We start from the raw sequence: 64921 nt of genomic DNA on the forward strand, positions 1-64921 counted from the left end.
ATAGAGAATCCAGATGTAGACCCATACATATTTATTTAATTAATTTTTTAATACATGTACTAGGGTAATTCAATGGGGAAAGGATTATATTTCCAATAAAAATACTGGAGCAATTGGATGTATAAAAAGAAAAAAATTAACTTTGGGCACCTGGGTGGCTCAGTTGGTTAAGCGATTGCCTTCGGCTCAGGTCATGATCCTGGAGTCCCGGGATGGAGTCCCACATCGGGCTCCCTGCTCAGCAGGGAGTCTGCTTCTCCCTCTGACCCTCTTCCCTCTCATGCTCTCTATCTCTCATTCTCTCTCTCTCAAATAAATAAATAAAATCTTCAAAAAAAAAGAAAAAATTAACTTTGATTCTTACCTCAAACGCATATACAAAAGTTAACTAGAAATAACCTAGATTGATCTGAATATGGGAGGCTAAAATGGTAAAACTTATAAAAACAAAGAACAAGAGGAAGTTTTTGTGATCTTGACTAAGGAAAAGATGTCCTAGATAAGATACAAAAAAGCAGAAAACATTAAAGAAAAAATAGGTTAAATGGCCTTTATCAAAATTAAAAGTATATATACTCTTCAAAAGATAGATGATGAGACTTCTGGAAAGGCCATGTGATGAAGGGAGAAATAAACAATTTAATAATTATAGCTGGAGACTTTAATGCCCTACTTTCAATAATGGATAGAAGAACTAGGCAGAAAATCAAGAATGACATAAAAGACTTGAACAACACTATAAATCAACTAGATCTAACAGATATCTCTAAAACACTCCACTCAACAACAGCAGAATATACTTTCTTCTTAAGTGCGTATGGAACATTCCTCAGGATAGACTATATAGTAAGCTATAAAGAAACTGTCAGTAAATTTAAAAAGATTTAAATCAAACAAAGCATGTTTTCAACCACAATGGAATAAATTAGAAAGCGACAATAGATGGGAAGCTGGGCAATTCACAAATATGTGGAAATTAAACAACATATACCTAAATAACTAGTAGGTCAAAGAAGAAATCACAAGGGAAATTAGAAAGCACTTTGAACTAAATGAAAATAAAATACAACATACTAAAACTTTTATGGAATCAGTTAATGTGACATATCACATCAACAAGAGAAAGGACAAAAACCATATGATCATTTCAATAGATGCAGAAAAAGCAGTTGACAAAGTACAGCCTCCTTTCTTGATCAAAACTCTTCAGAGCATAGGGATAGAGGGTACATACCTCAATATCATAAAAGCCATCTATGAAAAACCTACAGCGAATATCATTCTCAATGGGGAAAAACTGAGAGCTTTCCCCCTAAGGTCAGGAACACGGCAGGGATGTCCACTCTCACCACTTTTATTCAACATGGTACTAGAAATTCTAGCTACAGCTATCAGACAACAAAAGGAAATAAAAGGTATCTAAATTGGTAAGGAAGAAGTAAAATTTTCACTACTTGCAGTTGACATACTATATATAGAAACCCTAAAGACTCCACCAAAAAACTACTAGAACTGATAGATGAATTCAGTAAAGTTGAAGGATGCAAAATCAATGTACAGAAATCTGTTGCACTGAGGGGCCCCTGGCCGGCTCAGTCAGAGGAGCATGTGACTCTTGATCTTGGGGTTATGAGTTCAAACCCCATGTTGGGTGTAGAGATTACTTAAGAATAAAAGAAATCTGTTGCATTCCTATACACTAATAATAATGAAGCAGCAGAAAGTGAAATTAAGAAAACAATCCGATTTACAAGTGCACCCAAAACAATAAAATACTTAGGAATAAACCTAACCAAAGAGGTGAAAGACCTGTACTCTGAAAACTATTAAACACTGATGAAAGAAATTCAAGACAATGTAAAGAAATAGAAAGACATCCCATGCTCATGGGTTGGAGGAACAAATATCATTAAAATGTCTATAATGACCAAGGCAATCTATACATTTAGTGCAATTGCTATCAAAATACCAACATCATTTTTCACAGAACTAGAACACACAATCCTAAAATTTGTATGGAACCACAAAAGACCCCAAATAGCCAAAGCAATCTTGAAAAAGAAAAACAAAACTGGAGGTATCATAATTCCAGACTTCAAGTTATATTACAAAGCTGTAGGAATCACTTCCATAAATAAAATAGTTATTACACTGTGTAAATTTGACATCAATAATTCTATTATCTTCCATAGAGCTCATATGCAAATTACATGCTGAAAGATATTGGTGTGTACTTAAATGCTAAAACAAAACAAAACCCCCCCTAAACACAAGACTCAACTACCTGCTGTCCAAACAAACACAAATTCAGGTGTGATTATTTTTTTCAATATAAGTCTCTCAATTACTTAGGCTTTGAGTGTTCTGACCCTATAGGTTTTCAGACTATGTGGTACATATTACATGTTTTCTTCACTCAATCAAAGAAAATACCTTTTTGTTGATAAGTTAACATTGTTTTCTCAATAATAACTCTATCTTGATGAAAAAGAAGGCAATGTGAAGCAAAAAGATTGAAATTATCTTTTTTTAATAGAAAAAATGTATTTCATTATGTCCTGTAGCAAATTATCAAGGGCATAATATCCCACCAAAGACATATGTACGTTATTTAAAAAAATAATTTAATAACATTTTTTCTAAAAATTTTGGTGACTGAAATTTCCAAAAAGATTACTTAAAATTGTGCTTTTTGTACCACATGCTTAAAACAAAATATTAAAATATTTAACTTTTTTGCATACATTAGATATTCTGTATCTGAATAAATTTGGAATATTTAAATTTTATTCATGTCATTCTTTTATTTTAAAGTTTACTTGAAAAGATTAGAGGTTGCAAAACATGTTTTTTTTTAAATTTGATATCTACATAACATAATGATTGCTCACAAAGGATTGAATTTTATAAATAATGTGATTTTAAATATGAATTCTTTCTTTAACACTAAAAATTTAAGAATCTGATTTTTGGGAATGGTGGCATTTGCTGAAAGATTAAATGATTACAAACTTTCTAAGTTAAAAAAAAACAAAGCTGTAGTAATCAAAACAGTATGGTAGTGGCACAAAAACAGACACAGATCAATGGAACAGAATAGAAAACCTAGAAATAAACTCACAAGTATACAGTCAATCTTTGACAAAGGAGGAAAGAATACATAATGGAAAAAAGACAACCTCTTCAACAAATGGTGTTGGAAAACTGGCCAGCTACATGCAAAAGAAGGAAATGGGACCACTTTCTTACACCATACACAAAAATAAACTCGAAATGGATTAAAGACCTAAATGTGAGACCTGAAACTATAAAACTCTTAGAAGAGAGCACAGTCGGCAATTTCTCTGACATTGGTTGTAGCAACAGTTTTCTAGACATCTCCCCTGAGGCAAGGGAAACAAAAGCAAAAATAAACTATTGGGACTACATAAAAATAAAAAGCTCCTGCACAGTGAAGGAAACAATCAACAAAGCTAAAAGACAACCTACTGAATGGGAGAAGATCTTCGTGTGACATATAAAATAAAGGCTTAGTAACCAAAATATGTAAAGAACTTATAAAACTCGTCCCGTATCGGGCTCCCTCCTCGGCAGGGAGTCTGCTTCTTCCTCTGACCCTCCCCCCATCTCATGTGCTTTCTCTCTCTCTCATTCTCTCTCTCTCAAATAAATAAATAAAATCTTAAAAAAAAAGAACTTATAAAACTCAACACCAAAAACCAAATAATTCAATTTAAAATGGATAGAAGACATGAGCAGACATTTCTCCAAAGAAGACAGCCAGCTGACCAACAGACACATGAAAAGACGCTCAACATCACTCATCATCAGGGAAATGCAAATCAAAGCTACATGAGACATCACCTCACATCTGTCAGAATGGTTAAAATAAAAAACACAAGAAACAAGTGTTGGCTTGGTATTATACTGAGCGAAATAAGTCAATCAGAGAAAGACATGTCTCACGATCTCACTGATATGAGGAATTCCTAATCTCAGGAAACAAACTGAGGGTTGCTGGAGTGGTGGGGGGTGGGAGGGATGGGGTGGCTGGGTGATAGACATTGGGGAGGGTATATGCTATGGTGAGCACTGTGAATTGTGTAAGACTGTTGATTGGTGTACCTGTACCTCTGAAACAAATAATACATTATATGTTAAAAAAAAAAGATCATAGGAAGGGAAACAAACCTGTACCTCTGAAACAAATAATACCTGTACCTCTGAAACAAATAATACATTATATGTTAAAAAAAAAGATCGTAGGAAGGGAAAAATGAAGGGGGTGGGAATCAGAGGGGGAGAGGAACCATGAGAGACTATGGACTCTGAGAACAAACTGAGGGTTCTAGAGGGGAGGGATTAGCCTGGTGATGAGTATTAAAGAGGGCACGTATTGAATGGAGCACTGGGTGTTATACGCAAACAATGAATCATGGAACACTACATCAAACACTAATGATGTAATGTATGGTGATTAACATAACATAATAAAATTAAAAAAAAACTTCAAGAGAAAAAAGAAAAAGTTTATAAATTGAATTTCATCAACATTTAAAACTTCTGTTCTGCAAACAATATGAGCAAAACCTACAGAATGGGAGAAAATTTTTGCAGATTATATATCTGGTAAGGGTTTTATGTCCAGAATAAAGAACTTCTATATATAATCATATATATATTAAGACAATCCAATTAAAAATGGGAAAAGGAGGGGTGCCTGGGTGGCTCAGTCAGTTAAGCGTCCGACTCTTGATTTTGGCTCAGGTCATGACCTCAGGGTTGTAAGACAGAGCTCCTTGTTGGGTTCTATGCTGGGCATGGAGCCTGGTTTAGATTCTCTCTCTTCCTCTCCCTCTACTCCTCCCCCACCAATCCACCCCTTTAAAAAAATGGGAAAAGATAAGACATTTCTCCAAAGAAGATTTACAAAGTCTAATTAGCACATGAAAAATGCTTTCATTTGCCATTAGGAAATGTAAAGCAAAGAAATATGACTTCACACCCACTAAGATGGCCAAAATAAAGAAGACAAGATAATAACAAGTATTGGCAAAGATGTGGAGAAATTAGAACCCTTATACATTACTAGTGATAAGTGAAAACATATGTCCACAAAAACTCATTTATATAAGAATGTTCATAGCAGGCTTTATTCATTACAGCCAAAAAGTGGAAACAATCCAAATGTCCATCAACTGATGAATGGATACAGAAAATGTAGTACGTTCATGCAATGGACTATTATTTGGCAGTTAAAATAAATGAAGTACTTATATATGCTCTAACATGGATGAAACTTGAAAACATTTTACAAAATCAAAGGAGCTAATCACAACATATCCATATTATATGATTCCATTTGTATGAAATGTTCCAAATAGGCAAATCCAGAGATACAGGAAATAGTTTAGTGGTTACAGAGGCCTGGGTGGGTAATGAGGGCTCAGTAAGAGGATATGGAGAGTGAATGCTAATGAGTACAAGGTGTATTTTTGTAGTGTTGAAGTGTTCTAAAATGAGATTGCACTGATGGTTGCACAACTCTATAAATACATTAAAATTCATTGACTTATATACTTTAAATGGTGAATGGTAGGATATGTGAGTTATATTTCATTAAAGCCATTTTGTTTTATTTATTTTTAAAAATATTTTATTTATTTATTTGACAGAGAGAGACATAGCGAGAGAGGGGACAGAAGCAGGGGGAGTGGGAGAGGGAGAGGCAGGCTTCCTGCCAAGTAGGGAGCCCGATGTGGGGCTTGATCTCAGGACCCTGGGATCATGACCTGAGCCGAAGGCAGACGCTTAATGACTGAGCCACCCAGGCACCTCAATAAAGCTATTTTAAAAGGACTTCATTAAGAAAATAAAAATGCAAGCTACAGATTGGGAAACATTATTTACAAAATACAATCTGATGAAAGACTTGTATCTTAAATGAATAAAGAACTCTTACAATATTGGGAACACAACTCAATATTTAAAAATGGGGAAAAGATTTGAACAGACACTTCACCAAAGAAGTTATATTCCATGCATGTCAAATAAACACATGAAAAGTTGTTCAATCAACATGGATAGTCATCAGGGAGATATAAGGTAAAACTATCATGAGCTATTAGTACACATCCATTGGAATTGCTAAAACTAAAAGAAAAACATCTGACAATATACCGTGTCCATAAGGATATGGAACAACTATATTTCTCACACATTTCTTTTGCGAATGCATAAGGCATAGCTGGGTTGCATAGTAGTCCTGCAGTTCTTAAAAAATTAAACATACACTTACCACACAACTCAGCAATCCTGCTGATCAGTATTTACTCAAGAAAAATAAAAACATGTTTTACAAAGTTTCTTCCATGAATGTCCTTAGCAATTTTATTCATAACAGCCCAAACAGGAAGAAACTCAAGTGTTCATCAACAGGTGAATGGATAAACAGACCATTCTATATTCATTCCAAGGAATACTGCTCAGCAACAAAAAGGAATAAACTACTGGTGCTCACAACCATATGGATGAATTTCAAGTGGCTTATGCCAAGTGAAAGAAGATAGACAGAAAAGACTACATTCTATTATTCCTATCACATGGAAATCTAGAAAAGGCAAACTACAATGAAGGAAAAACCAGATCAATAAATTTCTAGTGTTTGGGTTAGGGGAGAGGAAAAGATTGAATGTAATGGGCCATGAAGGAACTTTTTGGGGTGACATCTATTTTGTCTAGACTGGGGTGGTGATTATATAGTGGTATAAATTTATCATGTATCATTGATTTGCACAATTACAAGGGATAAATTTTACTCATGTAAATTTACCTCAGTAAAGGTGATTAAAGTTTTTAGAAAAAAATCAAAGAAATGGGGGGTTTATGGTGGTAGGGAATTGCTATAGATTGAATGTTTGCTTTTCCCCTAAAATTCATATGTTGAAATCTAATCCCCAATGTGATGATGGTAGGAGGTAGAGGGCTTTGGCAAGGTGCTCAGGTCATGAGGGCAGAACCCCCATAAATGGGAATAGTACTTTCACAAAAGATAACCAAGAGGGCTCCCTTGCCCCTTCTTTCATGTTAAGGACACAGTGAAAAGAACCAGGAAGTGGACTCCCACCAAACACCGAATCTGCTGGTATCTTGATCTTAGACTTCCCAGCTTCCAGAATTCTAAGAAATAAATTTATGTTATTTCTAAGCTATTCAGTCTATGGCATTTTGTTATAATAGCCCAAATGAATGAAAACAGGAATTTACAAGGGATTATTGGTAGAAACAAACTGAAATCCACTGATGTTAGCCAATCCTTACGTGAGGTATAAAAGGACTGAAGTCGAGATCCCTAACGCCCAGCTAGCCACTATACCACATTCTCAGTTCTTTTTTGGTGTGTGTAATATTATTGTATATGAATCCAAAGCATTTTGAAAAAGAGTGAAACATTAATAAGTTTCAAAATCAAATATACTGAGTTTCTGACATGATTACTAGCCAGTAATCTCAGAGGAGGAGCATACTCCAGGATTAGTCTGGGTTAAGTGAACCCTGACACAAAGATCTGAGGGCAAGAAATTTATTTGGGGTATTTTTTATGTGGCTAAAAGCCAGAACACACCAGGCCTAATGCTATCCTGAGGCCTGCTTCCAAGGTTGGCCCTTGGCTGGCTTCAGGGAACTCAGATTTTGAGAGGGTTCCCAAAACCCTCATATGAATGGCTCACTGTGCCTAAACCTCATGCAAACAATGTGGTTTGCGCTAAACACCTACTTTCCTTTTGGGAGTCTGGGATTTGGGCACATGCCGAGCAGATGGTGTCTATAAGACCAACTCCCGTTAAAGACTTCGGGGACTGAGTCTCTAATAAGCTCCCCTAGTAGACAGCTTTTCAAACATGCTGTCACAACTTGTTGCTGTACGAAGAAACCACATCCTGTGTGATTTACTGGAGGAGACATTTTGGATGCTTGTTCCTGGTCTCTTTAGGGGTTCATCCCATGCACCTTTTCTTTTTGTTTTTTGTCCTTTAGCTGTAATAAATCACAACCATGAGGATGACTCTATACTGAGTTGTGTGAATCCTGCTAGTGAATCACTGAACCTGGGGGAGGGGAGTCTTGGAGACCCCCCCCCCAACACAGGAGGTGATCCCAGAAGACACTAAGAAGGGAAGGAATGATGGCCCTTAAAAGGATGTATTATTCAATAAGTTACCAGAGTGGGCAATCAGGGCAAAATTCTTCTGGGGAACATGCACTTCAGAGTTATCTGCTCAAGTGGCAAGAGGGATGTGATATTTATCACCCCACCATAGAGTTGGTATTCATTGTCTGGAACTTTCAGCCCACCCTGCGCACAGGCCCAATGGGCTCTGGTGGCCATAGCTAGCCCTGAAGAAAAGAGCTGCAGTTGGAAGTTGGGCTTGCTTGTATGGAAATTATAAATGCCTGTGGAGGATATGGTGGGGGCACTTCTCCCACAGCCTCTAAAAGGCATAAAATCAAACATGAACACAGAACTATTATCCAGCCATTTCACATGCTACCCATTGCCTTCCTTAGGATGAATTACTTGCACCTTATTCCCACCAGGGAGCCCTTGCCTCCCAGGAGAGTCCTTTAAAAGCTGCAGTCTGGCCCAGTGCAGTGAGAGCATAAGGGAAAGTTTGCCCTATCCATATAAGATGGAAATAAGGTCTTTGTTCTCTCTCCGCTCTCAAGTCCTGGTCACAGGAAGCCCTGCCAGGGTCAACTGTTCCTTTTGTTTTACCTCTTTACTAGCCCAGTCTAATTAGGAGGGTCAATAGCTTCCTGTCCCACAGAATGGGCACCCAATCTGAGCCTCTGGCTCTCTCTCCTTAGGACATAGGCTCCATCATCAGGCTACATTACTGAGGAATACTCTATCTGGGCATTGTGTAGGTCCACTGGAGATGATTTACTCTGCCTGCTTTTGGTAGAGTGCCCATATTCCCCAGGGCCTCTGGCTTACTTACAGTTTCCTCATTCTACCTTTTCCTACTTACATAGCTAGAATTTCACCATTTATTTAACATTTTTTAAAAAAATTCAAGAATAATTAACATATATTAGTTTCAGGTCTACAATATAATTTTTCAACAATTCTATATATTTCTCAGTGTTCATCAAGATAAGTATACTCTCAGTCTATAGCAAGTGTACTCCTTTGTCTCTTTCATCCAACCCTCCACCCACCTCTCCTCTGGCAACCACCAGCTGCTTCTCTGTATTTAAGAGTCTGGGTTTTTCTGTCTTTTTAAAAAATTTTGTTCATTTGTTTTGTTTCTTAAATTCCCACATATGAGTGAAATCATGTGGTATTTCTTTCTGCCTTATTTCACTTAGTATTGTACTCTCTAGGTCTATCCATGTTGTTGCAAATGGCAAGATTTCATTATTTTTTATGGCTGAATAATATTGTTGTATATGTATAACACATCTTCTTTCTCCATTTATTTGTAGATGGACACTTGGGTTGCTTACGTAATTTGGCTATTGTAAATAATGCTGCAAAAACATAGGGGTGCATGTGTTTTTTTGAATTAGTGTTTTTTCTTTTTTAATTTAATTTCATTTTATTTAAATTCTTGTGTTTTCATTTTCTTTGGGTAAATACCCTGTAGTGGAATTACTGGATCATATAATAATCTTATTTTTATTTTCCTGAGAAAACTCCATGCTGTTTTCCATGGTGGCTGCACCAGTTTGCATTCCCACCAACAGTGCATGAGGGTTCCTTTTTACCCACATCTTCACCAACATTTGTTATTTCTTGTGTTTTTAATTTCTGGCATTCTGACAGGTGTCAAATGTTATTTCATTGTGTTTTAATTTGCATTTCTCTGATGATTACTAGAAATTCATCATTTATAAGATGTGGATATTCAGAGTACCTATCTCATAGGGTTGTTATGAGGATTATGTCAGATAATACCAGGAAAGTGCTTAAAACTGCCTGGGACACAGGAAGCAGTCAATATTATTATGTACGTATAAATAGTTGGCAGATGCATATTTATTAGAAAAAAAATGGAATGCACAGATTGTTTCAACCTGCTCACTGAAATGCACAGGCAGACTAGAAAGGTAATAGTGTTCTTCAGGAACACTTAACTGATTTTCAATTTCAGCTTCTGAAAAATTTCAAAAGTTCTAGGTAAAATACTATTCCTCTCACAGTTGTGAGTGATTTCCCAGTTCAACTCCTAAATTCAAGGTTGCTAGGTAGACTTAGTGAAATTCTTGTTCAAGAAATGGAAGGTAATAAAATGGTAACCCTTATAAGCTCACTGTCATCTTCTACTACTCATATATTTTTAATCTTCCTTTTAAAAAAAAAGCTCAATATTTATAGAGCAGATTTGAAAACCCCTCCTTCTATAACTGCTTGTGAGAAAAACAGAGAGGCCGTGGCCAGAAAACTTAGAATGCTCAAATTAGAGACACGCAGAAGCCACTGGGCCTCACACACACAATGAGATGAGCCACTCCTGTGGTCATACATGATTAGCAACAGACATTGAGCAAGCATGGTGAAAGGAAGAAGACATTCCTGGGAACTCCTTTATGAAGACTGCACTTCAGGTGGCCTTGGAACAAGAGCACAAGCAAGAACTCAGGACTTTCTGGCAACTGGAACAAAGTCTGTAAGACCCAAATGGGACTGAGCCAGCAGGTGACAATGTGTGGCAGAACTTCCACAGTGCAGAGAAAGAAAGTCAGAATGGAGATGATTTCTTAGCCACACTTGACTAAAGGTTGTCGTAAGGAGTGGTTTAACTGTTGGTATCAGAACTCAGTGTGTATCATATTGCCAGTTTTTTTTTTTTAAAGATTTTATTTATTTATTTGAGAGAGAGAGAATGAGAGATAGAGAGCACAAGAGGGAAGAGGGTCAGATGGAGAAGCAGACTCCCTGCTGAGCAGGGAGCCCGATGTGGGACTTGATCCCGGGACTCCAGGATCATGACCCGAGCTGAAGGCAGTCGCTTAACCAACTGAGCCACCCAGGCGCCCCATATTGCCAGTTTTATTGATCATGGTAATTGGACCTGTGTAGGTCATTTCATCAAGGACAAAAATGCAAATCTGTTAATATTTACATATACTAAAGAGCCACATGATCACGGTTTAGTTCTCACTGCCCATGAATTTGGTTCTTAATTTAGCTAATTTTCTTTATCAGATCAAAACTACCACATGCTGTTTAAATCAAAACATGCTACATTGTTTTTCTTTAGCCCTTCAGAAAACTCTTTCCTGCTAAGCATATTAGTCTTGGGTTTTTTTTTTTAAAAAAAGACTTATCCCTTGGAAACTCGTGCCTAGTTTACCTAGTGAACACAGGCAGTGGATTTTTAAAGAGTTATTGTCCTAAGATATGCGTGACCTGGGAGGGCTAGTCTGGAATCTACCCTATAAAGTAGCACAAGAGTGCCACCCACTGGTCAAACAGCTTTAGTGTTTGTGTGAGAGAGCTTACCTCTGATAGTAACAAAGAGCATCTGGAGACTGATGCTCTCAATAGGTGAATATGCCAATCCAAAAGCAAACGATTTCTGCCTTGAAAAATTTATATCCACTATTGTACATATTTCTTCATGTTATTTTTATAACTTTTTGCTGCATATGCCAACCCAAATAGGCAAAAATTCAAAAGCTTGACAATACAGTCTCTTGGTAAGGCTGTGGGAAAACAGGTATTTTCACAACACAAAAAGTTACACCCCTCTAAGGGGAAATTTGGAATATCTAACAAAGCCACATATGCACTTATCCTTTGACTCAGCAATTGCATGTTAGCCTGAACACACTTCCAGCAATATGAAAATACATATGCAGATTATTCATTGCAACATGATTTGTAATTGCAAAATACTGAAAGCTTAATAAACGCCCAAATATAGGAAAGTAGTTGAATAAACTACAGTACATATATACGATATAGTATTACACAGATATGAAAAAAAGAATAAGATCTGTAGGAACTGATACGGAGGATTTTTCAGGATATGTTGTTAGGCAGACAGAAACAACTTTTAACAATTGACATCTGTATCAATGCTGTTTTTTGACCTAATCCAGGAGATAATTTAAATTTTTAGTACTAGAAATTTGTGCTGAATCAGGAATGGTAGAGATGGATGAGGAAGGCATTTTAAGACAGGTACACCTGTCTTTGCCTTCCCTGGGCCAGCCCTCCTGACATATTCACTAATGCACTGTGTGTGCGGCAGGTCACTTCTCGCAATAGATAGACAGGTAGACAGAGACATATATACATAGGGATCTGAAACAGAGCGTAAGTTGTGTTTAGCTTTAGATATATGAATTGAATCACACATTGACTCTGCCATGTTGCAGTATTCACAGACAAATCATGCTCAAATAGATGACAGCAGGCGGACCAGAGTCTAGTAAGTTTGTTCACCTCAAGATTTTACTATGATCTGTTTGACACAGGTGTGTGTTGATTTAAATTTCAAGCTTAGCATAGAGAAGACCTTATTACTTCCCAAATTATAGAATCTGCCCTGCTTCTGTAGTAGTATGCTCCCATTTCCCTTTCTGTTGCTGTTCTTCCAACAGACTGGTTATTTTAATTTTTTCGCATCCTTTTTTCTTCCTACTTTAAATTTCAGAGGCATCTTTGTTGTATAGCTTTGTTATAGTAATAACTATAACAGATTTATTTGTTCTATTAAGCTGTGGGTTCCTTGATTTTTTTACCTGCACTGCAGGAACCGGGAACTGGAGAGGCTCCGCAAGGCCAAGCGCTGGCTAGATCCTTCCAGTCGGAGATGTCTCTCCTGTGCCATCTACTGACAAAGCTTCACATTGTGCCAGGGGCAAAGGAAACATTTGAATTATCAAAAACTGGGTGAAAAGAATGAGCTGAGATGGTAAACCCACAACCTGCGCAAGATGTGTCCATATATACTTCCTATGCCTGTTCCTCCAATAGCTTAATTTTTTTTCTCATTCCTTGTCTTTCTCTTCCTCAACATGTAATTCACAAGTATGTGCACAACTTTTGTTGCTTAATATGTATATATGTATGTATACATATATATTTGCCTTTACATTTTTCCAATTAGAAAATTCAGTATTACATATTCTTTCCTGAGCCCCTTCACCTGTTATGAGGGAGGAAAAATGTGGTGAGTTTATTTTTGCAATTAGTCTATAAAACAGAATTCCATAACCATAGTAGATAAATAGATAGAAAAATGTATAGGTAGAGGTAGGCACATGGATGAACGCATAGATGGACACATAAAGAGAAAATAGAAATAGATTGAAAGAGGGAGGCATACATATATTAAAAATTATCATAGTAAGAGAGACAGCTCTTTATTAAAAATTGAAGTCTGTAGGGCATAAATGTAGTCAGTGGCATTAGAAATTTAGGGGCATTTGGGATGGCTTTTCATCTTGGGCATGGTACCTATCTTTGTTCAGAATATACCAGCTTTCCTCCTTTTCCTCCTGACATACTCACCAATTTCCTATCTTTGGGGTAAGGGCCCTTCTCTTTAATTAATTTTCAAAACAGATGATAAGGCTGTGCCAATCTGGGGGTCTGTGTATGAATAGAAACACACACATTTACTCTTAGACTTTACACTCATGCACGTTTTGTTCTAAGCGTCTAACTGGGATCTGAGGTCAGTGTCTCTGATGTCTGAGGTGTAAGAGCTCTCTCTTTCCCAGTAAGAAATCTCTTGTACTTCCTTAGGGGCATGCTTATATTTACTTTCTCATGCTGTTTTTCCAAGGGGCTGGTTTTGGTGTTATTAATTTTTTCTTATCTTTCCCTCCTCATCTTCTAATTCTTTTTTTTTTTCCTCAACAAGGACCATTTTTATTTTTCAAAGAGCTTGTGGATATTCTGCCTGAAGACAAGAGGACACATATTCTCAAAGTGCCCATACTTCTATAAGAAAGGGGGTACAGTAAGACTCTAAATTTGTATTTGCATACATAAATTCTAGAAGGGTACCCAAAAAAATTAGTAAGAGTGGTTTCTTGGGGCAGAGATGGGGACAAAAGGGTGGATGGGCATAGGCGTAGGAGCAAGACTTGCAATGCTACCTGGTAAATAATAAAATTAAGTGCAAATTTATTCGACATAAAGATAAAACAAGCAATGGATCCCCAGTTTTCCTTGAGTAGGCTATATTTTGGGGGACTAGAGTATAGTGCACAGCTCCCACGTTATCTAAAGAGGAGGTGGGGGGCGCTTGGGTGGCTCAGTCGTCAAGCGTCTGCCTTCGCCTCAGGTCACGATCCCAGCGTCCCGGGATCGAGCCCCGCATCAGGCTCCCTGCTCGGCGGGGAGCCTGCTTCTCCATCCCCCACTCCCCCTGCCCGTGTTCCCTCTTTTGCTGTGTCTCTCTCTGTCAAATAAATAAATAAAATCTTTAAAAAAAAAAAAAAAGAAGAGGTAAGGAGAGGAAGCAGGACCTTCTCAAGGTCACCCTCAAAGTCATGGGAGAAGGAAACTCTCCCTAGCCTTGCCTGCTGGCCACACATGGTGTTGGGCTCTCTCTGAAATGGTGGGTGACCTTCAACTTACATTTTTTTTTAAATTTTTTATTGTTATGTTAATCACCATACATTACATCATTAGTTTTTGATGCAGCGTTCCATGATTCATTTTTTGTGCATAACACCCAGTGCTCCACGCAGAACGTGCCCTCTTTAATACCCATCACCAGGCTAACCCATCCCCCCACCCCCCTCCCCTCTAGAAACCTCAGTTTGTTTTTCAGAGTCCATCGTCTCTCATGGTTTGTCTCCCCCTCCAAATTACTCCCCTTCGTTCTTCCCCTCCTGCTATCTCTTCTTTTTTTTTCTTAACATATATTGCATTATTTGTTTCAGATCATCTTCTAATTCTTAATTGTGTATCTCTTTGTTATTGTTTTGTCATATTGCCTCATATATTTCCAACAGGTCTGTAACTTTTGTACTTTTAATAAATTTTTTCATCAGTGGAATAGTCATATATATTAATACAGTATCTTTTGCAATCTCTTTCCTTCTTTTAACTAGTCCTTCCAAGTAGGTCATACAGCAATTTATGGTCTAATTTTTGTTTACTCACTAATTTGTATTGAAACCCCAGTGAATTACTTATTCTGCTCCTTCAGGACTCAAATTTGCCACAAACAAATGAGGAAAACAACAGAATTATTCCATTGGAGGTGAATAAAATAAATCTAAATGTGTCTTAGGTATTTTTCTATACAATAAAAAGCATTATTTATTGAGCATACAAACATTCTTTTAGAGCTTTATAAAAAAAAGTTTGGCCATAGAGGGTCAGATCCATAAAGACCGCTCTTTGGCTTTAATTATTTTAGATGCAAAACTTTGTATCTAAAACACATTAAGACTAGTATTTCTTGCTCACTGTCATTCGTATTTTTTCCATATGAAGAATATTAACATGCTTAAAAATCCCGCAATCACCTTGGCATCCCAGTAAAGTATGCAGGTCACGAATATGATTTTTTTTAAAGATTTTATTTATTCATCTGAGAGAGAGAGAGAGAGAGAGAGAGAGAGAGAGAGACAGCAAGAGAGGGAACACAAGCAGGGGGAGTGGGAGAGGGAGAAGCAGGCTTCCTGCTGAGCAGGGAGCCTGATGCGGGGCTCAATCCCAGGACCCTGGGATCATGACCCGAGCCGAAGGCAGACACTTAACACCTGAGCCACCCGATGGAAAAATTAAGGTGCAGAAATGTACAAGGAGTCCAAGTCATATAATAAGTATCTTTTCTTACTGAAAAATCACTTCTGGAGCGCCTGGGTGGCTCAGTCGGTTAAGTGTCTGCCTTCCGCTCAGGTCATGATTCCAGGGTCCTGGGATCGAGCCCCATGTCCTCGGGCTTCCTGCTCAACAGGGAGTTTGCTTCTCCCTCTGCCCCCCTTCACCCCTGCTCATGCTCACTCCCTCTCTCTTTCTACCAAATAAATAAATAAAATCTTAAAAAAAAAAGAAAAATCACTTCTACTGCAATCAGCTTTTAAATCACGCTTAATGAAGATATCATTTCAACTTTATGTCATGCTATAGTTCTTTATAAAAGAGTGAATTTTATATTCTGGGCAAAGGGAGCAGATATTCGGAGTGGACTTCCTTGCAAACATACTGCTGAGAGAAATGTTAAGGAATAAAAAATAGCATTACCTGAGTCCCAGAGTTGAGAGGTGAGGGAAGAGCTTTCTCCACACTGGAGACAGTCAAAGGCAAGGTACCAGGCAAAATGTATGGGAGACACAGATTCTCAGGTCATGATGGTAATGCCAAAAAATATACCAAAAAACAAAAAAATGAAAAAACTAAAGGAGGCTGTTAAAGAATGATTAGTAGATGAATCAGCCAAGGCTCCCCAGACCTCCTGGTGGATGCCTTCTTCCCATTATCTGGGCCACCAGTTTTGCCAATTCGATTCTAAAATATAAGGGCAATCTTATCTTCCACTACTTAATCCCATGATTTAAATCAATCTAGTTATTTTTACCAGACTTCCAAAGCTTTCTTTTGCACATCTTCCACATAGAGTTGGATGAAGCTGATAGGGCAGTTGATGTAATTTTGTATCCCTTTCTAAGCTTTTGTATATGGTGGTTTTTTTGTTTTTGTTTTGCCTTAAATACCTTAACCCCTTCCTCCCTACCCCATTCCCCCTCAATCTTCTCCATTCTTGGAAATCAAGCTCACTTATTACTGCTTCTGGGATCCCAAGAAGAACCAGACTCTCCTCACTCTTATCCCACATTAGAAACTGGCAGGGCTGGTGGGGAGAGGTGGGGTGGATGTGGACCAGAGAGGGAAAGAAGGCACTGAAAAGAACTATGAGGTTTTCAGCTTGGCTTCTGCATAGGATGGGGATAAGGGGAATGTTCTGACCCACACAGCCCTCTGGAGGAGTGGTAGTAAGTAAAGGCATGTGAAGGCTGAATCTAGACCTTAAGGTTTTCGAGAGAACTCTACCCTCTTTTCTGTCTATGGGGCTAACTTTGCTTCAGAGGCTGCAGCCATCCCCACACCAATGAAAATGGCTGGTCAATCCAATGGCCTTGTGTCCCAGATGATAAAGTCTATACCTATACCCTCATTCCTATTTTTCCATCACTTGGTAATTATAAAGTAAGTCAGTTTGCTTGATTAGCAATAGGTCACACGGTAATAGGACTCATAGAAAAGTTGAAAGACTAGTACAAAGATTTCCCATATACCTGGAACCCAGATCTCCTAAACGTTAACATTTTACCACATTTTTTCTCTCTCTCTGTAGACATTTATACAAGTATGTATGTGTGTAAGCCACATACACAATTATAAAATTGGCTAGCAGCCATATTAATAAAGCAGGTAAAATTAATTGTAATACCTTGTTTGCCCCAATATCTGTATGTTATCATTTCAACATGTAATCAGTATAAAAATTCACACAGTATTTTCTTTTTTCATACTAAGTTTCTGAAATCTGGTGTGTATTTTACACATACAGTACATCTCAATTAGTAGCCACACTTCAAGTGCTCAATAGCACAGTGATGGCTAACTAGTGGACAGCACAGAGAGTGTGATGATCTTTCAAGCTATGGGACTGGATGAGTGAAAGAGAGCCCAGGACTGGGTCTTGGAGCACTTGAACATTTAGAATTCAAGTCAAAGAAGAGGAGCTGACAAATCAGACAAGTGACAGCCTAGTAGACTAGGAGGAAAAGAAGGCAAACGTACTGTCAAGGGGGCCATGAAGGAGGAGACTGTCAACTGCATCGACTGATGCTGAGAAGTCGAGTAAGATGAGAACAGAGAAGTGATCACTGTAATTGGGAAGATGGAGTTGTTAGTCATCTTGGCAAAACAGTTTCATTAGACCCAGCTACTCTTTTGGAACTGAAGAGAGAACGGGAGGTGGAAAGTGGAGACCTCATGTGCAGACATCTCAAAGGCAACAAGTTCCAAACTAATTTATCTCCTCTGACACTCTCCCCCACTCTCCTCTCTTCCTTTTTTCTGACCTCTATTTGAGGCCAATGCTAGATATCTGGGAGACATTCTCGAGTCCTTTTCTTTCAGGCCTTATATGCTAGTATTCACAAAGCCATCCCGATTTCACCTCCTAAATACTTATTGTTGCTTTTGCTCCATCCCTATGTCCCCATTGTAGGCTCCTGCCACCTCTGATCTTCCTAATACCTAGTAATCACCGCTGTAATTACACCTCTAGGATCATCACCCTCAAAATTCTTTTCGTAAAGCCTGAGGACACGCAGAAAGGCGGGGGATCGACTGGTGTTGCCAGACTGAATTTTTAAAAACACAAATCTTGTATTTTTGCTATTCTGCTAAAAATCCTTGCATGGCTCTTCATGGAACAGCTTTAGTGTTCCTACTCTTGAGTTTCTTTTTTTTTTTTTTTTAAGATTTTATTTATTTGACAGAGGGAGACACAGCAAGAGAGGGAACACAAGCAGGGGGAGTGGGAGAGGGAGTAGCAGGTTTCCTGCAGAGCAAGGAGCCCGATGCGGGGCTCCATCCCAAGGACCCTGGGATCATGACCTGAGCGGAAGGCAGACGCTTAACGACTGAGCCACCCAGGCGCCCCTTGAGTTTCTTCTCTTGCAATCCCAAATCCACACACACACACACACACACACACACACACACACACACACACGAGTCCAGTTCTGTTTCATGCTTGCATCTTTATTATCCCTCCTACCCACCCCTCCCCTTCTCCCAGTAACTCATCCCCCGAAACAGGCAGCACGACCAGCTCATTTGTACTAATTTTTGCTTAGATACCAACCTCAAGTACCTTCAGCATTTCCCACCCCCCTCTATGGCTACTTTTCTCCAAAGCTACTAAAACTGTGCACCTGTTCTCCCTTTCCCAAATGCCCTGCCCTGGCATTTCAATAAAATTCAGTGCTTATTTAAGTCACTGTTCTCACCACATTCATCATAGTTTTTTTAAAGTACAAGTTTCTGTCAATGTCTCCAACTAAGCCGTAAACTCTTTGAGGTCCGAAAGCTCGTCTCATTACATTTGTGTTCCCAGTACCTGGCACGTCACTTGACACATCATTAGGTGTTCAAGCAAACGTGTTAATGTTAGGAGCAGTCAAAGAGGCAGAGGAGAGCAACGCTGCGAGAAGGGCGGCCCGTCTTTCCCTGTCTCCAGCCCACATCAGATCGCTCAGGAGGAGGCCGGCGTCGAACCCGACGCGAGGCCCCCACTTCTCCTGCTGGAGCTGCGCGAGTGTGCAATGAGGGCCGGGCAGGAAATAAAAGGGCAGTGCTCTCCACGGTGGAAGGCCGAAGGAGAGAGGCTTAAACGTCCCCACAAACAGAACTAATGGCGAAACTCCGCCTCCTCCTTACCTACCCGGCCGGGCCTGCTTGCCACGTGATCAAGGCCACCCACGTGAGCTCGGCTCTGCGTGATTCGCCGAGGCGTCACGTGAGCACATTCTTCCCTGGGCTCCGGCAGCATAGTTTGTCTTGGAGTCAACATTCTCGCGTCCCGGTCTTCCCCCGACCCAATGGAAGAGGACGATGAGGAAGCGCGGGCACTGCTGGAAGGCGGCCCCAATGAGGCTGGCAGAGGTGCCCCGGCCGTCTCGGCTGTCCCCGGAGCGCTGCCGGCCCTTTGCGACCCTAGTCGCCTGGCGCACCGGCTTTTGGTGCTTTTGCTGATGTGCTTCCTAGGCTTCGGTGAGCATCTGGCCGGGTGGGGTGGGGTGGGGCTGATAATCCAGAAATTTCTGATTTTCTCTGGGATCCCCGAGATCCGCACTGAGCTAGCTCAGAGCTGCCACGCGGCCTCAGTGCAGCTTCCCTCCCCCGCCCCGTTTCGGGACTCCACTGAAGCCTGTGGACGTCCCTTAGGCGTCTTGGAGGTGGAGGTCCGGGGACAGAGCTGGGCGAGTTTTGTCCCCCTCTTTTGCCCTCCAAGAAGTCCCGGAGGCTAGCAGCTCGCCCCCTGGGGACATAGAGGTGAAGGAATCCCTATTTCTCAAAGCTCCTGTCGATGTACTGTTAAGAAGGAATTCAGAAAGATTGAACTACCCACCTCTAAGCACTACCCCCCCCCCCCCCTTTAAATGACTAATATGTTAGCAGTCTGTTATGGTCTTTGGGTAAATACATCAATGTGTCTTGCTGATAGCTTCAGTGAGTAGATGTGTTCTCTTACTCTTCCGCTCTGCCATGAGTGAAGTAACCATACTGGACTCGTGGTAGTCTTGGCGGTATTTGGTTTGTTACGAAATCTGATGACTCTGAAAACAGTTTCTTGAGATAATTTCCAAAGCACCTCCTTGTATTCCTGCAACTGATGTATTCAGCAGCATTTTAATATCAGTTTGGTATGGTATGGAGGTCACAATGTGTTTTTCAGGGCGCTCGCTAGAACCTGTGTCACCAACAAGTTTAGGAACATTATGGTGGATAACTTTATGCTGCTGCTGGAATATGTAAACAGGCATGAAGGATGCTTTGGGCTTAGTTTCTTTGCAACTCCTTGTTCACTTCTTCCCCCACACTTTGTGGAAAGATGATGCCTATCCAATAGCTTTATGCATGGCATAAATATAACTGACAGGCATCCCTGTCAGTTATATTACTTTAAATGTCAGTGCATGGGGCGCCTGGGTGGCTCAGTCAGTTAAGCGTCTGCCTTTGGCTCAGGTCATGATCCGGGGTCCTGGGATGGAGCTCTGTGTTGGGCTCCCTGCTCATCGGGAAGCCTGCTTCACCCTCTCACACTCCCCTTGTTTGTGTTCCCTCTCTCACTGTCTCTCTCTGTCAAATAAATAAAATCTTAAAAAAATAAAAAAATATGAGTGCATGAATGTCAAACCTCTCTACATTTCTTTCTTACCCCCAACAGACATTATCATCGTGTTTTAATCTTTTAGAACTCAGTTTTTTCAGTCTTGATGCTGTATTCACTACAGTATTTGATCTTGGGTATTCTGTTTGTAGAGCTAGATTATTGTTTCAAATATTGATTCCGAGTAGTTAAACTCCATTCCTGTGCTGTCATGGTAAGTGGTGACCTCAGGGTACATTATTGGGAAACTGCTGGGGATGTTTGTGAAATCTTTATTGTGTGTGTGTTTTGGTAGCTTCACATAAGGAAAATATAGCTGCATGAAGATGCTAAAATAAAAAAAAAAGACCTGTGAAGCATGATGAAAGTGCAATGACAATCAGTTGTTGATTAACTTCTTTATTTATTTTTTATTACGTTCAGTTAGCCATTGTATAGTACATCATTAGTGTTTGATGTAGTGTTCAGTGATTCATTAGTTATGTATAACACCCAGTGCACATCACAACATGTGGCCTCCTTAATACCCATCACCCTGTTACCCTCACCCCTCACCCCCCTCCCCTCTGAAACCCTCTGTTTGTTTCCCAGGGTCCATAGTCTCTCATGGTTCCTCTCCCTCTCTGATTTCTCCCCCTTCAGATTTCCCTCCCTTCCCCAGTGGTCCTCCACACTATTCCTTATCCACATATGAGTGAAACCATATGATAATTGTCTCTCTCTGCTTGACTGACTTCACTTAACATAATCCCCTTCAGTTCCATCCATGTCGATGCAAATGGTGGGTATTCATCCTTTCTGATGGCTGAGTAATATTCCATTGTATAAATGTACCACATCTTCTTTATCCATTCATCTGTTGAAGACATCTCGGCTCCTTCCACAGTTTGGCTATTGTGGACGTTGCCGCTATGAACATTGGGGTGCATGTGGCCCTTCTTTTCACTACATCTGTATCTTTGGGGTAAATACCTAGTAGTGCAATTGCTGGATCATCAGGTAGCTCTATTTTTAACATCCTGAGGAACCTCCATACTGTTTTCCAGAGTGGCTGTACCAGCTTGCATTCCCACCAATAGTGTAAGAGGGTTCCCCTTTCTCCACATCCTCGCCAACATTTGTTTCCCTGTTTTGTTAATTTTTGCCATTCTGATTGGTGTAAGGTGGTATCTCATTGTGGTTTTGATTTGTATTTCCATGATGGCTAATGATGTTGAGCATTTTTTCATGTGTCTGTTAGCCATTTGTATGTCTTCTGCCCATTTTTTGACTGGCTTATTTGTTTTTTGAGTGTTGAGTTTGAAAAGTTCTTTATAGAGCTTGGATATGAGCCCTTTATCTGTAATGTCATTTGCATATATCTTCTCCCATTCCGTGTGCTGCCTCTTAGTTTTGTTGACTGTTTCCTTTGCTGTGCAGAAGCTTTTTATCTTGATGAAGTCCCAAAAGTTCATTTTTGCTTTTGTTTCTCTTGCCTTTGGCGACGTGTCTTGAAAGAATTTACTGTGGCTGATGTCGAAGAGGTTACTACCTGTGTTCTTCTCGAGGATTTTGATGGATTCCTGTCTCACATTGAGGTCTTTCATCCATTTTGAGTTTATCTTTGTGTATGGTGTAAGGGAGTGGTTCAGTTTCATTCTTCTATATGTAGCTGTCCAATTTTCTCAGCACCATTTACTGAAGAGACTGTCTTTTTTCCATTGGATATTTTTTCCTGATTTGTGAAAGAGTAGTTGACCATAGAGTTGAGGGTCGATTTCTGGAGTCTCTATTCTGTTCCATTGGTCTTTGTGTCTGTTTTTGTGCCAATACCATGCTGTCTTGGTGATCACAGCTTTGTAATATAGCTTGAAATCAGGCAACGTGATGCCCCCAGCTTTGTTTTTCTTTTTCATTGTTCCCTTGGTGGTTGGGGTATTTTCTGGTTCCATACAAATTTTAGGATTGTTTGTTCCAGCTCTTTGAAAAATGCCAATGGTATTTTAATAGGGATTGCATTGAAAGTGTAAATTGCTCTGGGCAGGATAGACATTTTAACAATGTTTATTTTTAATCTAGGTTCCCAGTATTTGCTGTATATGCACAAAAATAATTTGTAAATGATTTCGCATGTTTTCTCTGCATTATTTGGCTACAACTTAGAAAATTATTAGTGGAAGGGAGGTGGTCCATGGGTGTCAGTCCTGGAGCGCCTCATATAAACATTGAAAATCACCAATTGAATAATATTTGCAACCTGAAACTTCTATATGGGCAGTATTATCACTTATAAAATGTTTGCTCTTCCTTATTCTAGGCAGCTATTTTTGCTATGATAATCCTGCTGCCCTTCAGACTCAGGTTAAAAGGGTAAGTTGATTTTTCACTTTGTTTCTCTGGAGTAGGGATAGCTGTTGAGACATCATCAGGTCTCAGATTGCCTACTCTGAAATATTGTCCATTGAATCCATTTTAACATCTGTAGTAAAATCCATATGTAGTAAGGAGTGTTCTTGAGTTGGAATGAGTGACAACAAAGAATTCATTTATAGCACTTGTGACTAGATAGTGTTTTACACTTTAAATAATTGCTATTTCCACAGAATTACCAAAAAGTATTAGCAGATTTTTGTTTGCAATTCACTTTCCAATTGCGTAATCATCTGAATGACAGATGATTGTGTAGGATAGCTTTTTGCTTTCTTAAATATGTCTTTTTTTATTGTTCTTCCATTTTTTTAAATGTGGATGCTGACTGCTGAGGATTCTCCATGTCAGTACTTTTAGTCTGGTTTTGTAAAAATACATTTGATATTTATAGTTTCTTGTGTATTTAGATAGTTTTTGCTTTTTAAGGTTTTTACCTTTGGACAGGAAGAAATAGATTGGCCCTTCACATTCTAGAATGAAAGGGAAAGAAGGTAGGGTTTAGTGGGGGGGGTAGGGATGGGCTAAGATTATCTTTTGCCATGTGGGGGGAACACCAGTGCATATGGCATAATGGGAATAAGAATGTAGAAGATACAGGCAGGTGCAGAGGGAGATGGTTCCAGTAATGGGGGATCTAATTGATCCTGGACTCCATGAAGCCTCTGAAAGGCATGTGGACCCAGGAAGTTCCCAGGGATGCCAGGTGCGACCATTTTTCTGGGGCAAGGGCCATAGCTGTCATGAAATTCTCAAAGCAGTTAGTGACTACAAATGATTAAGAAACTCCTGTCCTACACAAAAAGAATGTTTTGATTTGTTGCTAAACTTAACTGTTTGGAAAAAAATAGTTTTATTTTCTTCCCATATAGGATATGCAGGTGAATACGACGAAATTCATGCTGCTGTATGCCTGGTATTCTTGGCCCAATGTAGTTTTGTGTTTTTTTGGTGGCTTTTTGATAGACCGAGTATTTGGAATACGGTAAGCTTGAAAAACATCTCATCTATGGGTAAGATATTATTAGGAAAGCACAGAACTAGATTAAGGTATTTCTATGAAGAACTGAGTAAAACTCTGTATTGACTGTAATAATCTACATTAGTTTTTTTTTTTTTTTATGGTTTTTATATATTCCTGGAATTGGCTTTTGAAACTTGGTTGGTATTTCAGTTAAGGTCGGGACTAGTAAATGCTATTCATGAAATATGGTAACTCAGTTATCTTAAAAGTGTAAATAATGTCCTCACTTGGGATCAGGCAAACCAGGGTCTGAATCCCATTGCTGCCACTTACTCAGCGTCCTGTTCTGAACTGTTCCTAGCTTCCTGAGCTTTAGTTTCTGTGTTGGTAAAGTATGGTAATAATTCTTGCCTTACAAGGTAGTTACAAGGATTGAAAGAGGTAGATAGATAGTATTTGGGACATATGTAGTATTTATCTCTCTCAGCCCCAGTGAGATTTTCTCTTTCCACCCTTGGGCATTGAACTTTTTGTGGCCACTTCTGTGAGATGCGGAGGGAGGAATAACATTATAAGCTTTGTCATTTTTTATCCTTATGGTTGTGTATGTATTGTTAGTGGAGACTTAAAGAGGGATGCAGTCTGGGAATATTTTCAGAAGGCAGAGAGAAAAATGATGAAGCATCTTTCCGCCATGTCTGATGGAAAAGGATTGAAGAAACTGAAAGTGTTTAGACTCGGGGACTTAAAAATCTTGAAGGGTTAAGTATAAAAGAGGAATTAAATTTATTTTGCTTGGTCTGAAGGGATGGAATTAGCTTGAAACTTCAAGGGGGGCAGATTCTACTTAGTATGATGGAGACTTTGCTTGGTCAGTTTGATGAGGGGCCGTGATTTGCCTTAGGACCGCAGGAAGTTTTCTAGTTGCTAGAGAACATTTCAGTAGAATGTGGGATGGCCATTTCACAAGCATCTTGAGAGGGATTTGAGTTTCAGAAGTATGGCTTACTCGTAGAATCTTTAAGGACTCTTTTAATACTGGCGTTTTATTACTCTGGGGAAACATTAATCAGATATTTGAAGTATAGAATGTGTGAGTAGGCAGATAACTTGATTGATATTTGTCCTTTTAAAAATAGTTATTATGCTAAGTGAAATAAGTCCAGACAAAGACAAATGCTATATGATTTCACTCATTTGTGGAATCTGAAAAAAAACAAAACACAACAACCAACAAATGAATAAACAAAAAACAGAATCATACCTTTACAGAGAACAAACTGATGGTTGCCAGAGGGGAGGGCAGGGAGGGTTGGCCAAAATGGGTGAAGGGGGGTGAGAGATACAGGCTTTTAGTTATGGAATGAAGTCAGAGGAATAAAAGGAATATAGATAATGATATTGTAATAGTGTTGTATGATGACATATGGTAGCTATACTTATGGTGAACATAGCGTAGTGTATAAACTTGTCAAATAACTATGTTGTGTCCTTGAAAGTATTATAACACTGTATCAACTATAGTAAAAACAAACAAACAAACCCAAAATCAATAAAATAAAAAGTTTTTAGTTATCGGGAATTATAACTAATTAAAATTACTTAATCTTGGAATAAATTCTAAACTCTTATAGTAATTTTATAAAGAATGTCCATGCGCATGTGGGGGAGGGGCAGAAGGAGAGAGAGAGAACCTCCAGCAGACTCCCTACCGAGCTTGGAGCCTGATGTCGGGCTCCATCTCACCACACTGAGATCATGATGAGCTGAAACCAAGAGTTGGACGCTTAACTGGCTGAGCCACCCAGGCACCCCAAGAATGTCGGGTTTTGAGTGGGAACCCTGGGAACTTCTTGAAGATTATTTAACAAGTTTTGTTTGTTTAAGAGATGATAATGGTTTAAGCTAAAATATGTCATTACTGAAGCCTCTGGAGTCCCCTTAGAAGTCAAGACTTACACAGATTAACATTTAGCCTGGGAAAGCTGCTGCCTTTAGAGGCAGACTATCACTTCGTTTTTCTTTCCTTGGAGGGAATATATAGGGGTCAAAGACTGAAGTCTAGGGGTCAAAGAAGACTAAAGAATTATTACTGAAGGATTTGGTGACATAGTCTTAATTCATTCTCTCTCTGTCTCTGTCGCTCTCTCACAGATGGGGCACCATTATTTTTAGCTGCTTTGTTTGCATTGGGCAGGTAAGATAGTCCAAAACATTCATTGATTATGTAACAGCGGCTTTTGAATTCTTGTCTGATTCCACCAGCAAAAATGTGTTTATTGAATGCCTGACTTAATTAAGCAGGGTCCCCAAATGCCCATGTAGCATAATGTATAGTCCATTTTAAGCCTTGAGATAGATGAACATTAATATTTAAATTTCACAGATTTACTAAGAAGGAATGTTAAAACTATTATAGAAGTTGTGATTCATTATAAGTTACTTATTTCTCTTGAACACTTTTTAAGTTTACTTTTTCATTGATTCTACATTTATATTCTACATTGTAGGTGATTTTTGCTCTGGGTGGAATATTTAATGCTTTTTGGCTGATGGAATTTGGAAGGTTTGTGTTTGGGTAAGTTATACATAATTTCATTCATCCTAATATATTACTGTTGACCTGTCAATTTATTAAAGATTCACAAAAATATATTACTGTCTCTTCTGGAGAATTACCTCAAATCCTTGGAATCTAGCTATATACACAAGACTGTTTATTGTCTTACTTTTCCTTTAAAGTAAGCAACAATTTTGCGTGGTCATAGTTAACTCTATATGGGGTTTGAATATTAAGTAGTTCTCCAAAAATATTTTTCCTGGGTGTTTTTTGTTGTTGTTGTTGTATTGAAGGCTGATTTAAACCGCATTTAGAAAAGTGTAGACCAACCATTTCTAGGTTGGTGATTTATGGACATTTTGCTGTTTCTTAGTGGATAATGTACAGGTCCTTTTGAACCCTGTTAAAGAGGCTTGAATGAGCAAAATACCAATAGACTGATTATTCTTCATGAATTTTAATGTCTGTTCAGTAAGTCCATTCTGAGTCCAGCCTTGGGCTTCCTGCCCTGAGAAATGCAGATGACATAACTTATTTAAGCTTTTTTATAAGTACTAGGGACATGTAGACATATATGATACACCCTAAAAAATGCTCTGAGAGAGAAGGAAACAAAATGTATATAAAAATATGAAAGGGATCCAGAGACGGAGGGGTGGTCAGAAAAGACCAGAATTGGTCTTGACATTGGTATAGGGTTTGGATTAGTAGAAGAGAAGGAGAGTATTTTTGGATTAGGACAGAGTGAGGAGGGCTCAGTGTTAGGATATGGAGGAGAATCTCCTAACTGAAGGCCTAGAGGAGGAATGGTCAATATGTAGAACTTACAGAATGAAAGTTAAAATCCAGGAAGTAGGAAAATGTGGAATATGGAAGGTATTGGGCTGAAAAATGTGAATTTTATGTTTCCACAAAATACGAACCACTCTTGCCACATGAACATTTTATATAGCATAGGTGGTGATTTGACCCAGATTCCTTTTACTATAGGTCATGGTTATATACCACAATCCCCAAAACTTAGCAGTGTCATGCAGCTGTTACAGTGTGCTTGTGGACTTTTTGGGTCAGGAATTTGAAAAGGGCACAGCATGGATGGCTTGTCTGTGCCCCAGATGTCTGGAGCCTCAGCTCAAAAGATTCATGGAAGGTTGGGTGCGGGAATCATCTGAAAGCTTGTTGACTCATATGTCGCATTCTGGGGTTGGGACAACTTGAAGACTAGCGCTGCTGGATGGAGTGCCTAAATGTGGCCTCTCTGTGACTTGGCTTTCTCATAGCATGGTGTACTGAGGGTAGCTGGACGTCTTACAAGATGGCTCAGGCTTCAAGTGTGAATGTTTGAGTGAAAAGGTAGATTTCAGCTTTGATTACACAGCACCACTTCCACAATATTACATGGATTGAAGCAGTCTCAATCCCACCTAGAGTCAGGGGTGGGGACATAGATCCCACCTTTTGATAGGAGGGGTGTCAAAATTTTAAACTTGCATTGCTAACTGTGGTATTTCTGTAAAAGCAGTAATTTTTCTTCTTTTTCTCATTTTTAGGATTGGTGGGGAGTCCTTAGCAGTTGCCCAGAATACATACGCTGTGAGTTGGTTTAAAGGCAAAGAATTAAACTTGGTATTTGGACTCCAACTTAGTATGGCTAGAATTGTAAGTATGACAAACCTAATGAAGCCAAACAGGAAGTAAGAGATTTAATCTTGTAATTATCTCTTAAAAATAATGGGATGACGTGTGTTTTGTTTGCTGTATTAGGTATTGATTTTTTATGTATATCTGTTGACCATAGTATAGCATTTACCTTATTACTTTAAGGCATTTTTGACCTTATTTCACTTGGGAAACAGTCTAAAAAGACTAATTGAGCATTCATTAGTTCAAAGAATCTGAGCATTGGGAGGGATCTTACAGGTTTTGTCATCAGATTTCTTTGCCCATCCCTGGCATGAAAGTCTTCCAGACTCTACTTGCACATTTCTAGTGATTGGAAGCTCACCGTGCGTGTGATAGGGCAGCTCCTGTACTTGAGCTTTATGAAGGTCAGCCTCACATAGAGATGAAATCTGCCTCCACAAGTAGCTTTTTCTCGGTGCTCCCACTTGTGCCCTCCAGTTAACATTTGTTACCTCTTTCGTGTGCCAGCACTTTGCTTATAAAGACAGCTTTTAAGTTCTTCATCAGACATGCTCATTTCCTGTGGTTGTCTAAGCCATATGACATGGGTTTCAGTTCCCTGGTCATGGTGCTCCCGCCTGTCTGGGCTTACTGCAGGTGCTCGGTACTTTTCCCCAGCATTTGGAACCTGGAAGTGTTTGTGGTGTTTCAGGTTTGGTCTGATAGAGGGTACTCAGGGAAACAACGTTATACTTTTATTAATGCAACCTGTGAGGTGTTTGGCCACCCCAAACCCTGTTAGGTTTTTTTTCCTCATAAACTCCTATGAATAGAGGTTTTTTTTAAAAAAAATCCTTGCCATTGAAAATCAAGGTTCCAAAGACTAGTTATTGGCCTGAAAATGCTTGTAACATATTCTTAGGGAAGAAGAAATCCAGTACAAAAAGTTTTTAAAGTACTATTTCATTATATAAAGCATATAATGTATACATGTAATCTATATAACATTTTTGTGATTTTTATACATGTAGGTTCTTTCTAATTTTTCAACCATTATAGATAGCACTGTTGTGTGACACTATAAAACTTGTCTGAATCTCTGATTGTTTCCTGAAGCTAGATCGCTGGGAATGGAATTGAATCAAGAGGATTTGTTAGGGTTTCTTAGGACAATAGTCTCATATTATCCTCTCCGCGATGTTTACGTCCCCATCTGTGGGATATGAAAGGATCATTTTTATTATAGCTTTGATAGTAGAGACTGTTATTACTTAAAAAATCATTTTTGATTGGAAACACCTAAATATGACTTTAATTTGTAATTCTTAGCTAGTATGGTTTTGCATATTGTCTAAATTTTATCCACAAGGATATTCTGAGTACCTCATTATGTATCTTGTGCAAGTCAAGATATGTCTGTGGCAGTTTGTGGGTCTCGTTGTCTAATAACTTATCGAAGAAGGAAATAAGATGTAATCTTGGTGACATCATTGTGGCTACTGGTGGATTCTTTTCTGTGTGGTCACAAATTAGCTCTAATCCATTGAGCTGCATTCTGAAAGCCCTGAGTTTTTAGGAATCTCAGCGGCTTCGAGGATGCAGGGTGGAGGTTACTGGGGTGATGGGAGGACCGAGGAGGAGGTAGAGTGAGCTGGACCGCAAGCAGCCACCTCCTCTTCAGCCAGGACAGCTCAGCTTTGACCTGATTTCTGTGCTTAGGGTCCTTGTAAGACACATGAGAATTCCATTACATTCCATTACAGAGCTGCTGGGGTAGATGGAGTTTCAGTGTTTTTGCACTTTCCTTGTCCCTGTGCATATTCAGAATGGTTGGTAGAGATTCTGGCTTTACCTCCACATGATTTTTCTATAGCCTGAGCTGTGAGTTTGTCTATTTTGGACAGTTGATCTGTTACCATTACACCTTTAGGCAGTGGACTTCTCACTTATTATTTATATCTTCTTGGGGGTTGGAAGTCCAGCACCCTTTTGATTGTCATTTGTAATTTGTTACTTTTAAACTCATTATTTCAATGAATATTTATTGAGGACTTGCTAAGCCCTGTCATGTTAGGCATTTTAGAATTAAAGGATTTTTAAGGCAGCATCCCTCTCTCTGAGAAGCTTTTATTTTCAGTGATAGTGAGGAAAGTTTCCAGTAGGTCTCCATTTATACCTTCTTGCTCATTTGAGTAAAGCCATAGGTTAACATTTTGTAAGAAATAGCTGTGTGAAATTTGCTACTGTGTTTGCTGTGAGAATATTGTTGAGGACGTGTTCATTTCTCAGTCTTTAGTGTCTGACCTGTCAGTAATAGTATTTAGCACAGTTGACATTCCCCCTACCTTGATTTCTTCTCTTGGGTTCCAGGACACTACAGTCTTATAGTTTCCCTCTTGCCTTTCTGTTTACTCCTTTGGCCTATTTTGCTAGTTCCATCTCAGTCTTTTGAACTTGTAAATGTGGGGGTGCCCTAGGGCATGGTTATTGAACATCTTCTCCTTTCTTTTGACGCTTACCTCCTTGGTGATTTTATCTAGTTTTGAAGTTTTAAATAGTATATCTTTGCTCCTGAATTTGTATCACCTGTCCAGACCTTTCTCCTGAATTCCATATCCCTATAATGCAGTTCCTACTTGACATTTCCACTTGGATGTCTAGTAGGCACATCAGACCTGACATGGCCAAAAGCCAGCTCTTGATTTTCTACCTGTGACCTCCCCAAACCAGCTTATGCTGTAGTTTTCTCATCCTCACTTACAAGCAACTCTTTTCTTCCATTTGCTCAGGCAAAACCTTAGGTGTCATTTTAAATTACTCCTCCCCCCGCCACAACATGTGTTTTCCATTTCAAGTCCTATTAGCTTTATCATCAAAATATATCCATATTCTAGGGGCGCCTGGGTGGCTCAGTCATTGGGCATCTGCCTTGGGCTCAGGTCATGATCCCGGGGTCCTGGGATCGAGCCCCGCATCAGGCTCCCTGCTCAGCGGGGAGCCTGCTTTTCCCTTTCCTTCTGCCTGCTACTCTCCCTGCTTGTGCTCTCTCTCTTTCTCTGTCAAATAAATAAATTAAAAGTATATATATATATCCATATTCTGACCACTTCTCACCATGCCCCCTGCTAGCCATCCTTGTCCAAGACTCATCATCTCTGTTCTGGATTTTTGCAGTAGCCCCCTAATGCATGTCCTTGCTTCTGCCTTTATTCCTGCTTATAGTCTCTTTTGAATATAGCAGCCAGAGCAAATCTGTTAAAATGTGTGGAATCCTGCCACTTCTATATGCTTCTTCGCTTCCCATCTCACACAGAATAAAAGCCAGAAGTCCATATTATTACCTGTAGCCTGCTTCCCCACCATTTCCTCTCCAGGGATCGCATCTCATGTTCTGTCTTCTTCCTTTACACCGTTCCAGACTCTGCCGTCGCTGCTGTTCCTTGAGCACGCCGCCGTATGCACTCTCAGGGCCTGTGCACCGACTGTTCCTTCTGCCTCAGTGCTCTGTCCTTTCCCCAGATCACCTCGTGGCTAGCCTCCTTCAAGTTTTTACTCAAAGGCACAATCGCAGTGAGGCCTCCACCCCTTTATGTTCTCTTTCCCTGCTTTTTTTTTCTTATTTTTAAAAGTACTTACCACAATTTAATATACTACATATTTTACCTCTTCTACTCCTTTGAAATGTAGGATTTATGAAAGCTGGAGATTTTTCTGTTTTGTTCTTGGTTATATTCCCAGTACCTAGAACAGCGACTGGTTCAATGAGGGCTCAATAATTGCTAAATGAATAAGTGAATGAGAATATTATCTTCTGTAACTTTTATTGTCTTCTTATGGATAGGATGAATTTTTAAGGTGTAAGTATAAGCAAAGGCTGTGCTTTTTCTGAGTGAAAGTTTATTTTATTCTTAGGTACGCTGTGAATTTTGTCACTCGTTTCGTTTTTGCTTTTGTTGCTAGAAAATTCTAAATGTACTGTGCTGTTTTCAATACTAGCATCTTCTATAAATTAGCATTTGTGTGTGTGTGTGTGTGTGTGTGTGCAGTAATTTTATCTGTGGCTTTATCTTAGTGTGTTAGTTTTTTCCGAGAGAGTTTTTTTAAAAAATGTATCTCTTGTTTAATCTGGATCCTGTTATACTTGTTTCTGCTAGCCATCTCACATCCTTTATTGAATAAGGCAGAGCACATATAAATGAAATGTTTTTTCCTTCTCTTTCAGGGAAGTACAGTAAACATGAATCTCATGGGATGGCTGTATTCTAAGGTTGAAGCTTCGTTGGGTTCTGCTGGTCACACAACCCTTGGGGTCACACTTATGATTGGTTAGTGGATCCTGATGTCCCTTGTTTTGTATCTTCTGAAAGCACGTCATAGGAAGTACTGTGGCAGAGAGGAGAGAACACTGGAATCAGGGTTAGACCACTTTTGTTATAGTTTTGCCTGAACGGTTCACGAGTTCTTGGACCTAACTAGAAATACTGAATCTTTTACCCAGTTTGTGTTACTATTTCCATTTTCTTAAAATGGAGGATTTTGTCCCACCTTGTCTACTTCAGTGTTGTCATGGTGAGCAAATAAGAGATTGTGTTTGAAAATTCTGAAAACAGAGACTTTATACATGTAAGCTGTTACTAGTCTATGGCAGAGGCATAATTGTTTCCTTTTGATCAAATTCAATTAGTATACCTATGGACCTAAGATTTTACAGAAGTTAGAGGTGATAGGATGTTGTAGGAAATCCACTAAGTTGGGAGTCAGGAGTCTGGATTCTAGTCCCGATTCTAACTGGTTCTGTCAACTTGGACAAGGAAGAGAACCTCTGTGTCTTAGTTTTCTGTAAAATTTCAGGTGTTTGGAAGTGTATAGGTCCCTTCTGGCGCTAAGTTCTGTGAGGTAAGACTTCGTTGTACTGGTTGCTGGGTGGATCACTGAGAAACATATGAGACCTTCTGGAGTTCCCACCTGTGCTTTTCTCTGAGCAGTGGGTTTTTGTAACTGAGCCCCCATAGTGGGTAAAAGGACCACTTGCAGAGCCCTACAGAGACCTGTGGGATGGTGAGTTGAACATTCTGTGCCATCTTTTATTCCTTATAATTCCTTGGTACAGTTTGGTAGAAGGAGGGCAGTGGAGAGGAAATCTTGAACAGGTAACCTGTATCTAGAGCTTTCTCCTTTCCTCCCTGACCTCTCAAATCCCTTGCTTTATTTAAAACCTCTTTTTCTTACTCTTAGATGCTCTTCAGTATTCTTTCCAGTCCTCTCCACAATGGAGAATTTGAGAATTTTAAAGAATTTTAGTGCCAGAAAAGATCTGTGCCATCAAGTCAAAGCCTCTGATTTTACAGATGGTGAAGTTGAAGCCCTGAGAGATTAAGTTCTGTGTTCAACATCATTCAGCTTGTGGCAGAAGTAGAACCCACGTCTACTGACTTTTATTTTAGCAATTTTCAGCTAGACCACATTATGAAATTAAAGATCCATGTTTTTACAGAGCTTCTTTTAAAAATCTTGAGAAGTGTAAACTTTATTTACTCTTTATCCTGATTTGCTTTAATGATAATGAGATCAGCACTAGTGAGTAATGCTGATTACACAAAGGAAGGAGAGCCTGGCTGAGCTGTGCTGTGGGAGGGTGGGGCCCTTTGGGCTGCTAAAGGGTAGGAGCAAGGGTTGCAGACTTTGGGAAGGAATCAAGAGGAAAATTCGATGATCATAGAATCAGATGTTGCTTTTATACTTTTTTTCCCTCTGGCATCTGTCAATAATCAGTGCTTAGACTTAGTTAAGAGATTAGTACAGATTTGCTAGCGGGTCATCCACTTTCTTAAAGTCTGTATTTGCATTACAAGACTAGATTAGTATGTTCTAGTCTTTTCCCTCTAGTCTCCAACCTTCTACTGGGAAATAATATAGTAAGAGTGACTGTTGTTTTTTGAGTACTTATCACATGCTGTTTCTTTCCTTCTGTCCTGATTTAGTAATTGTAGGATTTTCTTAAATGTGTCTGGATGCCATCCATTTCATTTGCTAGGTTTTCTGCTGTTACTATAAGGTACTGCCTCTTGGGAACCTTCAGTCATTCTCTTTTAAAAATCTCTCTTTTGGGCGCCTGGGTGGCTCAGTTGGTTAAGCGACTGCCTTCGGCTCAGGTCATGATCCTGGAGTCCCAGGATCGAGGCCCGCATCAGGCTCCCTGCTCGGCAGGGAGTCTGCTTCTCCCTCTGACCCTCCCCCCTCTTATGCTCTCTCTATTTCATTCTCTCTCTCAAATAAATAAAATCTTTAAAAAAAGAACTCTCTTTTTTATTATAGGGGGTATAACATGTATTCTTTCACTAATCTGTGCCTTGGTTCTCGCTTACTTGGATCAGAGAGCAGAGAGAATCCTTCATAAAGCACAAGGAAAAACAGGTAGGTCTAAATTCAAACAAAGTGGGGCTTTGGGAAATTGCAGACCTTTGAAGGTAATTTACAATGAGGTAAGTTCCTAATGTAGTGTTGTAAGCCCAGTGAGGCTTAATACATGTTTTTTTTATCTTTTGTTTTCCAGTCTGTTTCTGCTTGTCTAAATTTTAAGTTTTCCCAGAAGCTATGTTCCAGTAATTTACTGAGAAAAGTATTGTACACTGAATGCAAAGGTTAATCACGTGATAAAAGAAAAATAATCTTGACCTAGGTATGCAAAATTATGCTGATAGCTTCTTCCCTTTCTTTTCAAGGTGAAGTTATTAAGTTAACTGATGTAAAGGACTTCTCCTTACCCCTGTGGCTGATATTTATCATCTGTGTCTGTTATTATGTGGCAGTGTTCCCTTTTATCGGACTCGGAAAGTGAGTATTCTTGTGCATCCCATTTTTGTTGGCTAAATTGTAGTGAGAATTTAATCACACAAATGTAATTTTTTTAGCTATAAATCTTGCTTTTCTGGTTATAGTTTATATTTACACAGGAATTATTTTACATCCTGGTATATAACTGATTTTCTTAGCTTAAGGTTTAGTATTTGGCTTAATACTTTCATTATTTTTTTGATGAAATACCTAATAGTTTTTGATTCATAATATGGATTTATTTTAATGCTTTGAATTGGATTAGTATTCTTTTTTAGAGAATGGAAACAGTGCTTTGGCTCATTATGCCTGGGCACATTTCCATTTGTTAGGACTATAATTATGCTGGGGTTCAAAATCAAATTCTTCTTTTGTGTTGTCACTAACCTCTCCCTTTCCACTGGCAGCTGCTTGAAGTGTGTGAGTGTGTTTATAGGGATGTGTCTTTGTAATCAGAACCTTTAAATTCAGACTGTTTTCAATAATTTGAAATGAACTCTAGGTATTATCTTGCAAAGAACCTACCCAGTCCCACTTTAAGGAAAAGAAGCACTCTTAATGTCATGTAGTAATTCATTTGGTTTTCTGAAAAGTTATGCGTACTGTTTGCTGTTTATTTAAAATGAAAAAATCGGGGCGCCTGGGTGGCTCAGTCAGTAAGTGTCTGTCTTCAGCTTAGGTCATGATCCCAGGGTCCTGGCATCGAGCCCTGCATCAGTCTCCATGCTTAGCGGGAGCCTGCCTCTCCCATTCCCTCTGTCCTTCCCCTCTGCTCTTGCTCTCTGTGTCCCTCTCTCTCTCAAATAAATAAATAAATAAATAAATAAATAAAATCTTTTAAGAAATAATAATAAAATGAAAAAATCAATATCAGTGTATTTTATTTAGTTATTGAAATATTTACATAATCCCTAAAACTTTAGTGCCAGTTGTTTAAAGATGACTGTTAAATAAGGTGGGAAAACAGTATCAAGAAGGAAAAGTTAACTAAACTTAAGAGTTATTTTTATTTAGTTTTATTTTGCCTTTAATTATTAAAAACAGAGTAGTTCTCTCTAAAGTGCTTATTTCTTTCTCTCTCTCTCTTTATTTTAGAGTTTTCTTTATAGAAAAATTTGGATTTTCTTCCCAGGCAGCAAGTGCTATTAACAGGTATTTCATTAATTCTGTGAGTGCTTATTGTGGCATAGTGTGGGTCTTTAATTATAACCAAATGTTCTGAGAGACAAAAAAGACATGTGACTTAACATCCATAGTGTGAAACCAAGATTATATTGGTGCTTGATTCTGAGAGACCATCTTTGCATTAACGGAAAACCGAAGAAACCTTGGACTACTCTTTAATCTTTAAATTTCTGTTTACTGATGACCATTTTAGAAGAATGCTAAATTAAATGAGCTAGGATTTGCTTTGCCTAATGGTTTTAGGGACTTTTTGGATTTTTTTTTTTTTTTTTTTTTGGTAGCTGTGAGACATTTCATTAAATATCTTTTATATTCTCTGGGCAGTGTTGTATATGTCATATCAGCTCCCATGTCCCCGATATTTGGGTTCTTGGTGGATAAAACAGGAAAGAACATCATCTGGGTTCTTTGTGCCGTGGTGACCACTCTTGCTGCCCATGTCATGCTGGCCTTCACGCTGTGGAACCCTTGGATTGCTATGGTAATGTCACTGTGGATGCTTGCAGGGCTCAGGGCTTCAGGGAGGACTCTGTAAAGTGCACGTCAGGAGCTACACTCCGCTCCTCTGGTAACAGAGCTCGTGCCAGTGGGAAAAACAATGACTTGATTGCAGTTTCTACAAAAGAACTATTTTTAAAGTAAATAAATGTTAATTATTTAATGTTAATTATTGTTAAAGTAATTAAATGTTAAAGTATGTTAAAGTAAATGTTAATTATTTAACATACTGTATTTGATACGGTAATCTTAATGCTGAAATTGAATTTGAAATAAAGTAGTCTTATAAAAGCCATAATGCTTATTAGTTCCATTTATTTTCCTCTACTTCTTTAAAAAATTCTTCCATCATAGGTGGCAAAAAAAAAAAAAAATGTCTATCAGCCCAGGATTCATGATTTTGCATTCTTTTGTCTTTGACCCTTAGAAGGTTAAAAAGTGATAATGAATTCATCACGTTTTTGTTCTTTAGAATGTCATTTTATTTTTATTTATTTATTTTTAGGATTTTTTTATTTATTCATCTGAGACAGAGAGAGAGAGAGAAAGAGCAGGAGCAGTGGGGAGAGGCAGAGGAAGAGGGAGAAGCACACTGACCTGGGAGCTTGATCCCAGGAGATCATGACCTGAGCCGAAGGCAGACCCTTGACTATCTGAACCACCCAAGTGCTCCTAGAATGTCATTTTAAAGACCACAGGCTTAAGTGCTGCATTTCTTACCTATTAACAAAAGAATATCTTCGGCATAGATGTTTGTTGTACACTAGTGAGATTTCTGTAGGACAGATTCCTGGAAGTATAAATGCTGTAGCAGAGGCTTTGCACATTTAACATCTTAACAGACATTGTGAAACTTCTCTAAGAAGTTCTTACCCATTTATAGTTTTACCAATAATATACAAATGTGTGTTTTTAGTGTCCTAGCCATGTTGGGCATTGGCCCTATTTCAATCTTTGCCAATATGATACGTGTAGATGATCTTATTTAAACTTAAATCATAAAGTTTCTTTTTAAACTAAAGAACAAGTCAGCATTAGGTGATAGTTTTTTACCCTGCCCTCCAGTTAGGTGTTGATGACCCGAGGTAAGATAATGGACTGTTGGAGTGATGTTGCCTTGATTGCTTAATTTGTATTTAATAAATACTGGAAAATTAGCTTGCCTGAAACATTGGTAGTAACTTTTGCAAAATAACTGTATTTTCTTGTTTAGTCCTTGATTGTACCCTGGGCCCAGGCAGTTACAGGTGCATATAATATAAAATGGTTAAGACAGTGTGTGTGTATTTTGTCACTAGAGGGATACTGTTAGGGTCAGGACTTTTTTGTATCAAACGTGAGTTTTAGCATAATTGCAATAAAATTTGCATGAATGTTCATATATTTGCTATTATGCCACTCTGGCTAATCTGCATCAAAGGAAAATCACCTTTTGGTTAATGTTAAGACTTCTGCCCTTTTCTGTGTCACTTTCTACAGTGTCTCCTGGGACTCGCCTATTCGTTGCTTGCCTGTGCATTGTGGCCAATGGTGGCGTTCGTAGTTCCTGAACATCAACTGGGAACTGCGTATGGCTTGTAAGTGTTTACACCACACCACAATGTCTCTCTCTGCTCTAGCAACTTAATTATCATATAAAACTCCAGGTCTCCTGAATCTAGTCATCTTCAGGCTTCTGGGACAGCTCTGAGCCTGCAAACCACCAGAAAAGTCAGTTAAGCTATTTGTGATATTACTGTGGTGACAGAAACCCTCCACGCCTCCAGCAAGAGAGCTGGTGTTAAGCTAACCCCAAAGAAATGGTTTCTGACATTCTGCCTGTTTATCTGAGGGCTTCTTAGTGAGAAGTTGGGTTCTGGTCTCTGGCCCAAAGGGCAAAAGGGGGAAACTGCACCCTTGGTTGGTATTCACTTAGCTCTTACTTTCATTCCGCAGGAAAACATTGAGCTTATATTGCACTTAATAAGACAGGCTCCCTTACCTTTGAGCATAACATCTAGTAGCAGAAATAGTCATGGAATGAAAATACCAATTCAGGTCGTCCCTAGTTAAAAACACCTTTTAACACTAATAGTATGTCGTTTATAGATACTAATATTTAAAGTGAATTGTTACTGTGAGCCGTAACTGTAAAAAGATAAACAGTCAGGGGGCTGGCAGGAGTTTTTGGAAGTACCAAGAGGACTAACACTTAAACGGGAGAGTAAAGAGCAGCAGGGATGATCTGTGGGTGCATCAGCCCCTTCTTCTGTCTCAACTTCTTTGTTTCTGGTCCTGCTATCCCTGGGCTCATGTAGCCCATGGAAAAAGAGTGGTGGGTAAATAATTTTTAGTGCTTTTGGAAAATAATGTGAATAGTGTTTTTATTTTTAAATGCCAACCAATAAAGATTTATCTAAGTTTTACTTCATAATTATGATTACATAATTGTGTGAAGACTTTTGAAATTGGGGGGTGCCTGGGTGACTCAGTCGTTAAGCGTCTGCCTTCGGCTCAGGTCATGATCCCAGGGTCCTGGGATCGAGCCCCACATCGGACTCCCTGCTTGGCGGGGAGTCTGCTTCTCCCTCTCCCACTCCCCCTGCTTGTGTTCCCTCTCTTGCTGTGTCTTTCTCTGTCAAATAAATGAATAAAATCTTTAAAAAAAAAAGACTTTGAAATTGAAATGTGTTTTTGTATTTCTTGAATTGTAGCATGCAGTCCATTCAGAATCTTGGGTTGGCGATCATTTCCATCATTGCTGGCATGATACTGGATACTCGGGGCTATTTGTTTTTAGAAGTTTTCTTCATTGCCTGTGTTTCTTGTAAGTATGTGATGTGGCTACATTTAGTTTCTTTTAATGTGTAACAAAATGTTTTCATTTATACTTTTAGGTTTTTGTTGTTATTCTCTTTTTTTCTCTTAAACCAAATCCCTAAGATGTATCTCTCAGATTTGACTATTTCTTGGTCTGTGTGTCAGAGTTTCCCAGCTGGTGGCTTTCTGTTCTCTGAGGATTCACAGGCATTTTTTTAGGCGGTGCCTAATTTTAAAAGTAGTAGTAGAATCTGCTTCATATTCTATTTTAAATATTTATGGTTTTTAGAAAACATTATCCTCTTTATAAAGTGAAACCATTTTAAAGGATGGTGTGTCCCTCGTGTGAAGTGTGGACATTGGTATGATTCAGTTGTGAGTGCTCATCGTTTATTCATTAGGGAACTTTAAATTACTTTTATTCTTGGTCCTGTTATTTAATGTTTACCTGTAATGGTTTATTGGTTAAAAATAGGAAGTATTAGGAAATTGTTGAAAACTACAAAAATAGCATTTTCCTCCAGTAGGCTTCACCATACAGATAGTTGTGTTCATCTGAAAAAAAATCTTATATAACATATCAAGATGTCTTTTATGCTTTAACTTGTGTTTAAAATGGCAAACCCCAGTGATGATTTTATCATTTCCATTTACAGGGATAAAAGACAATTTATACTTGAAATGTGGTATTTGTAGATAATTGTTACGAGATGCCTGAATGCATTTTATTATCTCATAATTTTAGAAGCAAGCACATCAAATTTTAAAAATATATTATTTGTTTTTAAAAAGTGGGTCATGTAGAATTCAAAATACTAGGTCATGAAAGTATTTTTGTCTGTTTTTGATGCTGGAACATGTGGTTTAATTTCAATCCACAATTCCATATATATTTGGTTCTTAAACAAACACCATGCCATTTAAAAATGTTTTTGTTGCCATATTAACTTAAAGTAAATTTAGTGTGCCTTACTTGTTAAGGAAGCCTTGACTTTCTGAGGTTTTCACTGGCTTTGGGCTTCTGGGAGTCACGATGACCACAGTCTAATGTTGGGTTAATTTGTAAAATGAACAATGGTGTTTTCAGACTTAAAATCCTCAAAGGATTATTTCTGTTTGGTTCTCTGTAAAAAGATAAACAGTCAGGGGGCTGGCAGGAGTTTTTGGAAGTACCAAGAGGACTAACACTTAAACGGGAGAGTAAAGAGCAGCAGGGATGATCTGTGGGTGCATCAGCCCCTTCTTCTGTCTCAACTTCTTTGTTTCTGGTCCTGCTATCCCTGGGCTCATGTAGCCCATGGAAAAAGAGTGGTGGGTAAATAATTTTTAGTGCTTTTTGGAAAATAATGTGAATAGTGTTTTTATTTTTAAATGCCAACCAAAAAAGATTTATCTAAGTTTTACTTCGTAATTATGATTACATAGGAATCATTGGGAAGAAGTACATGTTTTTTAAGGCCCCAGTGTTTTTTTTCACTTCCAGTGTCACTGTTATCTGTGGTCTTACTCTATGTGGTGAATCGTGCCCGAGGTAAGTAGAATTCAGACATTTTCTTCTTAAACCACTCTGGATCATCTTGTGGGGTCCCTGGATTGTCTGCATTCTTCTTTAGAGGCCAGGGCTTTAGTTCGTGTAATGACGACATTCATTTCATAGTGATGGAAACACATTTCGTTATGTAACATATAATTATGTATTTTGGAACTTCAGATTTATTAGAATTGTTGTCATGTTCTTTCTGGCCAGTTCAACTTAAGTTTTGTAATATAAAATTTTAGATGTTCTTTTTATGTTAGCATAAAGAAGTATGGCATTTTTATAATAACTTAAAGCCATTACTGTGTTATTGTCTCATATTTTAAAAAAATAAGTAAAGAAATTTATAGTTATAGTTTGCATTTTAAGACTGAAAGCGTTTGATACAGAATGAGGTGTTACAGATTTTTTTCTTTTGCTAGTATATTTTAAGTGTATTTTTACTTTTTTCTTTCTTCTGTGTAAGATTTTGATGTTAGCCTTTTTAATTTTTCTAAGTAGCTTGCCTCTAAAGGTTATTATGTTCTCAGTAAAATGTATATACCTGCTGTTTAAGTGATTTTAGGTCATTTCCTTTAATTTCTCTTAATTTTCAGTATTATTAAATATTAATACAGTGTCCCAGTTAACAAGATGTAAAGCAGTACATAAGTCCAAACTTAAAAAATGCTCACATTAAGGAGTGATTATTTGTATTTGTATCGTATAAAGATTCTTAAAAAACAGCTTTTTCCCTTGGGAAGGTCCCAGGAGATAAACTATTTCTTTCTCATCTTCCATAGCTTTTTCTGTTACTTTAAGGTATACCAGTGCAAGTGTGTGTGTGTGTGTGTGAATTTTACTTTTAATAGTTGTGTAGAAAAGGTTCTATGCTTATTTGTGTTTTAGGGGGGAACCTAAATTATTCTGCAAGACAAAGGGAAGAAATAAAACTTTCTCATGCTGAGTAAGTATTAAAAGAGAAAAGTTAACTTCTTTTGCAAATCTCAAACATTAGCATTTTATTTCAAAGTATTAGGTTTGGACTTTTTTTTTTTTTTAAGATTTTTATTTATTTATTTAATTGACAGAGAGAGAGAGAGACAGCAAGAGAGGGAACACAAGCAGGGGGAGGGTCAGAGGGAGAAGCAGGTTTCCCGCGGAGCAAGGAGCCTGATGTAGGGCTTGATCCCAGGACCCTGAGATCATGACCTGAGCTGAAGGCAGTCGCTTAACCAACTGAGCCACCCAGGCGCCCCTAGGTTTGGACTTTTAAGAAATTAATCTTCTTGAGATTCAAGAGCTAGCTATTAACTTGGAACTACCATAACAAGGATGTATATCAAGGGTTAAAGTGAAGGGGGAAAATAATTGGGTTTTAAATTGCTTTCTGAGAGAAAGCGAGACCTGTAGTATTTGTAATTTATTAGAGGAAAGGTCTTTGTCCTAAGCTTCTGTGCTGGGCTTACCCTTCCGTTCTCTGATCTTTTCATTTTCTTAGCTATTTGAGATAATTTTTCATCTTCTCCTGGTACTAACATTATGTGTTCTCTGACTCACTTGAAACAAATTAAGTAGATAGTGTGGCATTAAGTTAAACCTATTTTTTCCGTGAGTGTGTGCTAAACTGTAATAGTGTTTCTGTTTCCTGTTACAATTTCTGATTTTTTAGATATTCAGTTTTTTATGATTTAAAAAATTTATTTGTAAACATATACCATGTAACTATAAGTTTTGTGAATTTTGTATAGGTTAAAATCTTGTAGAACAAAGCATTTTTTGGGAGGTGATTCTTGGCCATTTCAAATTCCCTTTTAACATAGTAATTCTAGAAATACATCTTGAGAAGATAATTAGAAGTGTTACAAGTTTTATGTATCTTTATGCCAGGCTTGTTTGTTACGTCAAAAAACTGGAAACAACTTGAATATATCTATATAATATGTTGTTTAAATCATGTCTGAGGAGGGTGCCTGGGTGGCTCAGTTGGTTAAGCGACTGCCTTCGGCTCAGGTCATGATCCTGGAGTCCAAGGATCGAGTCCCGCATCGGGCTCCCTGCTCAGCGGGGAGTCTGCTTCTCCCTCTGACCCTCCCCCCTCTCATGCTCTCTCTATCTCATTCTCTCTCTCAAATAAATAAATAAAATCTTTAAAAAAAAAAATCATGTCTGAGGATTTTAAAAGTCAGAAATAGTTCCCTCCCTGCACCAAGTCAGAGATACTTACCATGCCACATGTTAAGTAGACAAAGGATTAAAATGCAAATGTAATATCCTAATTTTGTTCAAGAAAAAATATGCAGGCACATGTATTTTTTACTTACTTGTGTATAATAGAAGAAATACTGAAAGGAAAAACCCCAAATACTAACAGTTCCATTTGAATGGTAAGGTTACAGGCATACTTTTTCCTTTGTTTTTCTATATTTTCCAGATCTTCTATGTTGATCTTAATGTTACTTTTACAATCAAGAGGTTTTAAGAGATTATCAGCAAAGTGTGCAACCTTTAATATTTGGTAGTACATGCTTTGTAATGCTAATGGTTTTTAGCCATTGTAAATTGTAAACCAGATGAGGCCTCCTGTTTTTCCCCCTTTCTGATAATTCATTGCATTGTGTTTTGCAGATGAGAAGCTTAAATGACTGTGTCATGAGAATGGGCTGCACACACATCATTGGTTTGAAAACCTCACTTTTTTTTTTTTAATCTAGAATTTAGTCAGGAAAAATAATGGTCTGGAAATATATATTTATATTTCAAAAGCACCTATTTCAAAGTGTATTTGTGAGGACTATTTTAGCTTGTGTCTTATGTACTGTGTATTGCTAAAGAATTCTACTTTGGAGTAGGCTAATCAGTGAAGTTTAGAAAGTTTCTCTGGAATATGCAGGTGAATTTCAGTAAGGACAGTAAATAATGGAAAACTTGGATCTTGTACTGAAATAATTTTCAGAAGGTGTTTCTTAAGGATATCTTTGGCTTTTTTTTTAATCTTAAAAAAAAAGCCTTTGAAGGTGTAGAAGGGATATTTTATACAGAATAAACAATGGCATTTTAATAGGCATTCCCTGTTTTTATAGGGAGTATTTGAAAGATATTTTTTTTGCAGTTTCTTCATTTTCACAAAAGCAGATTATATTCTGCTATCTTTAGTTATGAGAGGTTGCCGAGCAGTGACCCTTTTGAGCTTCTTTATCTCTCCATTACCGAGGACCTTGATCACTTAGGGATTTAATTTTATAGTACAAACTTCCTGTACAGTTTTTTCTTACAGTCTAATTAAGTACTAAAAAGTGTCCTTTAAATTATGATAGTTGCATATCTACATGGTTAAAAACACTGTAGAAGGAATACTCAATGTCTTCTAAAACTTTTGATTTTTAAAAGAATATTAAAATACTGATTTTAACTCTTATTTATTTGGAAGACTGTTTCTGTAAGAAAATTGAAGTTGGAATAAAGAAAATTTGCCTTTGAAAGTCAGTGGAGTACCTTTTTCTCCAGAGTAGAACCTAAGTAACATTTATGTTTTCCAAATTAAATAAAATATAATTATAAAATTTCTTTTGACAAACTTAAAAACTTTTTAATTGACTTAGTCTTAGCGTATTACATATTAAAGTCAAGGACTTTTTCATGTTTTGCTCTCCAGGAGTATGCAGATATTTTAAACAACTGTTAAACTGTTGTATTTAGCTAATTGTATTGTTCAAAATACAGGACATAACATTGTATGCTTGAAAGTTCTGGACCAGATTGAAAGTACATTCCTTACTCAGGTCAAGTTTATTTATATCCATTTTTCTGATTGACGGTTTATTGTGTCATTATTCAGTTGTTCTTTCGGCTTTGACGGCCATTTGACTGTTGTAGCCCAGATTATTGAATGTTGGCTTTAGCAGTTGGTGAGAGTGGAGGAAGCCAGTTGCTACTGCTGCTGGAGGGCTTATGTGGTCTGGCCTCTGCCTTACTATTTCCACCATCTCTGTGCCTCAGCCCCAGTGAGCTGTTTCATTACATTTTTTCAGATGGGTCCTGTTTCTTGCCTTTTCAGGGGTTTTGTCCATGCTGCTCCCTTTGCCTAGAATATTTTATCCAGGATTCTCCACAGCCTGATTTCTCCTGATTTACAACAGAAAACCTTAGCCCCAGCTCAGAAGCATTCTTCCTGTGGAAACTTCCAGACCTTCAGGCTATATCAAGTTCTTCTAAAATTTTTGTGATCTTGAAAAGCCGTGTATTTTTCCTTCTTAGTTTACCTCAGCTTATAATGAAGAATTTGTGATAGTGTGGGTATGGCTGTCTTTCTCTTCCTTTAGACTGTAAGCTCCATGAGGGCAGGGACTGTGTCTATTATGTTAATTATGATTGTGTTGATAGTGCCTAGCACAAAGTAAGCACAAAATAAATATTTTTTTGAATGATGCATAAATAAAAAGGAGAGTAAAATGGAATAACCTTTTTGGAGGATAAATTGGCAATATGAATAAAAAGACCTAAAAAGGGGATGATGGTGGGGCACATGCCTTTTGGCTTAGCAATATCATTTCTAATAATTTATCCCAAGGAAACCATCAGACAAATATACACATAAATGTATTTTAAGAAGGTATTTTCATTGCAAGATTGCTTTATAATAGCCTAAAATAGGAAACCACCCACGTTTATAAGAATAGATTTGTTAAGTACATCATATCCTATGCTTAAAGTGAAGTATTGAACAGTCATTAAATGGTTTCATTAGAGAGCATTGACATGGAATTTGATGGCAGCATTATATGAAGATTCAGAATGCTGCTTTGTTTTTTTTTTTTTAAGATTTATTTATGAGAGGGAGAGAGAGCGTGTACGGGAGAGAAACCCAAGCAGACTCTGCACTGAACGTGGAGCCCAGTATGGGGCTCAGTCCCATAACTCTGAGATCACGACCTGAGGCAAAATCAAGAGTCAGATGCTCAACTGACTGAGCCACCTGGGCACCCCCAGAATGCTGCTATTTTTATAAAAACAAATGTGTCTGAAGGATATGTATGTAAATGCCTCTGGGCGATGACTTTCTTTTGGCTTATTTATATTTTCTAATTTTTCAACAATAAATACTGTAGTAGAAGCTTTTAAAAACCCACAAAGAACAAAATTCAACACAAGTTTGAGTGCTACTTTTGAGGAAAGTGGTAGTTGGTTTTCAGAAAGGAGGAAGGTAGCAGGTAGTGTTTCCCAAAGAACTTTGGGGATGTAGGTGGGAATTAACAGGTCCCTGAGTTAGAAATAGAATTTGCATTGACAGGAAAAAAATTGCATGTGAAGGGAACCTTGAGAGACAAAATAGAATAGAGAATAGGTTAAGGGCTAATGAAATAACACACTTTCTGGTCCCAGTGGTGGCAAAAACAGCTTCAAGGTGTCTGCAAGCTATCCATGATTTCTGGAATGCCTCAACCTCAGCCTCATACTCCCTGGCTTCTAACATTTGCATGTTCTTGGAGTGCACCAGGGGGATACTGGGTTTAGGCCCCTAACAGAGATTTGCTATCTAGAGGTTAATAGGGGAAAACTGATGTTTTGTAAGAAATACTGAAAAGTCCTTGACATCATGCAGGTGGGCCAGACAACCAAACTGTTTACAAAGTTATTACCACTCAGTCCCATGAGGTGTTCATATATAAGGTCATGTACTCAAGTACACATGTCTTCTCCTTGGTGGATCTTTATCAGTCCGACATATTGGCAGTGACCCTGCCTAACTCACTCAACTTCCTAAAATGATTTTTTACCCCATACGTTTGACTGCAAATTGTGTAATGAAAATCTGGACATTCCAGGGCGCCTGGGTGGCTCAGTCGTTGGGCATCTGCCTTCGGCTCGGGTCATGGTCCCAGGGTCCTGGGATGGAGCCCCGCATCGGGCTCCCTGCTCAGCGGGAAGCCCGCTTCTCCCTCTCCCACCCCCCCCCCCGCTTGTGTTCCCTCTCTCGCTGTGTCTCTCTCTGTCAAATAAATAAAATCTTAAGAAAAAAAAAATCAGTGGACATTCCATTTGGGATTAGTGTGTACTTTGTAGGAGTTTGTCTTTCTTGTCTTTTTGAAGAAGATTACCTTCCGTGCTTGTCTCCTAAGTTACACTAGGTTGTAGCTTTCTGTGCTTCCATTTCCTGATCAGCAAAATGGAATATCACTAGCGTTTCTTCTAGCACTCATGTACTTAATTTATGAAACATACAGATATGGTTGATTATCACATATTAGATGTATATTCATTGATGGATGACCTGAACCACTGTCTAGAGAAATAGCTATCCATTCTTTGCATTTAGCTGATGGGTTGGAGAAGATGGCTTTCCTAGGATTGTGCTCAGATTCCTTTGGGCACTCTGGCAAATAAATGGAGCATGCTCAGAAATTTCTAGGATACAGTGGGTTGTTCACAAACAGCTGAAAGTGTGGGCTGATTTCAAGCTTCTTGCGAGGTTTATCCAACTCCTCCCCTCCTCCCCCAATATTGAGGCTTGTTCAGTTTTCTCAGGGTTCTGGGTCTTAGCATGTTCAGTTAGTTTTTAACCTTTCAAAGCAGACCCTGTCTGCCCTGGGGAAGAGGTAAATAAAAGTGTCAAGACACAAGGTGAGCCCCTCTGTCTCTTTCCCCTCTCCTCCACCCAATAGAGCCCAGATTTCACAGGGTACAGTACACAAGAGATGGATAGTTGAAGGGGTGAGGTGGGAGGAGGATGAGAGGGGAGAGGCTGGGCTGGCACAGCAACTGGGCTGGCAGAGAAATGACTGGAAGGAGAGCAGCCGTATATTAGCAACAGGAATCCTGGGCTGGGACACGGAGGGAGTGGGCAGATGGGCATGGAGACAGGTTATCACAGCTTTTAGGGTTACTGATCATGAGATGGAGTGGAAGTGTCAGAGGAGAAGTAAGTGTCCTCTTTGGGTTCTGGTGGGGTCTATGGAGGTGGAGTCCAGTCTCGGTGGGTGGAAAGTGGGGAAAGAGGGCAGGCATATTTAGTGGATGTTTAGAAATATTTTCTGTGGCTTTATTTTATAGTTCTGTGAATTTTAATAGAGATTTGTGTTCAGGCTACCACAATTAGGATACAAACAGTTCCTCAATGATCATTTCATAAGAAAAATATCCTAATATTTTAAGGTAATGCACATGTGGTACCTTCATTTAAGAGTTAAGTTTGGTTTATTTTCTACACTTGAACTTATAAAATGCTTTTCTAGCCTGATGACTACAAAAGTTTTTATGATCATGTTACTTAATATGCTGTATTTCATGGAATACAATATTTCACCTTAAACATCTCTGAAATTGGGATGTATGCTTGACATCATCTTATAATTCAAAGGAAACCAGTTGTTGGGAAAACCAAGCATGATGCTATAATAATGTGATGATGCTTGATGATGTAAAATACGCACAGACTTCTGTGTCATCATTTGTTTCTGGCATCACTGAACCTAACGTACCTTACTAGAGGTGGCGATTCAGAGATGTGGAAAATGTAGGCCGTCTTCCTCAAGGGTTGCGTGGATGCATGGGGGAAACGGACAAAGGATCAGCGGTTCTGTGATGGTGATACGGTGTGATGAGCACTGTCCTGGAGCAATGGCTAATGGGGTTCAGAGGACCCAGAGGAGATGGTCTTTGAGCTGTATTGTAAAGAGTGAGTAGGATGATTCACCTAAGCAGGGAAGGAGTGGGAGAGAGAAGGAGGGAAGGAGGTCCTGGAGCTAATCCTGAGTGAGCCTGCTGGTTAATGAAAATGGAGTGAAGGGGATGTAGGGGGAGTTTAGCTTGAGAGTTTTGATATGAAGCAGATTGGTGAAGCCTTTTCATTCCATATAGAGCATGATTTTTTTTTTAAGGTTTATTTATTTTAGAAAGTGTGTGCCTGAGTGGGGGGAGGGGCAGAGGGAGAAGGAAAGAGAGAGAAGTAGACGTCCCACTGAGCGCAGAGCCTGACCTGGGGCTCGATCCCAGGACCCTGAGATCATGACCTGGGTCGAAACCAAGAGTTGGAGGCTTAATTGACTGAGCCACCCAGGTGCCCCCATGTTCAACATGATCTTTTTTTTTTTTTAAGATTTTATTTATTTGACAGAGAGAGACACAGCGCGAGAGGGAACACAAGCAGGGGGAGTGAGAGAGGGAGAAGCAGGCTTCCCGCGGAGCAGGGAGCCCGATGCGGGGCTCGATCCCAGGACCCTGACATCATGACCTGAGCCGAAGGCAGACCCTTAACGACTGAGCCACCCAGGCGCCCCTGTTCAACATGATCTTAATCCTGAAGGCGAATGAGGATTTTTGGAAGATTTTTCTGTTGGGGATGAAGAGAGGGTTTACGTTGCAGAAATGTGACCATAGGAGCAGAAGTAAGGAAATGAAATTGAGGTTGAGGGAACAAATCTGGAGTCAGGAGGGTGTTTAATAGGTTGGAGCAGTGAAGCCCACGAGAGGTGATGGAATTTGAACCAAAGCAGTGGCAGGGAGATGGAAAAGACAAGTTCTAGTGAAGCTTGGGAGGTCGAACTGACCATGTGATTGTGACACGTGAGGTGGGGGAGAGGCTGGGTTTGAGTATGACTTCCAGATTTCTGGCTTGAGTGGACGGGGGCCCCATTTACCCAGAAAGAGTGGCCAGCTTGTAATGATGTGCAGTATGAACCCAAGGTAGAAATTACACTAAGGGGGTGTAGCCTCCTCTTGCAAGAGACTAGGCTATAAAGGAAGAGAGAACATAAGGAGTCTCTAGTGGCTGTTCTTTTGATTGTGAGGTTAATGCTTTATAAAGATCTTGTTGTTAATGTGTTTCTCTACTTGCAGAGTGGAACACTCTCAGACTCTGCAATTCTTTAATTTTCTTGAAGTGGCTCTTTTTGCTTTTTGTTCAAGGTTTAACCACTATAAACATTCCCAGCTACAGCTTGCTGCAAGAACGTTAAGTTCTGCTTCTCATCATGCGTTTCTTCTAAAGGCCATTGCCTTTGAAGTTGTTTGATACATTTAAAAAAAAAAAACTTTCAACAAAACAAAAAGTTGAGAAACTGAAACACTAAAGAGATTTGGCTGGTTTACAAGAAAGTAAAAGATAATGAGAATACATAACTTTATAAGGTTAGGTTAAGTTATGCTTCGGTGCAAACAACTCTGTGAAACATTTCCCGTTATTGTCTTTAAAATATGGGCTAAAAAGTGAGCATGCTTGCAGGTGTTGTGTTTCTGGAATTGCTTTGAATTGGAGTTGGTGAGTGTTGGAACAAATAAATCCCAGACAACTTGTGATTTAATTTTATAGGCACACATTCATAAATTGGATTTAGGCAGTAATTCCAGAAAAGCATACACAGGAGAATCATTTGCTGTGTGTTCATTTATTCTACAAAGATTTAGTGAGTACCCATATGTTGAAGTCTTTGCTAGATCCTGTAGGAGGGGAAGTAAGAAGATTTAAATATTGCTGCTCATACTTGGTAGAAGGGGAGGTGTTCCTTAGGGTGTGGATAATGGGCCAGAGAAGGGAAAGGGCGTTCTGATGCATGGTCAGGGAAGGCTTCTTGGAAGAGGTGGCATTTGAGTTGTTTTCTGAGAGACAGCTGTTTATTCTCTTTGACTAGTCTGTTTCATGTGACACCTTTGATTAATTACCCTCTTTCTTGAAACCGTTCCCTCATTTGATTTTCTAGCATTCTACTGTCCAGCACCACCTCCTATCCCTGTGTTACCTGTCAAGACTTTTATGGTTCCCATATCTCCTAGGTCCTCTGTTCTTTCTCTTTCCTTCTTTCTCAGAGGTACCGTTTACGTCTGCAGCTTTGAATATTTCCATGGACAGATACCTCTAAACTCAGAATTTGAGCCTAAGCTGTCTCTGAACCTCCATCCTGCATTTCCAGCTGAGGCTTCCCTAGCTGCTCACATTTAACTTGTCTGAATCTGAACTCTCCCCTGCAATGTGCAGCCTCCCTCCCTCTCTTCCTTTTTCTTTCCCCTTTGACTGTTGAGTGCCTACTATGTGCTAGGTGTTAGTTTATCATTCTTTTGATTTCTCAGGCTTGGAGTCTCAGAGTCATTTTTGTTCTGTCTTCTTACCACTCCACTCATGTCTAAATAAGTATTTTATTTCTCTAAATTCTTTCTTATATGTTTTAAAATCTTTTTAGTTCTATTTATGCCCATTATCTGTATGCTTGGATCACTGCAGTGGTCTTCTGAATGTGGATTGCCTTCTTCATTATCAGCATCACCATTGCTTACCGAGTGTCTACTATGTTCAGAATGTTGCTAGCATGCCATGTTCTATAGATTGGAAAATGGAGTAGTGGGGGAGAGAAAACAGACCTGGAATGAGAAAGGAGCCCATCCTCAACTCCAAGGTGATAAGGCAGTAGGAGAGTCAGACCAGTGTGGAGAAGGTTTTGGGGAAGGTATTGAGTAGTAAACATGTGAGCAGTGGAAATCCACATGGTGTGGTAGGAGAGCTGGGAGTTGAAAAGTTCAGCTGGGACTGGACTGTGATAGGTATAGTATGCCTGCCTGAGAAGTCTGAGCTTTTTGTCCAAACAAGTGAGGGTATAGGGAGGGCATGGAGTGTCATATACGAAAAATGCTCTTTTAAGGAAAATGTGGAGGTGGTGTGTAGGCTGGCTTTGAAGGGAAGGAAGCCCTATTAGGAGACCTCACGCAAGTTGGCTGTGACAGTTTTGTTCCTTTTCTCTAATTCATTCAAAACACGGGGGCTGCCAGGTTAAGTTTCTGGGTCACAGCTTTGATTGTATCACTCTCCTGCTTAAATGCCCTCGGAGATTCCCTGTGCCTCGAGTGGTTCTTTTGCTGGCTCTGGGTTGGCCTTTGTAATCACAATTTGGCCCACCTTTCCAGCATTATCTCCTCCTCCTCCCCTTCAAGAACCACCCATTGGCTCTCACATTCCACTTTCTCAAACACTGCTGGGGAAATTGTGCTAATTGAAATTTCACCAGTCTTCATGCTCATGCTGCCTTTCATGGTCATCTCAGCCAGTAGTAATAATTTCACCTCTGCTCTTCCCTAATATGTACTACTACCTGTACTATTCATTTTTGGCTAATCAACAACTGACATGATTTCTTCTGTAGCTGCTGAAGCTGTTTAGTTAATGTTCACATTGTTGTTTGTACGTTTCTGTTTTGTTTCTCCAATAGTCTGTAACGTCCTTAAGGGCTTGCATCGTGCTTGACATTTTTATAGGTGGCTACAGCCATGATATTGGCATCTGCTACTGCCCCAGTCATGCTGTTTTGAACATGATAATATTTGCTAACCTTCCATTTTGTTTTAGCCTGTTCCAAACAGCCAGGCAGATATTGCAAGCTTCTTGGGGCCCAGGGCGATAACATATCTGAGTATCCCAGCTTTTATCAGGGTGGTGGGCATTAGATGAGTAGATCCAGGAAGAACTTTTGTTTCTTCTAGTCTTCTTTCCCCTTCTATGGGTGAGTTTTCAGTGACCACAGAGGAGTCAGGAGCATCCCCTTGACTTATATTGGGCAGTGGGTTCCCAGCAACCCTTACAAGTGGGTCTTTTTTTCAAAGGGAGTAGTCTAGTTTGATTCTTGTCTTGAGATAATTGTCCCTGAAAACAAGGATGTGATGTCAACTAAGTTAAACTTTTTTGATCCCAACTATACAGATCTAAGTTAAAAATGGATGCTTATAAAATGGATGCTGTTAAGTAGGTCAGAAAACTCTGCAGAAGCAAAATTGACATTATATAGATCAGAGAAGTAATTGCAAGCACCTAAGTTAACAAAGACTAAAGGCTGGAAAACTTTGATCAGGCGTGTTAAAACACTTGCTTTTTAAGTAAAGGTGATGTATCCTGAGGATTCTAGATTAGTTTTCTTCCCACCTCCAGGGTTGGCAGGCTGGTGTGCATTCGAGGTAAGGGCTGAGTGGACATATGGGATGGCATTATGTTTTTATTGAGGAACCTAGTGCACCGTTTTTTCAGTAATGTAAACCATATTAATTTGTAAGGGGTGATAATTGGGACTTTTGGATATCTGACTCTTCTCTGTTTGCTATGTAAAGAAAGGCACAAAAATGAATAATATAAGCAAGAGAGCTGAGAGACTATTCAAAAGAGCAAGCAGTTTTAAGTTCTCTTAGCTGCTATAGAGGCGCTTATGTGGGAACAGCTGACCTGCTAATTAGAAAACATCTTTGCCTATTCATTAAATTAATTATCCTAAGGAATTCTGTTAGGTAATATTTTGTCTAGTTCTAATTATTTTGTGCTCTTGAAAGCAATAAATTGCACTTTTAGAATAAGATTTTATAATTTAGACATATACATGGCTTACTCAGACACTTCCTGTAATTAGAGTGGGGTAGTAATGAGAGGTTACACTTTGGTTTTTATTAAGAAGGCTTATCCACTTCTTCATAGGGAGATTATAATGAATTATTAAATAATGTATGTTTAGATCTGAGAACTCCTTAGAGAGCATTATTGTTCAAATATGAGAGGTTTTTAAGGTTATCTTTTTGGATTACAGTGGATCTTATTTTTTTTTTTTTTTAAGAATGAACATCATACTATGATTAAAGACAGTGGTACAACTTTTCTGTCATAAACTGACATTATGTTCAAATAATAATAAGGTGAATCGTCATTCATGCAGTCACTTTTTCCTGCAGAGCTTTTTTCTAAGCTTAATCAGAACCTTGGTTAAGAAGTGTAGTAAAAGAACACATACTGTCTACCCAGTGGTCTGCGCACGAGAGCAACTATATGGGTGAGCTGACCTAAAATGATGAGCTGGTGCTGTCGAGGAGAACTTGGCTGGCACTTGACCAATGTTTGGATTGGCCCATATGCTTCCATCTTAGGAGTGTGTGCTTCAGAGGCCAGTGCCTGGTTTCAAAGCTTCCATCCAGCACGATGATCTGGGCATTCTCTGGCTGGGTGACCTTGGACAAGTTACTTAAAGTTCTGTGTTTCCATTTCCTTATCTGTAAATGGGGCTAACGGTAGTTCCAACCTCCAAGGGCTGTTGTGAAGATTAAATGAGTTATTCCATTTAAAGTGCTCTTCCATAGTAAGGGCTTTATTCACTTATCCATGCATCTGTTCATTACTTATTCATTCCACTCCTGTCCATTGTACACTCACTGTGTGCTGGGCCCTGCTGCGGAGGCTGATCTTAGGGGTATAGCAGTCAGAGAGATGAGGTCCCTGTCCTATTGGAACCTAAATTCTAGGGGGAGGAGACAGACTAAGTGAGTAAACAAATTAACAAGGTCAGGTACTAATAAGTGCTACAAAGATAATGGGGAAATAGTCACTGGGTTATGGGGAGAGAGGTCACTTTTAACTAGTGTGGGTAGGAGCTTCTGAGGAGGTGACATTAAAGCTGAGGCCTGAGTGATAAGAGCTAAATGTCAGCTCTGATTGAAATAATAAAGTTTTCCTTTGTGTTGGTGGCTCTCTCCATATTCTTACTTTAAAATCTCTTAACATCAATATAAACTCCTTTGTAGTAGGACACCACTCGGAAATCTTGAGCCCTTCTCCCAATAGCACATGACTGTGTTCAAACAAGTCATTGTCAACATCTTGGAGCTCATTTTCCCCAAACTTCATCTTGTCAGTACCCAGATCTGTCTATCCCTGGGTCTCTCTCCCTTGGCTCCGGCTGGGTGCTCACCCACCTTATTATGCCTGAGTTCCTGGAAGAGCCTGACTCTGTTGTTCCCAACTGATAGAAAGTACAGGATTGGGTTGAGGCAGCTGCTCATGCTCAACAGAGGCCTCCATATCTTATAGGCCAAGCTGGCCACCATTGAGAGCTGGCAGTCCTGTGAAGATAGGAAGTAGAGTGTGAGGTAGAAGGAGCGTGTGATGTGGAAGGGCACAAAGCAGAGGGTGAAGAGGCCGCACACCAGCAAGATGGTCCGGATGGACTTGGCCCGGGCTGCATTGTCTGTCCTCATGAGGGTGTCTCCTGGCTTGGTCAGGCTTCTCACCATCAGCGAGTAGCACACCAAGATGACCAAGGAGGGAAAGATGAAGCCAGACAATGTCAGAACCATGCCGTAGGCAAAATACTGTTCAAAATTCTCTGGGCCGGTCATGTTGTCACAGACCATTTGGCTGTCGATGTAGTCTGTGTGGGAGAAGAACAGGGTGGGCAGTAGCTGGAGGACCACCAGAGCCCAGGTGGTGGCTCTGGGAGGGCAGTGAGCACAGCGGGTGGCACACGCCCAGGAAGCGGTACACAGAGATGCAGGTCAGTAGCAGGTTGCTGCTGTAGAGGTTAGCGTGGAACAGGAAGTGCACCAGCCTGCACAGCAGCTCCCCGAAGGGCCACCTGTCACCCAGGGAGTAGGTGTTGATGGGGAGGGGCAGCGTCAGCACATAAAGCAGGTCAGCTACCATCAGGTTCACCAGATAGATGGTGGCACAGCTCCAGTGCTCGGTTTGGCGCCAGGAGAGCCACAAGACCGTGCCATTCAGGGACAGCCCTAGCCCGAGGATGATACTGTAGGTCAGGGAGAGGTAGATTTGCTTATAGTGCTCCAAGAACTCGCAGACTCTCTGTTCCTTGGAGACATTAGTACACAGCATCTCTATCTCCTTGGAGGCTCCCTCTCGGAGCACAACTGCTCCTGGGAGGAAACAAAATGGGCAGCATAGCATCATGAACTTGGCTGGATATGTGTTAGCCTCTCCCTTGATCTGGCATTCAACTCTGTGTTACCAAAGTCTGGTCAGCATCCTTGTTTGAGACAGGCCAGCTCCAGGAAAAAAGAAATTAAACCCAAGGGCACAGGAGTCTTTAAAAGCAGGGCTTGTAGACTTACCAGGTGCAAAGGGCTGGCCTTACACTATCTTGTATGCTCTCTGCTCTAGGCTGGGTTGTGATAGGAAACTCAAGTATACATGGTGCGGGGAGGTGCTGCTCTTATTTAAACAGGGCACACAACCTCAAGCACTATGACTCCTGTGGCTCAAATCCTTTGCATAGAGTCAGGAAATCTCCAAGGGGATTTTAATTTGTATCTCTTTCGAGATTTATTAACTGTGTATTTGAATACTGAGGCTGATTTGCTTTTTGCTTATTAACCATCTCAGCATCCCGAACATCCAAAAAACAAATCTGAGCCATGAAGCCAGGTGCAACTTCTTCCATATTTCCATCTCTGCCGATGAAGCAGATCCAATAGGCAGATCCACGGAGCTGAGGAAACTGTGTGTGGAGCCTGCACATTTCTGTCGCACTGGGAGGTCAGTGGGTTGGTCAGCCAATCACCGTGGAGCCTACAGGAATGAAAAGAAATTGATTTCTAGGGTTTGACATTCAGAAAGACAAGCTAATACAGGGCAAGAGAGAAAGGTTTAAGGTAGGTAAACTGGGATAAATTGAGCGTTGACTATAAGCTATAACACAGAGTTTATTCACAACAAAAGGAACGGAGACCTCATTCACTCTGTCAGTCAACAAACATTTACAAAGCATCTATTGGGTCTGGCACTAGGGATATAAAGATGAATAAAATACAGCTCTTGCCCTCCAGCATTTCAGTATGGTAGGGAAGACAGAAACCAATATAGCTAATTGGAACAATGTGAAGAATGGTCAACAAAATGCTGGGAAGACCAGCAGGATGCAGCAGTTCCCTGCTAAGGGAGTCGAGTGAAGGCTCCTTAATGAGGTGCTATTTGAGATGCTTGGGAAAAGAACAGAGGAGCTTGGTAGGCAAAGAAGGGTGAGGGGCCTTCCTGTGGGGGTGGGGGAGGCAGCCCACGAAAGGGAATGGAGCTTAAGGGCTGGCGTGTCCTGGGATGGCAGGGGAGCCAGCACGGGGGCTGCCACCAGAAGGAGAATGGCTGTTCTTCAGCAGGATGGTGGTGGGATAGGTTGTGTTTGAGGAAGATACCCAGTAGCAGCCCCGCACCGGGACTGGAGCGGTCAGACTGTAAGGGAGCTGTAGCGGTGCATGCAGGAGAGGGACGCTCAGTTCCCCAAGCGAGGCTGTGCAGGGTGGATGGAGGGGACGGGCCTGTCCCTGGAAATGCTGCTGAGGCAGGAATGACAGGACTGAGTGGCCATGGGGCATGCACCAGAGGAGTTGAGGGTGTCCCTGAGACAGGATGAGTAGGTGGTGAGGCCAGTGCCTGAGCCGAAGCCTGAAGCTTGAAGGTTGGGCTTGATGTTCTGAGGTTGGGGGACGATGGCTCTCTGTGCTGCAGCTTGCCAAAGGGCTCGCCACCTTGTTAACTGGCTTTACAATCTACTTGACTAAGGAGAGCAAAGGTTTTTGGCTGGGTGAGTCAAAAGACTATAGTTTTCTCTCATTTTGTTCCCTGTAATCTTTCATGTGGGGGGTTGGCAAATGCTTAGTTATTTCCAGCAAAGCTGCCTTCCCTTCTGCTTGGTGTGGGCTCTCAGAGGGAAGCCAAAGAGGGGAACCAGCCGGGCTTAGTGCAGGCTCGGCCAGCCAGTGCACACTGTGATCTTATTTAATCCTCAGAACAACCTTGTGGAGGAAACTTTATTAGCTCCTGTTTACTGCTGAGGAAACTGAGAGTCAGAGAAGACACCCCTATGGGGCTCACTAGGCCCTCTAATCTAGTATGCTTGTTTCTGATGTGGATGGTGGGTTTCTGCTCCCTCAGAGCACCTTGTGGTGTGGTGGAAAGTGCTCAGATCTAGCTGCCAGGGACCACTAGCACAGTTTGAACTAAGCCACCTTGTCTCTCGGAGCCATGCTCTCCTCAGCTATAAAATGGGACAGTCTCTCTGGTGAGGTTGCTGTGAGAATTAGCTAGAAGAAAAGCACACAGGCCCCACCGGCCTGCCCCAAGGGAGAGACTCAACACATTTTAGTTCTCTTCCCACGCCTTCCTCCCTCTTTTCCTAGAGACTGTTGAGCTCTTTTGCTTGTGTGGGAAGATGGGCGGGCAAGTGTGCCTTTGCTACGCCATAACTGGAGAAAGTCCCTTTTGTTCATGGCTCTTACCTTCTGCTATGGTCTGAATTGTGTCCCCTACAGATTCATGTGTTGAACCCTTAACCCCTAATGTGACTGCAGTAGGAGTGAGGAAGTAATTAAGGTTAGATGAAGTCATAAGAGTGGGACCTTAATTCTGTAGGATTAGTGTCTTTGTAATAAAGGACAGCAGAGAGCTGGCTTTATGTGAGGATATAGTGAGAAGGTGGCCTACAGGCCAGGAAGAGCGCTCTCACCAGGAACCAAACCCTGCAGTTCTCGATCTTACACTTCCCAGTTTCCAGAGCCCTGGCAGTGACCACCCCTTCCTCCTTGAAGCCTCTCTTCTCTGGCTTCTGTCACCCTCTGGCTTTTCACCTGCCTCCCTAGAACTCCTAACTCTGCCCATTCACTGGGATGCAGAACTGAAGGGCCATGTAGCTATTCATAGAACAAAGGAAAAGAGTGGAAGAGAGGCAGGCTAGGGTTTTACAACCGATGAGAACTTAGGGGGCATCTGCCATGATGAATGGGATTCTAAGGAGAAGCCCACACTTCTAGAAATTGTGTACTGCCTAATGCAGTTCCCCCTCTTTGTCACCATTTCCCCAAGAGCTTTCAAAAAGACTGACACAATTTAGGGTTGGAATTAGTTTCTTTTAAATGGACTCAGTGGAAAGATGAGCTTCATGGAAAGAATGAAGCCGGTGTCCCCAGTGTGTAGTTAAATGGGTATGACGGCTTTTGACCTTGAGCCCAGGGTTCTTCCCACTGTGAGTCTCCAAGAGCCTGGGTCTGTTTCTGGCCCCCTGTGAACAGGGGCCTCAGCAAGCCCTCCCAGGAACAGTAGTGATCTCTGGGTACCACACTGGACATCTTCCAAAGGGGATGGGGAAGTCTTTTTCATCGTAATGGTCTAAAATAGTTATCACCACCCAGGGAAAAGACACACCTAAGATGAAAGAACTGTTTTCTCTCCTTTAGCAAGTGTTTATAAGATACATATTTCAAGAGTTCGGAAAAGGGAGAAGTTTTGAATAAATTTGAGTAACAACAAAATGTTACTACCTTTCAATTGTGGAGGAAAGGTTGTTGAATGAGAAAATCTTTAGAAAAGATTCTGGGCCAAAGGAGTGGGCATTGCTCATTTTCATTTTAAAATGCCACTATTGTATTATACATGTTTAAATCTATGAATTGATTTTAATATTTAATATTTAATATATCTGAAGACTTCTCTTGCTTAAACAGATGAAGCTATTTAATGGAGTCTCATAAATACCTTCAGACAATAAAAGTTCATTTTTACAAGTCATTCTGCAAAACTGTTGATTAATATATGTATTTCTTAATTTCCAAAGATGAATTAGGGATTTGTTATTCATACCATAATGTAATTATTTGATTTTTCGACAAGTTTTTAAAAAATGAAGCCCCCAGGGGCGCCTGGGTGGCTCAATTGGTTAAGCGACTGCCTTCGGCTCAGGTCTCCCTGCTCCCCCTGCTTGTGTTCCCTCTCTCGCTGTATCTCTCTCTGTCAAATAAATAAATAAAATCTTCAAGAAAATGAGGCCCCCAGGTACATTTAATGAGGTGGTGGATTAAAGTAGGTGGTGGTTTACTTTGAATTCCTTTTCCTGTGTTTCAAATTCACTAGATGACTTGCTGTTATTTGGCCAGCAGACCAGTGGGTGGCGGTGAAGACCGACGGGTTACAATATCCCCGCCCTCCCCCCCCCTCCCCCCGCCCCGCTCCTCACCTCCCCCCCGCCCCCCGCGCCGAGGAAGTAGGAACTGGGGTCGGGCTCAGGTCCAGGAATAGCAGCTGTGGATGAGGTATAATTCATTGAGGACATGTAGGAAACCCCACCAATCAAACTACCTCTTATTTGTCTTAATGTCTACAGTTACTGTGCTCAGTTCACACAATGAAATGGAGATACATTCAGCCAAAAGCAGCCTGTGATGGTGATTGATTTTTAAAAAGATCTTATGAGACAGGCATTGTGGCAGACGTTATTTCCCCCATTTTATAGATGAGTGAACCGAGGTTCAGAGAGGTTAGGTGCAAGTCATATCTGTGATGATTCGGACAAAGTCTGGACTTCTTTTACAAAGAAGAGACTCAGCTCATTCCCACATTTCCCTGAAATGTTTTCTTACTACTCCCGCCAACCCCCACCCCCTCCCAGTCATACAATAAAGAAGGAAGACACAGAAATAAAAGAACGGGCCATCCCTGAAGTAACTTTATGTAGTGCCTTTGTTATAGATGACAGACCCCTAGTTTAAAAAGCATGATCTGGAAAGAACGGTAAAGAGAGAACGGAATAAATAGAATTTTTTTAAAAAAAACCTATCAAGAATGAGACCTACATAGCAACCCTATAACCAGTTTTAAACTATACCTGAGTCTTAAGATAAAAGGCACTGACATTAGCTTTTTAATGATTTTATACTATATTTTTACACTTTAAGCTTACCCCTGCTGTGTTCCTGGATTCCTCTTACATATTTCAATTGTCCCAAAATATTGGAGTCCAAAGACTTTTTTTTTTTTTTGTCTTGTTTTCCCCTCAAGGAAAGCAAATTGGATCCTTTAAATAATTTAGAGGACTGTCTAGAGACAGTGAGTACTTAATTTCAACAATTAATTCATAGAGCAGCTTGCACATTGTTGTTTTCTGTTGACAAGGATCTGACATAATTGGCAGCTTCAAATTAGTGTAAACATGGGGAGTGATCGGGAAACACTGTTCTGACATTGTACTGTCACAACAGACTAGGTGGTTGCTCTGAAAGCCAAGTTACTTTGTCTAGAATCACTACTAAAAAATATATTTTTTTTTACTCCATCTGTACAATTGTGTGATCCCCTCAAACTGACTTTGAAATCGGAATTTTTAACATTAATGATGCAGGAAAAATCACTGTAGCTATATTGTCCTATGGTTGTGGAAGTTCATTGTTGCCTTTGGGCTCACAACCTTGAAAGGGGATCTTTAAGAAACTTCTTCCTCTTCCTTTCATTTGGCATCAAAGATCTTTAAATGTACCACCACCTACTTTAATCCACCTGTGTTCTGTGTCAAGAAATGTAGAAACCTGGTTTCGTTTGGGGCAAGAGCAGAGATCAGTAGCAGAGCCTGGGGCTCTAGGACTCGTGGTAAAGTTGCCCAAGGCATCTGCAGAGTGGAGGGCTTGTGTACCAGGACCCCTCCTTCCATCCACTCTTACCCTCAGGCAGCAAGTTCCCCTGACAGCCTGTCCCTAAAATGCTGCTTAAATCAGTAACATGCTGACAGGCTGTCCATCTCTGGAGTCTTTCCTGTTGCTAGGGTGTTGCTAAGGTGGGGGGCTCTGGACACTTAGCACATGGGGGAGGTGGGAGATTGCTGTTGTCTTAGCTTGAGTTTCCCAGAAAGCAGAGCTGAGGTTTAGTGTGCAACCATTTTATTAGGGAATACAGTCCCTGGGAGCAGAAGGGAGGGACAAAGGGGAATAATCTGGTGAATGAGGGAGAACTAATAGGAGGACTCAAAGGTGGGTTATTGAGTTGGCCCCCACAAAAAGCAACGTGTTGTTCAATCCCAAGAGACTGTCCTCTTGAATCAGCTGCATCCCAGGAAAGTTCTCCCAGGGCCAGAAGAAAGGAGGCATTTGTCCACCAGTTTTTCTCTCCCACTGGCCAGGCATGTCCTGTGAGTAGAGAAGAACATCAGAAAGAGGAAACACACTGAAAAAATGCATTTTGGCACCAAACCCCATTTTTCTTTTGCCCTATAAGGCGTTACCGTCTTCCTTTACACACACTTCTGGGTTGCTTTTACATGGGAGATGAGGGTCTCTTGCTGTATCTGATCCCCTGTTTGTGTCAAGTCATTCTTCCAGTTTTTTCTTGCTCATTTTTCTCTATTGAGTTGTCTTGTTTTTGTTGTTACTGATTTTTAGGAGTTATTTATATATTTTGGAGAAGTCTTTTCAGTTTCTCATGCTACACTTTTTTTTTTACTCTGGCTTTGCTGGCTTAATGACATGTATATATGTGTGTATATATGTATGTATGTATATATATATTATATGTATTTTTTAAAGAATAGAAATTCTCAATTTTAACATAGTCGAAATGATCAGTTTTTCTTTTATGACTTGTGCTTTTTTTGTATCTGGTTTAAAAATCTTTCTTGGGGCGACTAGGTGGCTCAGTCATTAAGCGTCTGCCTTCAGCTCAGGACATGATCCCAGGGTCCTGGGATCGAGCCCCACATCGGGCTTCCTGCTCAGCGGGGAGTCTGCTTCTCCCTCTGCCTCTCCCTCTGCCCCTCCCTACTGCTTGTGCACTTTCTCTCTCTCTCAAATAAATAAATAAAATCTTAAAATAAATCTTCCTCTGTCTTGAGGTCATAAAGATATTCTCCTATATTACATATGAAAGCTCTTCCCATTTAGGTCCAAGTGATTTTGTCCTACTAATGGGTGTAACGTTTGTATGTGAGTGTACGCGTGTGTGTATGAGAAATGCAGAACAACATTAGATTAGATGCTTTTTGGAGAGTGGAGAGCAGGGGGCATTGGAAATAAGTTAGGAGGCATTTGCTCTAGTTTAAGTGGAACAAGATGGTAGCTTTGACTTGTGTGGTAAGGGTGGCAACAGACAAATGATGGATTCAGCTGATATTTAGGAGGTAAATGAACATGTCCTGGTGATGATTAAATATGGGGTGAGGGAGGGGTTAAGGACCACCTCAGTGACTTTACTTTCTGTTGCGACCAACTGATGCTTTCATCCTTTTGTCTACTATTTCTCTGTTTTATTGCTTTTCTCTATTCAGTTTCTGCTTCTTCCTTTCTTCTTCTGACTCAGCTTTCCCTCTGGGCATCGTTTGGCTTCTACTACTATTGCAGATGGCTGACTGCACACAGAGCCAAAGAAATGTTCCCAAGAGACTCTGATTGACCCAGGTATTCACCATTATTCAGAAAGAGAAGACCCACTTATGAGAATGGATTTTCTTTTTCACCAAACCCCATTTTTCTTTAATAATGTCTAAATTATGAACTTGGCTTTCTAAAACACATACTTATAATAGAAACTTCTCATGACTCTAAAACAGTTGTGGATAACAAATATAATATTTGAAGCTGGCCTCCAACACAGAGAGTTTCATTTATTAATAGTATGCCTGTCAGAGCTTTGACTCTGAGATTTTTTGTTCATGCATAAACCATAAATTTAAGTTGACAGTCCTATTAATGATGGGATGCAGTTATGTATGTTTATCGTAAAAGAACAAAGTGGATATTTTTTGAACCATATTATATGCAAGACAGATTAAAAACAGTAGTCATAGGGAATGAAAACAGGCCTTGATGTCATGTTCAGTAAAACATGTCAGAGGTGAGGTCTTAGAAAGCACTACAGTGAAATACGAGGGGAAGGTGTTGGAGTTGCAAGGGATTTCATTTAAACATGAGGCTCCTGTATTAATATTTTCATTGATTTATTTTCATGCCAATGTGTTCTGACATAAATATGGTGATCTATAATGTATCGACCATAAAAGTCAACATTTTTAAAGCTGACTCAGGGAAATAAAACCTGATTGTTAGTGCTGATATATATGGTATGTTACCCTGTTGAAAAATTAACCTCTCCTGTTCTGCTCCCGATTGAGCTAAATAAGAGAGATGCCTTTCAACGCTGCTGACCTTTTCTGTATGTTTTGCTTCATGGCCAAAGTTTAGTTTGCAATGGGACCGGTGTGTGGTGTGAAGTAAAGAGCAACGCGTATTCAACATTCTTCAGAAAAGCCTTTGACAAGAATGAAAGCTGATTTAATCAGCAAAAATCTTTGCCTTTTAGAGGATCAACAGGCCTGGGAAACTCTCTGGGTTAGATACTGTGGAGCCCATAACTTGTATCTTCAGTAAACTGTGAGAGCAGTGTGAGGCCCCAAGACATAGAGGACAATAGGGATGTGTTGACCACAGGTGACCACAGAGGAGAGACTCAGTCTGAAATGCCAGAGGTAGGGGCACACCCTCGTGGTCTGCACAAGCCAACCACAACGGTGATAGGCCCTTCAATGAAATGATTCTACAAAATGAAGACTGAGCCAAAGAGAGTTTAATTTAGCAGCATTGGAGAGTATGCTAATAAGACCCAACTGGATTTGGATGACTTCTTCTTCCACTAAGTTGCAGAACAGAATAAATTTGCTGAAAATATGAAAGTACCAAGATTTTTAGAGCCAGAGGGGGCCCCTGGGTGCCAGGCAGGTGTAATCACTTGATAGATGAGGAAACTGTCAAGTGAGCAATTTGTCCAAGGTCAGGTAGATGGTTAGTGGCTGAGCTGTGTCTGGATTCCAGACCTCCTGATTCTCTGTCTGGGGCCCTTTCTGCTCCATTTCATCATTTAGGAGCCATGACTAAAAATGCATGTGCAGGGAGGACATTCCACAGGACCACTTGAATCTGGTTTCCAACCTACCACTGTACTGCAACTGATCTTGTCAAGGCTCTCACTGGCCTCCATGTTGCCAAATCCTATGGGAACTTCTGACTCCATTTAAATCTCTAATCAGCATATGCTGCATTCACTGAAACAGTTTTCTCTTGCTTTCTCCACTAGTTAGGATTTCATTGCTGGTGAGGGAAAC

General features: G+C 39.8%; 2 protein-coding genes across 3 annotated transcripts; one reads left to right on the plus strand and one right to left on the minus strand.

Annotated features, from left to right (window-relative positions):
- The first annotated feature begins 19528 nt into the window (after positions 1-19528).
- On the plus strand, positions 19529-47202 carry MFSD1 (major facilitator superfamily domain containing 1). Of its 2 annotated transcripts, XM_027585796.2 has the most exons (16): positions 19529-19768; positions 23185-23237; positions 24167-24279; positions 26413-26455; positions 26769-26836; positions 28369-28477; positions 32664-32766; positions 34757-34855; positions 35164-35275; positions 36371-36427; positions 36785-36941; positions 38438-38535; positions 39652-39764; positions 41241-41288; positions 42183-42240; positions 43902-47202. In XM_027585796.2, the coding sequence occupies exons 1-16, from the start codon at positions 19597-19599 to the stop codon at positions 43903-43905; spliced, it is 1407 nt and encodes a 468-aa protein (XP_027441597.1). In that variant the 5' UTR covers positions 19529-19596; the 3' UTR covers positions 43906-47202. The 2 variants fall into 2 exon arrangements, with proteins under 2 accessions (XP_027441597.1, XP_027441598.1); XM_027585797.1 differs by lacking the exon at positions 43902-47202 and having other exon boundaries at positions 42183-42244.
- A 7703-nt stretch (positions 47203-54905) lies between these two features.
- LOC113916435 (P2Y purinoceptor 3-like) lies at positions 54906-55968 on the minus strand. Its single transcript, XM_027582767.1, is given in 2 exon segments — positions 54906-55494; positions 55496-55968. Coding segments are annotated over 2 exon segments (1062 nt in total).
- Between the last annotated feature and the right edge of the window lie 8953 nt (positions 55969-64921).

The sequence above is a fragment of the Zalophus californianus genome, chromosome 1 (genome assembly GCF_009762305.2).
Source record: "Zalophus californianus isolate mZalCal1 chromosome 1, mZalCal1.pri.v2, whole genome shotgun sequence".
Classification (NCBI taxonomy): Eukaryota; Metazoa; Chordata; class Mammalia; order Carnivora; family Otariidae; genus Zalophus; species Zalophus californianus.

Coding starts and splice junctions, on each gene's coding strand:
- MFSD1 (XM_027585796.2), top strand. CDS start 19,597: ATGGAAGAGGACGATGAGGAAGCGCGGGCACTGCTGGAAGGCGGCCCC. Junction 23,238..24,166: donor TTCAGACTCAGGTTAAAAGG/GTAAGTTGATTT, acceptor CTTCCCATATAG/GATATGCAGGTGAATACGAC. Junction 34,856..35,163: donor TAAAGCACAAGGAAAAACAG/GTAGGTCTAAAT, acceptor TTTCTTTTCAAG/GTGAAGTTATTAAGTTAACT.